Raw genomic sequence first — 72,089 nt, 5'->3', positions numbered from 1 at the left:
GTTACTTTTCAGTTCTTTGTGAATAATATACCATTGAACGAGTATAATCTAGCTACTCTTTACACTTTCCAAATTGTCTGTTGCGACATTTCGAGTGTCAGTTGGCCTTGCACAAACTTGAGAATACGTTCTTTCTCGCAAGTCACTATATGAATATAGCCACGTGTAGATTTGATGAAAAAAAAAAGAAGAATGTAGTTAGTTTCTTTACACACTTGTTTGTACTTTGTGACTAAACACTTACGTCTTAGTATATTGAAGCGCTATCTCTGTTGTGGTTTCTCTTTTTTCTGCGCACGCTTTTTAATCGGGTGAATCAACCGTGAAACAACAATACACGCGGAGGGAACTTCGTATGTTTCGTATTTTGATTTGCGCCACTGCTCCGACGTGCTTTCAACGGTGGGGGCAAAATTTACTGCTGTTTGCGCAGGGCTTGTTTCTGGTTTGCCGGGTACGAACTGAAATATATCAAAGGAGTCCATAAACCCAGCTCAACCGTCAACGAGCCAACAATGTGCTAGTGCTACCAAGAATAGCGATGTTGATGAGAACAAAGAACAAGCATTGCCAGCGTACAGAGAGTATTTTTCTGTGGTGAGGGCGGTTGCTAACTATTTGACCGCAGTATGCAAACTTTGCAACAATGAGTACTCCGACAACAAGTCTTCGTGTTTAAATCTGAGAAAACACATCCAGTTGAATTGTGGTCTTTATTCTTTTCATAATATTGACTAATTTTCCAGCTAAATTATTAAGTTTGAATTTACCGCTATGATGGAAGCCCAACCGATTCGTGTCTATATTTTTTTTCTATCAAGCTCTAGTTTTTTCTTAATTTGTGTGTTATAGAAAAGTAACTGAAAACTATCCTCCTTACTTTTTGAAAGTAACTGTAACTGTAACGAGTTACTCTGTTGTTGCGGTAATTCTAACGGTAACTTTGGTATTTTTTCTGAAAGTAACTGTAACTGTAACATATTACTTTTGAAAAGTAACTTACCCATGACTCATGAGAATGCGGCATTAGGCGATATAAATGCCCATGAACAAATTACGAAGCAAGAAGAATGATCCTAATAAGCCATATACCTGGTTTTCTTAAGGTGAATGGCATAAGCTTGATCTCTCAAACAGTATGTTGATATTACTCGCACAAAACTTCACGTTCGCAAACAGCGACAATCTGATCAAGGTACCTTTCCGGATTGCGCAGAGCACGCTTCCAATTTGTGGCCAGTGTTAACAACACAAGAGCCATAAACCTTGTTGACACAGTCAAATAACTTGTCCAGTTGTTGAACACAGCATATGCAGTGCCCCGCATGGCGGTGATTCTGGAGTCATGTACTACTATAATGATGTGTCCAATGCAACCCTGACTTTTCTCACACCGCTCTTGTTCTCAGTTGCAGCACGCCAATATAATAGCATCGCGGCCAGCTAACGGACGCGTCGTTATATTTTCAAAAAAGCTCATGCATGAATACTCATCTGCGACGCAGTCGGAACACCGTTTATTGGATCGCCTTTAATTGGTTTAGACAATGAGAAAGGCGATACGTGCCATGCCCCAAGAGAGTTGCATTGCAATGTAGGGATAAAAAATATTGATGATGTAGGGTTTCTTTTTTTCACTGAGACTTCATGCAACTTAGCAATTGCCGATCACATTCAATGAACTGATCAGAGAGATTGCAATTTTTGATATTTAGAGCGCCTCTTGGATTGCAATATTATTTCAGGGACGTCTCATAGTGGTGTACCGGACGCATTTAAAACAATCAAACTTCCTAAAGACGTTTCAGAGGCATATGTGAGTGAAGAAGCTTGGACACATTTGTTGAACAAAGATGCCAAAATAATGTCTCTGAAATATTCCATGATCACGCTGCTTCACTTTCGCGGACCCTACGTAGCAATAAAAGAAAGAAGTGGGTAATTTAAAGATATAATACCAGAATTTGTATCATTTTACAGCTCAACGATAAATGTACTGGCGATTCCGTAAAACGTTTTACAGTGAAAACTTGGGGACACTGTTGGCAACGGACGTGATGAACAAAACCAAAAAAAAAGTCGCATTTACGTCCGCAACAAGGTATACGAATTGAATGATTCATTAAAATTGAAAAACGACATATAGCCTGGAGAGACAGCTATACATTTTTTTAGCTTGTGTGGCACTCATAAATCGCCCAAACTGCTGACTGTACGTAGACCTTTGTGAGCTTTTTCGAGCTTCGTCATTTCCCGTGGAGGAAAGACACGACTGATGATTTATGACCGCGAATGCAACGTCATGGATGTCAAAACCGAAGCAGTCAACACGCGTCATATAAAACAATTGCTAATTTATTTTTAACGACGTCGCTTAAATATATGTTGCGCCTTGCACTGGCATGCTCATGTTGCTTGCAGTCGAAAATAGCACCCCTGGACCCTGGGGACAGAATTTTGGCTGCAGAGAGTGTGGCCCCCATGCAATCTTTATCGGTTACTCTTTTTTAGATTCGGAATTCAGGATTCGGAACCTTGGACGTCTTTTGCCAACCCTCAAGAAAACAGCAGCAACGGACGGTTTATTCTTCGACATTACGACCGCACTCCGGCCGTAACGTCGAAGAATAAACTGTCCGTTGTTGCTGTTTTCACTAAGGGTTTCCTTTTCTTCTCAGTTATATACCTACGGCTTCGGCCACCCGCCACCATGCCCGTTGTATATATATATATATATATTGTTCTTTTAAGCTTAACAGATTTGTTTAAAAAAAAGTGAAAGCCGTTTACAACTCCCTGTAACGCCGAATTAGAGCGCAGCTCTTGAGGAGGAGGAGGGAAGGTTACTCAGGGGAGGGTATACTCCTCCTCCTCCTCCTTCTCCTCCTCCTCCCCTCATTCTTCAATGTCCTCCTTCACCCTCCTCCTCTCGCTCCTTCCCCTCCTCCTCCCTCCCGCGAGCTGCATTATGGCGAATGTCCCATAATGCAACGTGCGTCACCGCGGTGCATTATGGGACGTTTCTCATAATGCACCGCGCGGTTACGCCGACGGCGACGGCGACGGCGACGCCGACGCCGCTAAAGCCGGAAACGGGCGCCTAAGAGCTGCGCTTTAAAAAGAGCTGAGTCCTCATGCCATCTCGCGGCACGGCGATTTTAAAGGAGTCATGAAACGCTTTTTCAACTTTTTTTCTGTTTAGCTTTCCTCCTCAACTCATAAATCGCGCATTGTAACAAACAGCTCAAGAGTTCGGAAAGGGGGGAGTCCCCTCTTGCTCGGAATCTCGCTTGTGTAGCCGATCACAGCTATTGTCCCCCTAGAAGATTAGCCCGTCGCTCAAAATTCCGACTAGTTGCTTTCCCCACCCCGTTCACCCCGAAGCTAACAGTGCTGTGGAAGCTACGTGCTCGTTGGGCCAGCCACACATTTTCCACGTGATCACGCTCTCTCGCGCATACCGACCCGCAGAGAATGAGGTCAGGTGATGAAAGGGAGGCGGCTGATTGGTCCGGCAGGCGCGTAGCTTCCACCGCAATGTCAGCTTAGGGGTAAAGGGATTAAGTGAGGTCCGGTGTCGTGTGACGTGCGCTTGGGCCCTGGTGACGCGCTGCGGGGGCCCGGTTATGCTGGCTAGTAGCCCGATGACGCGCTGCGGGGTCCGCGGATGTATCACAGTGAAAAGGCGGAGAGTTTACGAAGGGAAGGAGGTACGAAATAGTCCGCTATGTTTTGCAAATTTTCGTAGCGAAAGTCAGGCTTCTGACCTTCTACCTTTGTTCTTTTGGCCCACTGAACGATGTGCTATTAGTAAAATCCCAATATAAATTGATTTACTCCAGCCCAAAATTCGTTTCATGGGTCCTTTAAGTGATGAATTGCTCTGTGGACTGAAACTAAACAGGAAGAACAAGCAGCATTAACTTGTCGACTTGGTAACCGAGAAGAGGGGGAAGAACGGGAAGGACAACGCAATGCTCCAAACACAGCTGAAGTTTAATTAGGCCGAAACTTTCTGAAATAGGCCCACGACCAAGAAAAGCGCAGACCAAAAACAAAAAACGATAAAAGGATTCAACACTTCTAACTACCACACTAAGGAACAATGGATGTCATTATTGAACAAGCAGTTGAAATAAAACGCCTAAAGACAGGAACAGGACACGGTGCTCGCCTAAAAATGTGCTTCAGTCTCAATAACTTCACCCTTCTCACCGCCTCCATCAGATTTGTTTGGGTGAAAACGTTGCTTTGTCAAATTAGCCGTATAAGCGTAGATGCATTCTTAAACACGCTTTATGCAAGTAAAAAAGTAAAGTAAAGGTTGCAGTCAACACCAATGCCTAATCAAGCTGGTAGGAAAAACTTTCCCCGAAACCTGACCAAGCAACCTGGAGCTTCTTGGATCCTTTTATATATCGTTTGACCGTAACTTGGCAATGAGCGAACACTACAGATATTTTGAGCCAGTCAGAGCGAGGGACGTGAAGCACATGACAGTCCTTACCCTGAGATGAAGGGGCGAGCACGTAACCCAAGTCAATCCAAATTCGTAGAAAATCGGCTTTCCATCTCTTCCGCCCGCGGCTTCGACAGCACCGCACACCTACACTGATCAATCTAAAGATTATGACCATCCACTTAATACCGCGTTTACCCACCTTTTGCACAAGATTAAGAGAACTGCAGCCCGTCTTGACATGAATTTTACAAGTTCTTGTTAAGTGGCCTGAAGCAGATTGTCCCAAATTTGTAAGTGCAGGTAGTGCGATTCCTCTAGGTCACAAGGAGGTGGTTTGTGAACTCCAAGCTAGCACGCCTTCACATCCCAGACCTGTTCAATATGATTACTATCCGGAAAGTTAGGTTGCCAGAACATTAACCAGAATCACCATCAAGCTCCTCATACAACATTAGCAAAAATTCTGGCCTTATGACTGGAGCGCTGCTCTGTTGAGAGACTCCAGTTCCGCTGGAAAGACAGAAGCCATGAATGGGTGTAACTTGTCAGCAGTGACGTTAAAATAGGTAGAAGCTTTCATAGTGTGCACTACAGCAACCACAGGTCCAAGGGATCTCCATGAGAAAGTTCGCCTCTGCCACTATCGTCTACCATCCGCATCAGTAGGGGGTAGACAATGTAGATGGGACGTTAGCTAGGCGTGCTCATTCCCATAGTTAAGGTGTGCTCGTAATATTTGAGCTGCTTAGTGTATAGTTGGTGACAGGTTAAGAGTTCAGGGGAAGCTACTCCCACTTCTTTCCACTTAGCAAAGCGAACGCTGATTGGGAAGCGACCTCCTCTTCACCTTTGTCTCTGCTAAAGTGTCAAGAGGTGGGAGGAACTTCCTCCGAACTCTTCACCCGTCACCGACTATACATCTTTCCAAGAAACACTCGAAAACAGGGAAAAGAAAACCATTTTCAAGCCCAGTCACTGGGTTTGAGACGTCACTCACTGGCGTCCTTACTAACCTTCACCGAGTGGACTGTGTTTTCTATAGGCGCAGCCTGAGACGCAATATTAAACACTGCTGGGGGCTAAACTCTTGATTTTCCCCGTTTTTTTTTTCTGCGTTTTATGGTGTAATTTTACAAAAGGATTGTGCAACATTTGAAATAAATAGCAACAAACAAACAAAAATCGCAAATTCTTTTTTTTTTTTTAGGTACGCGTGCGACAAAACAAATGCGACTGGAATGTTTGTTTCATTTCACGATAAGTTTTGACTGCGCCGCCCGCTCAGCCGCGTGTTGAACGACAAAGCACATAGCGGTCGAAAATAATTTAGTATAGAAGACAACCGATAGTCATGCATATTTCCCACGCACCAATAACGTGTTCACCGATGAACAGGACTCGGACATACAATTTAGCAAGTGTTAACATTACAACAATATATTGTACATACCACACAGTGCAGCGTTATCCAAAATGGTTTATGTTAGAAATATCTCAAATAAAGCATCACTACATTGCCGACAACAGTCAGATCTTGACGATCCGATGAAATTCAAGAGGACTTCATTTTGGGGCACGTTTTGGAGAGAGCTTTCTTTTTTCACACCAGCACCAAGGCAAAGGAACGGACGCGACTGACCCGTTCTCCACCCCAACCCGAACAACTATTTTTGACTATGACTGAGAAGGACTCTATGACGATTATCTCTGGGAGTGGGGAGAAGAGTTGTCTGTTCGCAAAATCGCGTCGAGGGCCGTTCGACGCCCTTCCACTCCTTCGCTTCCCCTGAATGTCAAGCAGAAACGCTTTTATGGCTGGCACTTACCATCCCTATTTCTTACAGTGGAAAATAACACAAAAAGGGTACGCAGCATGAATAAGCAAAATTAAGTGAAACTTTAAAGAGAGGCTAGAAAACTTTAAATGCAAAACCGCAAAACCTAAGTGAATAATTGCGCTGCGCAGGTTTCCACAGTGGGAGAGTTGCAGAATATCTCTAGCTGATAGGGGGCGCGAGAGTCGCACCAGCTGCATTATCATCAGCAACAAGGCGGGGGCCTAGGAATGTTTTTTTGGAAAGGCGTATATTGAGTTGGAGTATAGCAACGTGTTTCCGATGGACGCCATTATCTCTTCACTAAGACCGTAGCTTTCGCCGTTTGCAGTTGTTTTGAAACCAAGAAAAAAAACTTCTAGAATTTGCAAACACCTGCTGAATCAACCTAAAAGATTCCACAAGAAACCTTACAAAAAAGAAAATATCACGCATCTTTGAGGAGTGATTTCTTGCATAGCAAGAAACAGATTGCCTTAATAAGGTTCGTGTGCGTGTGTGTGTTTTTTTTTTTTTTAACTAGCGGCAATGTGTGTTCTTTTCGTAGCGTATCCTGCCATTAGGCACGTGGCGTGAAGTACTGTATTTTTGGTGTAATCTGCTTGTTATCCAGTGACTTCCCGCACTTCAAAATTATTGGAAAACCCGTCATAATAAAAACCCGAATCGAAGTTCCCCTCTCAGCAACTCGCACTATAGCGACCGTACCCAGGCATGATCGGGTTGAGAGTCCGCTTCGGGACGTTTTATTTTCTGCCCAGATTATTCGGGCTGTAAATAATTTAATTACCCGGACGTCATACTTTGCTCAGGAAGTAAAATAGGATATTAAGGCCTTTTTTATGTCGAGTGGACGACGCGTGTAATCGTTTCTCTTGTTCAAGAGTCGAGGAACCTAGGAGAGTGCTGCATGTAACGGAAAAGCAAAAAAAGGACAAAAAAATAAAGGCAGTCCTGGTGAATTTATTTTACGGGAAAATGTATAGGTATAGTCTTCGAAAAAACACTATGCAGTTTTCTTTTTTCAGCACATCCTGTAGTTTGTAGGAAATATTGTACACCCGCCGGCAATATGAAGGTGAACGCCGGACCGTCGACCGCTCCGTGCTATCAGCGCGATGACGCGGCTGCCGTGACGCCTCGCTTTCTTATCGCGATATGAAGGTGAACGCCGGATCGTCCACCGCTCCGTGCTATCGGCACCATGACGCGGCTGCCACGGCAGCCGCGACATGGCGCTGATAGCATGGGGCGGTCGACGGCCCGGCGTTCACCTTCATATCGCACACGACTGCAGATATACAGCCTAGTGATGCTCACGGAAAACTGATTAATGCATTTCATTTGAGGCTACTCGAGCAAAAAGCATGACACATCTGTGTAATGCTTTCACTCTCACCGAATATCCATTCTGCTAGGATGTTGTCCGCCCTCCTTATTGATCGAACCAAATAAGGAAAAAACAACATTTTTGTGATCCGAGCTCTTTGAAATACAGTTTAATCTCAAGGGCTTCAGACAAATCAATGTCGGACGATGTTTTTTTTCGAGAATTAGATTCGCAAAATAAAACCTAGCTGATTAATATAAAGTCAGAGTGTCGGACGACACTCCGACTTTATTCGAAGTCCAATCGTAGCGCGCGCTACAATTTGATAGAGCCAAACAAGACGCGGCAAAAAACTGCATCGTCACGGCGCTCGTCGTTTTTGTGCGTATATGCTACCAGCGACTAACCGAACCAGGCACAAACTGCAGGACCGCCGCGCGTTCACTGTGCGTGATTGGTTCCAATAGATCGTAGCTGATTGGCTGCTTTCAAAAGGAGAGTGACACAGGGTATTTATATTTGGATTTGTTTATTTGAAGTACCAAAATGGCCCGAGCCTACTTATATGTGCACTTGTTAGTAACAACACATATTACATTTAAGTACAAACAAGAAAGGTTAAATCATTTCACACATATCATTAAAAAAACAATTGAGAATTTACAAAGCATAAACATTATTTCGCTACATGATGCGAGCACTTCCTAAATTGAGGCAATTTTGGGTTGAAAATGTAAATGTCATTCGTTTCCAGATGTTTGAAACAGTTTTGCAGTCGTCCTGGGGGTAACCTGAAGTCAGCATGATTGACATGAAATGTGCTATCATGACCAACATTTTTGCCGGGTTTATGACAGTTAATAGATGATACCAGATAGCTAATATCATAAGAGGAATGCATGGATTTAGACAAGGATAAAAGTTTGCGCGAACATCGTCTTGATGCAAGGTTAGGGATTTATGATGGTCTAAGTACTTCGTCGTAGGCGTATGACTCATGTGAAGGAGATTTCAAATGATAAATTGTGGCAAGTCTTAGCTGTACACGTTCCACATTTCTGGAAGATCTAGCACTGGGACTATTCCAAATCACCGAGCAGAAGTCATGTCTTGCCAGAGCTACACTTCGTTAAAGCACGAGAAGGAAAAAAGTCGAATAACACTTACTATACAAATTGCACAGGGAACACCGGAACTTGGGCTCACAATGTAAGAGCATGCGGGTTAAGTTTGGAGACAAGGATCACTTCAATATCCTTCGCAATCGTAACGCAAGTAATCACCCAATTTCTTAAGTAGTACACAAAATGGGTTGGATTAATTTTACGCCTGCAGGATATTACTTTTTTTTCGATGTTAAGATCAAGCCTATCGTCTTTACACCTTTGACAGATGGCACTTATATATTCACGCAGTCGAGCAGAATCATTTAATGTCAAAATATTTTTATAGATATTGAGATTGTCTCCGAACTCCAAGAGACCCGAATGTCGAATGACGTCTTCGATATCCTTGACAAATATATTAAAAAAAGAGGTCCAATATTAGAACACTGGGGTGCACCAGATGATAAAAAAAAAGAATAGATAACATTTGTGTCGCCGACACAGTTTTCTCTTGCAGAAAGATAACATCCAAGCCAAGAACAATGCTCATCTCTGAGACCATACATAGAAAGTTTGTGTAACAGTAGCTTAGAATTTACACGATTCCATGTCTTGCTAAGGTCAAAACACACGCGTCAGTTGGCTCTCGAGAAAAGACTTTGGGGGCAACATCATATCCCAGAGAGATTGTCAAGCGTGCACAACTCCTCGCACATAACTTCTATCCCCCTCCTCAAACCCTAATTCCACACCACGGCTTTAGCCATCCACTTCCCATGTGATTCAACAAATAAATAAATAAATCTAAAGAACACAAAATATTTGTTTCAAAAGTCCTGCTGCTCATGAAACCATAATGTGCATTGGGTATTACGCGCTTAATACAATATGTTAAATGCTTATGGATGATTTTAGGAACACCTTCGAAAATGCGAAGGGCAATGATATCGGTCTATAATTTTTCACATTTGTTGGGGTGCGTAATACAGGAAGAGGCATTACAGAGCCATTTTTCCAGGCTCACTGACAACTTAAAGGAGTCACGAATGAAAGGAGCAAAATAGACAAAAATCCCGTTTCAAACTTAAAATCTAATAAAGTGAACTTGTGCAAAAAAAGAAAAAAGAACGAGCGTCGAGACAGCAGAAATGCGGGCAGCGATTTGGCGGCGTAACATCAAACGAGAGCAAAACTGATTCGACAAGGTGAAGCGCAGCACCTCATCAAGCGTGAGTCGGCCTCTCGAAAATTCGGGCTAGAAGGCTCGAGGGTACAGCGTTCGGAGCGCGAATAAACAATCCATTTGGAGGACAAGAAAGGAGGTCGAAATGATAAAATTTATATCCCGAGTAAGACTAGACACTAATCTTTTAGAAGTACGTGACCGAGAGTAGCTTGATTGGCCCCGCGCGCGGAATTATCTCCCCTTTTAAGGCTCACAGCGCCGATGCGACGCCGAAGAGAAGCAAAAATAGCTCATAAAAAAATTCCGAGGACACCTAAGAACTTCTGATGAGTTGTGAATCCGAAAGCATGAATCTCGTCCTTCCGTTCCCTTAGTTCGTCCGCGGCGTACTGGCGTGGGCGGCCACGTTTCAGTACTGCCGAGGTAGTGGCCAGCGGTCAAGCGCGCGCTCTCGTGAACCGTGCTGAGCTCGGCTGTACGACCTCCTCCAAGTTCGCCCGAGCGAGCTGTGTCGCCAAGCTCGCACCGCCGCACTTCGCCGGGCCACCTAGGGTGCCTTCCATCTGCCGGCCGCTCCGCTGACAGGGTGGAGACGCCGCTCTCGCCGGTGCCATATTGTGGCTATCCTCCGGCTTGGCGGCACTGAACACTGTGTCCGCTGAGCGTTTTTGCGCAGAAAAATGAGCCGCGACTTGTTAAAACTACGCACATTGTACCCTGAGTGTTGGCCCTAAATATTCACACTTTCATTGACGTTCCTTCAGCAAAAGAAAGTTAAGTTACAAGCTTACAGCTCGTGCGTCGCGGGTCTGAAATGCAAAGCGATAGCCATCTCATTCGTCAATATTTTGTTTTCTGGCGGTGCCGGAATTGTCAAAAGGGGTCCTAAAGGCGACTCCTCTCCTTCTTAACACTCAAATTTATCCGAGTGCCTATTATAATTTATGGAGTATTTTAAATTCTTCATTCAAGTGGTAACAAGGTATGTATTATCTCTGCAGACACTATATGTCAAACATCATATAAGCGCGTAAACAACAATATAAAAAAATCAAGTGCACAGATGCGGAAGTGTCAAATCAGTGCCATAACGTGTGGGAACAATTTTAATTTATAAAATAACAGAAATATGTCGATAGTACACTTCAATGCTCACCTAGCACAAAACGCTTTTCACAGAAAATATTTTAATCTCCACTGGAGATTTGCACCGGCAACAGCTTTCCTACCATAAGACTCACTTGTCAATTCCGAAGCGTTTATCCACCGCACATAAGTGCAAAGCCGCATTGGCTTCGCATTTACGTGTGAAGCCAATTTCCTTTTCTGGATGACCTCTTGCACCGTGGCATGCCTTGCACATAAGTGCATGCCTTGCACCGTGGCATGCCCAGGCATGCCTTGCTGAACACAGCCCTCTGTTTTTTACTCCGAGTGCATCACACACGGCTGCTGCTGCTGCCGCCGATACGAAGAATAGCCAGAATATGGCGCCGCCGCGGCGCCAGCCTGGTCAAAGAGTGTCTCCACCCTGTCAGCGGAAGCGGCCGGCAGACGGAGGCACCCTAGGGCCACCGCGTGCGCTGCGCCGCCATGGAGAGGGCTTCTCTGGTGGCGGTTATTGGAACCACGCCGCACAAGAGCCAATGGAAGCCTCATTCCTTGATGACGCGCGCCAGCCAATGGGTGCATACTCTATCAGGGATTTGGCTTCACTTCGCTTCTTTGGGACAGGGGAATTTAGCTGACGTTTGGGGCGGCTGATGACGTCGGTTCACTCCATAAGACGGTGACATGAAACATCACGGTCCTAACGCGCGTAGAAAGGCTCGAGTCGAACGACGTGGACTACTTTGGCTCGTGGCCGGTGGCATCGTGATGGTGAGGTTCCGTCGGGTAGCACCTCCTAATTTAAGTCATTAAGGCGGCGAATCACATTGTATGGTCTGAAGCCGCGTTTTAAGTTTCTCGCTGAGGCAGCGGCGGCGAATGGGCGTCCACACCAACACCCCGTCTCAGGGCCGGAACTTCACGTCGCGATGACGAAGGATGTACCGGTCTACACGTTTACCTGAAAGTGGGTTAGCTGGCGTAACTCTTCTGCCCGTTTTGTGACCATCTGGGCGTCGTTGGTGCTGTCGTCGGTCGGGTCGTGAGGCAGCATGGCGTCGAGCATCGTCGTCACCTTTCTGCCGTGCACAAGCTGAAAAGGTGTAATCCCAGTAGTCTCTTGAACTGGTGTGTTGTACGCCAATGTGACGTAGGACAACACCTCACCCCACGTCTTGTCTTCCATGTCCATGTATATTCCGATCATGTCGGCAATGATCTTGTTTACTCGCTCTGTCAGCTAGCCCGTCGATCTGCGATAGATTTACCGTGATTTGACGATCGTTGGTGTGGCTCAGGCGGAGTATCTCTTGTGTGAGTGGCGCCATGATGATGAGCCTCGGTCCGTAATCAGGACTTGGGGAGCGCCGTGTCGGAGGACAATGGATTCCACAAAGAACTTGGCTACTTCCACGACTGTTCCCGACAGGAGTGCTTTTGTCTCGGCGTACCGGGTCGCCACTTCCTACGATTATCAGTCTACGATGATCAAACGGTTTTCCTTCGACGACGGTGGGAACGGTCCAAGTATATCCATTCCGATCTGCTGGAACGAGTCAGTCGGTGGCGCAATCGGCTTCAGGAGGCCTGCCGGTATGGTGTCAATGGCACGCTGGAAAGTAGCCGGCGCCGTGCACAGTCCGAACGGCATCACACTAAACTCGTACAGTCCATCGGGCATGACAAAGGCAGTCTTCTTTCAATCCCGTTCGTCGACTTCGACCTGCCAGAAGCCACTCTCCAGGTCCATTGACGAGAAGTATCGGGAATGGCACAGCCGGTCCAGTTTTTCGTCGATGCGCGGGAGCGGATACATGTTTTCTTCGTTACCGCGATGAGTCGGCGGTAGTCTACGCAAAATCCAAGCGTTCCGTCCTTCTTTTTCAACAGTAAGACTCGAGGTGTCCGCGGGCTGCTTGAAGGCTGAATGACGTCGTCGTTGAGCATTTCTTGCACTTTTTCATGAATGACCACTCTTTCCCCTGAGGAGGGCGGGTACGGCGGCTGATCACAGGGGGCGCGTCATCGTTGGTAAAGATGTGATGTTTCACAGATGTTGTTTGGCGCGCTTTCGACGTCGCCGCAAAGCAGTCCCATCAGCGTCGCAGGTAGAGATCTGAGCTGGTACGAGCCAGACCTCGGACCACGGGCAGGCCCGGTCCGCGGGCCGGGCTCGGGCTTCACGGCTACATTCATGAAGGGCCCGGGCCGGGCAGGGGCCTTGCATTCAAGTCTACAAGGAGGGTCAAAGCAAGCCAAGCCGGCCATTACTTTCTTTTTTGCGGCATGTTTTTCGGAAACGTTTTCGGGGGTTGGGAGAGGAACCACAGTGGAGGTGCACAGATGCTGAAACGTGTGTGTATGCGTGTGTGTTTCTGTACAGTTCGGTGTGTGCAGCGAATGCTCTTCCAAAGGAGTAGCGGCGCGGCGTTCCTTTCCGTTCCCAAAGGCGCCGCCATCATATCATCGCTTCTCACCACCAACATGCACGTACACGCGCCTACACAATGTGCACCCTCGCCGGCGTAAACCATCTGCACGTACGAGTGCGTGCATCCCCAATATATGTGAATAGCTGCCCTGACGTGTGCTTTTCCTTAACAATTTCTTGCAGACCACCGCAAAAGACGGCAACTTTTTTGTTTTGTTAACGGTTGTGCGCAGCGAGAGAGGCCAATTTAGAACTTTGTCCGTCTTTTGTCCAAACCCGTCGCGACGTTTTCCTTCCTTTTCAACTGTGACACGTGGGTTTGTTTGCTGCTGCTTGTCATTTTTGTTTTTCCGTCCTATCCGTGCGGGTTTAGTCGGAGAAAAGGCAGATCGGATGATTTTTTTTCACAAGCTGCCTAGCCCTGCAGACAAACAATTTTAGAATTGTAATAGAGACGGTTGTACGGCCATTCCTGGTCAACATATTTATGACTATGACAGACAGGGTAGCGTATCGAAAGAAACTGCTTGGAGTCATTGCATCGCAAAGTACTTCGCGTCTACCCTAAAAATTCGAGGCTTGGAATTTGTAAATATATCAGGTTGGAATAACGAATGAACCAAGTTGGGACAAGGTTGAAATTTATAAACCAGAGTTCTTTTTCTTGAAATTCATTGTTTGTTTGCATAACAATTAAGTTGCATCACAAAGCGCATAACGAAATACGGTGGTATGAGCTACATGTGCCAAAAACTAGACGTTTACAGGATAACGCCCCACCTTTTCAAACAGTACCTACAATTATCATAAAGTTGATAAAAAATGGCAAAATCATTGCGAGGTGGCCGTACCTCACTGCCATAAGTTTTTCCCCAAAGCCGGAGTCACACTGCTTATACATCATACAAAAGAGAGTGCAAACAGATTCAAACGCGAGCCACAACGAGATCTGAGCTTCGAATGCCGTACGGCAGCGAGTTCAAGGATACACTTGGCAGGCGGCATTTCAACCACGGATATCGTGGTGACTGATACCTGCAGACTTTCTTTTGTGTAATGTATAAACAGGGTGACCTCGGCTTAAAGGTACATCTAGTAGAAGCAAACTCCGCAATATGACCCGCGAAAATGGCGTAATAGATATTAAAAATATTAAAAGACGGGCAACACGGACTTCACTATATAGTATCAAACCTCGTGCTCAGGCTTAAAAAACTATACGCCAAACAACGTGCGGAGATAAATGAAAAAAAAAATGCAGCATGATTATTTTTTAGGGAAATCCAAATTTTTTAAGTACGGAGCTATTTTTTTTTTCGTTTTATATATGCTGCAGATTGCAGTCAAATATATCAAAAGGCTCGCTTGTAGCGCTAGCCTCCACGTGTCCAAATCAATATCTCAAATTCAATAATTAAATAAACATCACAACTTGTCTATCTATGTCCCCGGAGCAGCTTTTCACTGTTCTACAACACTACACAAAAATTTGTAAGTAGAAGTTGCAGTAACTCGACGTAACAATACTTTTTCTTGGGTTCTTCTGCCTCGCGCCATGCTGTCGATGACTGGGTTGGGAGCGCCTCCCCGCGGAAAGACGCCGCCTCCTTCTTTTTTTCCGACTACGCCCTCTCCGCACGAATGAGACGGTCGGAGAAGCGTTTGCGCTAGTGGTGCAATACTATCAATAGCACTATCGATAGTCCCCAGAAATTTGACTATCGATAGAAAAAACTATCGATAGTACTGTCGACGGATTACTATCGATAGTTTTGCGAAACTTGTAGTCTGCGTCGATCCCTCTTCTCTTTTTCTCGCTTTATTCTTTTCAAATGGGACACCAATTAGCCCAAGCACTTACCATAGTTGTGAAACACTATCGATAGTACTATCGATAGTATCGATAGTCACCAGAAATTTGGCTATCAATAGTAAAAAAAGACTATCGATAGTATTATGGATTGTCGACTATCGAAAAACTATCGATAGTACTATCGGTTGTCGACTATCGAGAGTTCTGCGGCACTATCAATAGTTTTGGAAAAACTGTCGATAGTATCGATAGTTTTGCATCGCTAGTTTTCGCGCTTCGGGACAACACCTCCTAGAAACTAAGGCCGTAGCGCTGTTCTCGTGACGTCGCAAAGGAAGGCCATCGGGGGCGCGCGTCGAAGCGAATGTAACGCGCGTAGATCGACCGTCGTAACCCGCTTTTAGTCACACGTGTCATATTAGCTAAAATAAAAGCTGCACATAGCAACGGGGCTAGAAAACATTTTATTACACGGGCGAAATATTGCACCGCTAAATAATCGATACGAAATGGCATAATTGAGGTATGCGTTTAAGACGTGCATAGAGAAATGCGATTGTGTTATGTCGAAAACACCGAGTCACCCAATTATTGCTGCAGGAATGCATATTTTATACAGAACTACTTCGACAAAATGGCAAGACACGCAGTGACTGGACACAGCAACACAGATCACAGCGGCGGCGTAGACTTTCCATTTTCCCGAAGGGGGGGGGGGGGGGGGGGTACAGGCTGAAAAGTTCTCCGGGGGGGGGGGGGGGGGGGGGGGGGTGCTGCGCGTTACTTTTTCGCCAAAACTGGAGATTGAAGCTAACGAAAGCACGCTGGGATTCCATTTCCCATGTATTTTGTCAATAAAGGCAACGTGGGCGTTATTTTGTTTACATGCCGCTACTATAGAAGCTCTTTACATGGCATGTAAACAACGTCTCGGTAAGGATCAACGTCCGGGCTCGCGGGAGGCTCTGCCACCCCGCCCCCCCCGGATCTCACCAGGGGGGGGGGGGGGACGAGCCCCGTTGCCTCCCCGAAGTCTACGCCTATGGATCACAGTAATAAATCAGGTAGACGTAGTCAACGCGGACACGGCGAGATAAGTGTCACTTACGAGCATGTAAGCGATATTATCGCGTGCAGTCACTAAATTCCTGCGTTATACCCCGGCCACATTGCAAAATTAATGTAATTCCGATCGAATTACAATATGGGGTCGACAAATCAGCTTGCGACGCTCGTATTATCACTCAAGACCGCGAGCTGATTAAATCCCATATCATTTAATGGAAATATAGAGTGGTCCAAGTCACTATAGCTCGATCTAAAATGGACCGTAAAAATCGACGCCTACACGTAGCATTCTAGACGTTTCTTCAAATGTGTTTTTCACAGGTCGGTTTTTTTTTTGTAAAATTACAACGCATAGTTCTCTTTCTGAAAAAAATAAGGCCAAGAAACTTGCCAGGGTCTACGGCGGGCAGCCACGCAGACGACAGGGGTTCAGAAGCGGGGTGTGTTTCGCGTTCGTATTGATAGATGGCGCTACCCCCTTATCGCGACAGATCGCCACCATCGTGGTTTATTAAAATGAACATAATCTTTTTGAAATGTAGCTTCGGTTATAAAATAAATGCGGGCAATATAAGCAAAACTTGAAGTAAAAAAACGCGGCGTAGCTTACGGTCGGTTCCTCGGTCGCCGCGATTCTGTCGGGGGCCTCAGTTCGGAGCGCCCGTTGAACTTTCTCTCTTACTGCTTCGGTGACGGAGAGCGAAGCGGGGAATTAGGCAGCCGGAAAAAATTTTTTTCACCTCCTTCAAGATGACGTCGCGGATAATCTCTCCGATATCCGCGAGGCTTGAATCGACGTCGAGGTTCGAGAACGCAGGAACACCAACGTTGCGCAGCAACTTGTAGTGAACGGTACGGTCTTAGAGGGCCCGATTGATGTTCGTTGCCTCTTTTACGAAACCATCGACGGTGGTAGGTGGATTTCGTAAACAGCCACCAGAAATCCATTCTCTCAAGACGCGCATAAGGGTCTCCAGCTACTTTAATTTTTTTTTTTCTACGGCCTGGGGATTCGCGCGGTTGAATAGGCGAAGAAAGTCCTGGACAAAGCTCATCACTATTTCTATTGGTCCTTGAGCTCTCAACTGCTGCTGCTCTTCGGCGCGTTCCCGTCGTTGCTGGTTCGCGAAGCTCCGACGCAGTTCTGGCTTTAGGAACTCCCCGTTAGTAAGCGACGCTTCATGATTTTTGGACCAGCGTCGCGCGGTTCTCTCGATGGAAAAATACACTTTCTGAAGTCGTTGTTTGAAAGTTCATTGGTAATAGAGCGCCAGTGGCCGTTCGTATTGCTTCAACCTGTCTTTGAGGTCTTCGTAAATCTCGCCGTGGAAGTTTGCTGGAGTTTGAGGGGTGGTGGGCATGTAAACGACTTGGAAGCCAGCGGCGGGAGTCTCAGTTTCTCAGTTTGCAGACCCCGAGAGGCCATAGTTGGTTTCGTCGGCTTCTTCCTACTTCGGTCCGATGAAAATCAAAAATTCCTGGGCATCACATTGTTTGCGACGGCTCTCTTGAGCTTCGGTTTTTTCAGCAGGAGGGAGTCTTCCGGGAGTTGAAGTCGATCGGATCATGCTGCTCTTCGGGGGCGTACGAAGAAGGGGCATAAGGTGCTACCCCGCACCTTCACCAGAAATGTCACGAATGACAGCAGCAGAAGCAGCGAAAATCCTGTTTAAAACTGAAAGTTTAAGGGTCGAACTTATGTCAAACAAAATCAAAAACGAGCGTGTAGACATCACACAAGCAGGTGGCGATTTGGCGGCATAACAGCAAGCGAGAGCGAAACTGACTCGGCGAGATCACGCGCAGCTCTGTATCTAGACCGATTTCGTATCTCGAAAATTCAGGCAAGAAGGTTCGATCGTCGAGCGTTCGGGGTGAGAATGAACAGGCACTTTGGAGAGCAAGAAAGGAGGAGGAAATAATAAAAGTTAGGTTCAGAGTAAAAATAAACTCGAACTTTTTAAGTGTCCCTTACAGAGCGCTGTTTGCTCGGCCCCGAGCGCGGCAATATGCCGTCGGCTTTGCGTTTGACGTGAGGACTATGTCGCATATAATTTTCCAGCAAAATCAATGCCATATACGTTATTGGGGAGCCTATATAAAAAACGACCCGCACAAAATAACCGACACAAAAATAGAATTGAGATAACGACATGGAGGTGAATAAATCAGCATCACGTGACCTGGCATTTTGTGCTGCGGGGCACATCATGTTACGTGTTCACTTGACGTGATGTAGCATGAGCCAACAAGACTAGGTATGAAGTTATAAACGTCATCGCATCGATGGTAACGATCATACGACGTATTAAGCAGGATACTGTCTTTTAAGCGATGATAAACTATGTATTGTTGAGAACCAAAAAGACCGGTCTGTTTAAGTCGTACACCAAACGAGTTCTGGGAATTACAGGTTTTATTTCATATATACGCTCATTGTATGACTAGCTGGTATTCCGGCTATTTGTTTTTTCGCTTTCTACTCTATATTTATTTGTGAACTTGTATAGCATATTACATGTGATATCATGCCCCGTACCTAGCACAGCCAGTTGGGGGCGAACAGTTTTCATAAATAAATAAAATAAATATACAAAATCTTATCAAACCTATGGCACGAAAGCACATAAAAAGAAATGAATGATGCATAAAAATTGAGTCACTAGCACAGCGCAGTAATTGCTTTAATTACCTCACGCGGCATTTTCCACAATTGTGGAAGAAGGCGCGCTGCGTCAGAACGCTCCGCACTAAAAATTACAAATCTGCCTGCAATACGAAGGCCTTCCTAAACTTTTTGTTTTTATTATATTTATTTTCAGCATACCGGCGTGACTTCCTGTGACGGTACATTTGATGCAGATGTCGGTGCGCTGCGGCAGATGAACTTCTGTCGATCAAAGTCTGTTGCGACGTCCATCGAACAAAGCGGATGCTCATTGGTGTCATCGGGGACGCCGCTTAGATCGCAGAGAAACACATCCTGCGCAAACATGGGCACGCTCCACATTAGCGAAAAAGACGTTCCCGTGAAAGATTTGCCCCCGTACAATGAACCGACTCTTCCGAATGTCACCAACGCCGCCCCCGACGAGAAGTCTCACGCTTTTACGCTGTCATCGGAGCGCAAATCGTTCGGATCCTCAGACAACGTGCCCCCCGAAATGGGTGCATCGAGTGGCGGCGGGCTTACAAAGAGCCGCTGGGAACTTCTGAGGCAGGACGTGTGGCTTTTGCCGCTGGTGCACACCGAGTTCTGGATATCGGCGGCATTTTCCTTGATCCAGCCTTACTTTCCAAATCTGGTGAGTAGTAATAACTGCGTTTTTTTTAAGGTGCACTTTAAGCCTTACATACACCGCCAACACATCCTACAAGAGCCTGTCTGCAGTCGTGTGCGAGGCATACATATGTGTATGAAGCAAAAATGCTGGGATCATTGTTGTAGCGCGTATCTGCAGATTATTCTGTCGTCATGTTTGCAGCAAACCCCGTGTTTTTTGTATGATGTATGAGCATTGAGACGTACCATGGCTTAGGGTTTGGTTCGGAATCGCTAACTATCGGGTCTTTCTGCCAATATGTAAAAAGCAAAAACAAAAAAAGAGAAATGTTTGAGTGAGCATGTGTATAAGGTTGAAAAAAAAGGCAAGCATGTTCACCGGGATGCGCTTGAAACGCCAATGATAAGACTTCTTTAGGCAGGTTAACGAATAAAAACTTTTTCACTTTTGTTTGTTTATTGCTTTTTTGACTAAGTGTCAATTTTTTGGACACTTAAGGAAATTTCGCGAGACACTGCCTTGGGAGGCTAATTTCATATTAGGTTTTACGTGTCCTTGTTTTGAGCCCTCACTTTATCACTGTGTGATTAATCAGTGATGTGCTCTAACATTTCATGGGGCTGCCGTATATCATCTCGAGACTGCTATAAATACTGCACGGCTTTACTATGTGGACATCTATTGCTAGTGTTGCGAGCATCGCCGTTCACCAAAAAGCTGAACAGTTTAACATGGTTTCCAGGTGACGTCATCGCACTGTATACTGGTGGTCATTGCGATTTGTTCTTGTTTCGAAAGTTATATCTGGTAGGGCAAAATGCACGCTGCGGAAGGTTCGAGCTCACTGAAAGCCATGTATTGAAGAAGCACAAATTCCTCTTCTTGGTGTGTCGTCGTTAAGAACGGCGCGAACGTCTGGCACGATGAAAAAGCTCGTCGTGGCAAGAGTGTCTTTCCAAACAAAGTAGTTTGCAAACAAAGTAGTACAAACTAACCCGTAAAAGGGTTGATAACTGGGCTAGTTGGTAGTTAGACATATTAACGGCATTAGCGCTCTTTTCTGTCCCTTCTCTCTTCCTCATACGTGTGCGCTAATGCCGTTAATTAGTACAAACTAACCCATCTGTCACTATAGTTTCCGGGGCCACGCTTTCTGCTCTGCGCCCAAGATACGGGGCAGAGGAACCTTTACGAGACAGTATATGCTTTTAAAACTAACCAATTACCCCCCCCCCCCCACCCTATTATTTCTTTTTTATGATTTCGTTGCACCTCCAGAAAATTATTTTTATCCTTGAGTGACTGCCTCCTCTATTTTGAGAGGGTGTTCGTTCGACAATTATATGTATGTCACTTGATAACGGTAATCCTCCATTTCTTTTACTCTGCACCCAACTGTGAAGTTTAAACAAAATAGAGAGGTGATCTTAACTTCGAAAAGAACATGAGAACGACCATCCTGTGAGACTGCCAACGTTCTGTCGCCGCTCTGAGGCCACTAGGACTTTTCTTTTCTGGTATCGCTCCCGTACACACTTATAGTTATATGAAACATCGGATTAATAAGTCGCATTTAGTCCTTTCAATATTTCCAATCCCGGGGACAAACTCGTGAGGCACTTCAGCAATAACGAAAACATGTTTGGGTGCCTCAATGATGAGCATACATGTAAAATCGGTCGTGCAACATTTTTTGTACTTTCAGTAAATACCACGAACAATTAATCCTTGTCGTTGATAACTTGAAAAACCATCCATTAGTTTCCCCCTCCTAGCAATGGCAGACGCAGACTAAACAAATAAAAGAAACAGCTTTCCTTTCTTCAACTTGCAATTAGAACAAGCAGCTACGTGATTTGAAGCTAATATATATAAACCGTGAGTGTTCGTCAAAGTCATACGGTGGGTTCGCAAAGCATAAATCATAGGCTGAGTTCCAAATATATAAATATATATACAGGAACAGCACCTAGGATAAAAAGGAGGCACTCAAGAGAAATATGCTCACAAAATATTTGCCCTTAAGGAGATGGTCGTCCAAGGTCGCCAAAAAGTGATCTGCAGATACGTTTCGAGCCTGGTAGGCCATTCGTCAGTCCAAACAAGAGTTGTTTGGACTGTCAAAGAGCCTACCAGGCTCTAAACACATCTGCAGATCACTTTTATGGCGACCTTAGACGACCATCTCCTTAAGGGCAAATATTTTGTGAACAGAAATAAATAAATATATATATATATATATATATATATATATATATATATATATATACAGTAGGGCTAATATTATCTTCAATTGAACACGAGCTCTTACCCGAATGTTTGGCGATGCTGATTGTTATGAATCCAAGCACTCGACTCAGAGTCATGAAAATTGCGAACTCACGGTGGCACGTGACTCTCAGTGCGAAGTCGTGATGTCATGTTACGTCACAATGTCAACAACGTTAATACATCTAGTGGCGTTCTCAATTCAGATCCACTTAACGCAGTGAGTGACGTGACTCACGGGGTCGCGTGACGTGACATTAATTGACAGCATGTCTTAACACCATGACGTCAGGTGACCACGTGACGCATGGTTAATCATAGTACCAATACGAAAGTGCCACGAAAACACACAATTTATCATAAAAGAAAATCAAGGGCCAATTTTATATTCAGAACTAATAATTTTGTAATACAAGAAAAATATACCGTGAACAGTTTTGAACCGGTTACCGTTATATTTTTTTCGGTTCAGTTTCAAGATGGCGGCGAAAATTTCAGTTCCGGTTCAACCAAAAATAACGGTTCAGTTTCGGTTATTCGTTTAGTTCGGTTCACGTTCGAAACCCTCATTTTGTATACAGGATGTTTCAAATTAAATTTCACACATTTAAAAAAAAGAGCTCTATTTTGCACCTTAGTTTTAGTCTTAGGCGAACACTAAGTGCAAGGTAATTGTAGTCGTGAATTTTCCAATTAGCACAAATTTATAAAAAAAAAATTAATTACAATAATTAGGGTATATATCTATATTGCGAAGTTCAAGGCAGTCTTCTTCCAAGATTGTTTCACTTTTTTTTTCCAGAATTCTAGTAGTCAGCCCGTGTTCTGAAAAATACGTCTCTAAATTTCCTACTCAATCCAGCTGCTAGGGAGTTTCCGAATAGTGTACGCTAATAATAGCGCCGTCGGGACTGCACATGCGCAAAACGCCACAGCGGTTTTCATCTTTCCGTGCTCTATTTCAGCGTACGCTATATCTCTAAAATGTTAGGAAAATAATTTAGGGGCCTCGTTGGTTAAACATTACGAAAAAAGAAAGCCCGAAAGACATACACAAGTGGAGACAACACAGAATAAGCGCTTACTCTCAACTGATGTTTTATATCGGCAGAGGACGAAGACGAAGACAACAAAAACTTTAACGTTAAAAGACATAAATATTTTTGAGAGAGGAGCGATATGATGTGAAAAGACTAAGTATTGGAGAAAGGTAAAAAAAATAGAAAAAAACAAAAGGAAATGAAGTAACAGAGTGTGAGAAATAAAAAAAGAAATAAAAAAGGAAGGGAATGGAAAAGGCAAAGCAAATTTAAGCAGAATTAAGGAAAATATTTAATGTGCTGTAATTATTTTGATGACAAAGTCACAGATGGAGCACTCATGCAGGCGTTTCCTTTGGCCGCAGTGACTTCAGCCTAAAAAGTTTCGCGAGTTCGCTTATCGGGATGTATAGCGAGATCCCCTGACGAAGAGGATTTCAGAGATAGCACATGTTTTCTGAACCTTACGTTAATGTATCTTCCGGACTGTTCCACATAAAACTTCCCTTTGGGGAATGGGATCTCATACACTAGTCAGCTGCGACATTTGTCGCATTTGTGGTAGTGTCTAACGCCGCATTCGTCAGGCTTTTTGCGATGGGTGTTGACTTTGGGGCAGATTTGTTTTTAGCTTATCGGGGTCTGAAAGCAAAACCGGCACATCATATTTGTAGGCAGTTCTCCCGAAGTTATGAGAGATACGATGGATATAAGCGACGACCGCCGGTTGGCTCTTTTCTTTGATTACCTCTCTTGCTTGTTCTGTTTGGTTCGATCATATATTCAGTGACGTCAAACAGGATGGAAGTGGGGTAGCCTGATGCCTTGAGCCCTGATACTTGCGCGTCAAAGCTTCCCCTTGCTGAATGAATACAAGACGTTTTCAGGGCAGCGCTCAAACAACTAAAAACTATGCCTCTTTTAACGAGTTTTGAGCGTGCAGATTCATACTGAAATTTTTGTTTCTAAGGTCTACGTAAATACATCCAATAGACATGGTCACTTGGAAGGTAAGTCGCTTATCAAGACATGGGAGCTTAATTTAAGTCGTATTCTCGTGGGTGAAGTTGAGTCCTTGGCCCTCACGTAGAAATATTCTGATTATGGTGTTGGTGTCGTTTGCGTCAGGTAGTTTGCCATAAGCACAAGACAGTCGTCAACGTATTTGAATATGCGTGCGACTGGATTGTAGGTCAAGCCCTAGATTATGCCACTGTCACAGTTCGAAAAAAATGAAAGCCGCTTACAACTCCCTGTAACGCCGAATTGGAGCGCAGCTCTTGAGGAGGAGGAGGGAAGGGCACTGGGGGGGGGGGGGGGTTAAACTAACCAGGGGGGGGGTCACGTGACCCCCAATGCCGATGATGTCATCACTGACGTCACTGATGACGTCATCAGTGACGATGACGATGCGGGTACCGATGACGTCATTAGTGACGTCACTGATGACTTCACCAGTGATGATGACGATGACGATGCGATTGTCGGTGACGTCATCAATGACGTCGCTGATGACGTCATCAGCGATGATGACGATGACGATGCCGATGCCGGTGACGACATCAGTGACGTCACTGATGACGTCATCAATGATGATGACGATGACGATGACGATGCGGATGTCGGTAACGTCATCAGTGATGGTGACGATGACGATGCGGATGCCGGTGACGTCATCAGTGATGATGACGATGACGATGTGGATGCCGGTGACGTCATCAGTGATGATGACGATGACGATGTGGATGCTGGTGACGTCATCAGTGATGATGACGATGACGATGTGGATGCCGGTGACGTCATCAGTGATGATGACGATGACGATGTGGATGTCGATGACGTCATCAGTGATGATGACGATGACAATATGGATGCCGGTGACGTCATCAGTGATGATGACGATGACGATGTGGATGCCGGTGACGTCATCAGTGATGATGACGATGACGATGTGGATGCCGGTGACGTCATCAGTGATGATGACGATGACGATGTGGATGCCGGTGACGTCATCAGTGATGATGACGATGACGATGCGGATGCCGGTGACGTCATCAGTGATGATGACGATGACGATGTGGATACCGGTGACGTCATCAGTGATGATGACGATGACGATGTGGATGCCGATGACGACATCAGTGATGATGACGATGACGATGTGGATGCCGATGACGTCATCAGTGATGATGACGATGACGATGTGGATGCCGGTGACGTCATCAGTGACGATGACGTCATCGGGGGTCACGCGACATCGGCGGGGGTCACGTGACCTCGGGGGGTCACGTGACCTCGAGGAGGGGGTCACGTGACCTCAGGGGAGTCACGTGACCGGGGGGTCACGTGACCCCCCACGAGGTCACGTGACCCCGGTGGGGGGCTCGCGCGGTGCATTATGGGACATTTCCCATGATGCACCGCGCGGTTACGCCGACGGCGACGGCGACGGCGACGGCGACGGCGACGGCGACGCCACTCAAGCCGGAAACGGGCCCCTAAGAGCTGCGCTCTAAAAAAAATGTCACAAACAATGAGAGCTATCCATGGCACAAACCAAGTTCCTTTTAGAGCGCAGCTTTTAGGGGCCCGTTCCCGGCTTGAGCGGCGTCGGCGTCGGCGTCGGCTTCGCCGTCGGAGTCGGCGTCGGCGTAATTGCAACCCTCGTAACCCTCGTGAGGGTTACGAGGGTTACGAGGGTTAATCTCATGAGGGTTACCCTCACCAGGATCACGAGGGCCACGAGGGTTACTTACCCTCGTAACCCTCACGAGGGTTACGAGGGTTAGTTACCCTCAAAAGGGTTACCTTCACGAGAGTTACCCTCACGAGGGTTACTTACCCTCGTAACCCTCACGAGGGTTACGAGGGTTAGTAACCCTCATGAGGGTAACTTTCACGAGGGTTACTCTCACGAGGGTCACGAGGGTTATGAGAGTTACCCTCACGAGGGTCACGAGAGTTACCCTCACGAGGGTCACGAGAGTTGCTCTCACAAGGGTTAATAGGGTTACCCTCACGAGGGTCACGATAGTTACCCAGGTCACGTGACCGCCCCTGGGGTCACGTGACCTGGGGATACCCCCGAGGTCACGTGACCCCCCGTTGACGTCATAGCCACTGATGACTTCATCAGTGACGTCACTGATTACGCCACCGGCATCCGCATCGTCATCGTCATCATCACTGATGACGTCACCGGCATCCGCATCGTCATCATCATCATCACTGATGGCGTCATCAGTGACGTCACTGATAACGTCATCGGCATCGTCACGTGGCCCCAGGTCACGTGACCCCCCCGACGTCACGTGACGTCCCAAGGTCACGTGACTCCCACAAGGTCACGTGACCCCCAAGGTCACGTGACCCCCCGCCACCCGAGGTCACTTGACCCACCCCCTCATACCCTTCCCTCCTCCTCCTCAAGAGCTGCGCTCTAATTCGGCGTTACAGGGAGTTGTAAACGGCTTTCATTTTTATCATATTTAACTCCTGAGAACGTGCCAAGATTAGAGCACAAATAACATTTCAAAAGCTCTGGGAAATACGCGACTGGTAAGCCACAGGTGTTCTGAGATTAGAGTCGATGGGTTCACTGACGGTGTAAAATAATTTTCTGTGCCGTATTCAATAAAATAGGTTTTCTGCATCTAGGGAAAACCGATGGCATGTTTGGGTTGAATTGCCCTTCAGGTACTAAATTACCAAATTACCACCTCTAAGTTGTATACCAAGAATGGGTGGTCCAGTTGGAGGACGGAAAATTGACGCAGAAAGAACCGCGACATGTCCCCCTGCCAAGGTTCCTTCTCAGTCACAATAACACGAAGAGGCCATCCTACCTTATTGGTCTTGGCCATGAAAAAAAAAACTTACAAATGGTTCCCTTTTGACGCGGTGATATATTTTCTTAGTTCGTTTAAGTCATGCCTGTGGCACAGTTGAAGAGCCGTGGCCTTGACAAGTTTCGATTTAAAGTCAGGCAGGCGATCAAATATTTTTCTCAAGGCCACCTACACCTTTTCGAGGTAGATATCTCGAGATGCCACAATGAATTCTTCCTCTTTGTCGGACATTAACAGGTTCATATTGTTACGATGAAAGTGACTCATATTGCTTGATAGTTTTATTTCGCTTACACGATTAAGACCCTTCTCAGTAGCACATCAACGCAGTCATTGATGCATCGGGGCAATCATTTTCTTGAGCTTTCGCCGCGATGTCAGGGACGGTAAATAACATGTGGACGCTCTGCTTTTTGGGCATTGTCCAGAATTTTTGAGCTTTTACAAGGACCTTGCCTAGGTGTGCCGGGAGAGACGTATCCACCAGCGAAGTGACAGATTGGGCTTGGCTTTCCTTGTTTTGAGTGCGGAGAAGTTTCAGGTGTGGTATGTAGAAACACCAGAGGAAATCAGGCATCTGGCTTGCTGAATACAGAAAGAAATTGTACTTTGACCACTGGGCACTGTTAAAAAATCCACAGCCTGGTAGAACCTTAAGGAACACGTGAAGCCATCTCAACATGCCAGGCGAGGTACTACTCTTCGCCAACCGACACCATGTAGTTACTCAGACATCAATAGGCTGTTCGGCTACGGAAGACCTTCGGCGCATCAAGCCAATAGGATCTGTAAGATCGTCCGTTCCGAGATGTGAAGACAAGTACGATTCTATCGAATGTTCCTCAAGGTTCTAGCTGGCTGTGGATTTTATAACAGTGCAAAATGGTCAAGGTACAATCACTTTCTGAATTCAGGAATCCAGATACCTGATTTCCTCTGGTGTTCCTACATCCCACACCTGAAACTTCTCCGCACTCAAAACAGGAAACGCCAAGGTGAGTCTGACACTTTTCTGGGGGATGCATCTCTTCCTGCACGCCTACGCAAGGTCCTTGAGAAGGGTCTGAAATTCTGCACGATGCCAAAAAGCAGAGCGCCCACATGTTATTTACCGTTTATGACATTTAAGCGAAACCTCTAGAAAACGACAGGCCGCGATGCATCGAAAACTGCGTTGATGTGTTACTGATGGTGGGTCCTAATCGTGCAAGCAAAATAAAACTATTAAGAATTGTGATTTACTATCATCCTAACAGGATATATATCGGTTATTGTCCGAAGACGTGGGAGGATTTGTTGTGACACCTCGGGATATCTACCTAGAAAAGGCGAAGGTGGCCTTGGGAAGAGCTTCAATCACCTGCCTGACTGCAAACAGAAACTTGCCAAGGCAAAGTCTCATCATCGCGTCCAAATGGAACCAATTGGAACTTTTTTTCAAGGCCGAAACTTAAAGGATGGATGCCTTTTTTGCGTAATTGTGAGTTAGAAGGAATCTTGGCAGAGTGACATGTCGTGGTTCCTTCCGCGCCATATTTTCGTCCTCCAACTCTATGACTCATTCTTGGTATCCAGCTCAGATGGAGTAATTCAGTACCTAAAGGACAATTCGACCCCAGACACGCCATGGGTTTTCCCTAGAAGAAGAATACTTATTTTCTTCAATACTGCACAGAGAATTGTTTGACACCGTCAGCGAATACGTCTAATCTAATAGAGCCCTAGGATTTCAAAACACCTGTGGTTTACCGGTTGTGACTTTTCTAGAAATATTAAGTTTTATTTGTGCTCTCCGTTTGTCACGTTCTCGGGAGAGACTTACATACTGAAAAAAGTAAGCTGCATTGGTCCATGCATGGCTCCCATTTTGTGTGACATTTCTATTTTTAAGAGGCACTAGGGGCATAATCCTGGGTTTGACATCATATCAAGTCGCACGCATATTCAAATATGTTTACACCACCTTGAGCTCATTACAAAAATACCTGACGCAGATGTCATCCGCACTATCAAAGCCACATTTTAGGTCAGGCCCAAGGACTCAACTTCACCCACGAGACTTCAACTAACAAAAACCTCCAGTTTCTTGATATCCGACTTACCTTTCAATATGACCACGTCTTTTGGATGCATTCACCTTGATCTAAGAAACGAATACTTTAGTATAAATCTGCACACTCAAAACTCGTCAAAAGAGGCTTAGTTTCTATTTGTTTGAGCGATTCCCTGAAAAAGTATTGTATTCATTCAGCAAGGGACAGTATTGACGCACAAGTATCACGGCTCAAGGCGACAGGCTACCCACTTCCATCCTGTATGACGTTGCTGAATGTAAGATCATACCAAATAGAAGAAGCAAGAGATGTAGAAAAAAAAAGAAGCTGACCGGCGGTCATTCAATATATTCATTTCATATCTCGTAACTTCAAGAGAATTGCCTCCAAATACGATGTGCCGGTTTTGCTTTCAGCCCCCGACAACCTTAAAAACCTCCGCCCTAGAGTCAACACCTACCGCAAAACGCCTGACTAATGAGGCCTTGGACACTGCCACGAACACGTCAACTGTGGCAGCAGATTGGTGTATGAGACCCTGTTCACCTGTGGGAAGGCTTATGCTGGACAGTCCCAAAGGCGCATTAACATTAGGCTCAGAGAACATGCGCTATTTCTGAAATCCTCTCCGTCGGAGCATATCGTTATGCACGAGAGGGACTGTAAATGTCCGCTGCTGTCCAGTACAAGTATTTTGAAGGGGTGTCCTGCGATAAGCGAACTCGCGAGATTTTCGAGGCGGAAGTCATTGCGACCAAAGGAGACGCCTGCACCAGTGCTCCATATCTGTAAGATATAAAGCGCATAAAAAATTTTCCTTCATTTTTTGTAAATTTGCTTTACCTTTCTCTTTCTCTTCCTTTTTGTCTATTTTTATTTCTCACTTTGTTACTTTAATTGTGTACACCTTTTCCTTTTTATTTTTAATAATATTCTTTCTTTTACTTTTCTAAAAAAATATTAGTCGCTTTTAACGTTGGTTTTTGATTTCTTCGTCTTCGTCCTCTTTCGAATTCATACGTCAGTTTAGATTCTTGAGAATAAGCCCTTGTCCTGCTTAGCCTTTCACTTGTCCTAGTATTTCGCACTTTCTATTTTTATGACCATATATGTTACTTTTAAAGAAATTTTTTGTTTCAAGTTACGGGAATTTGTGTGCGAAATCGAATTTTTACCTTATCTTGGTGGCATCGCAAGTGGTAGATGCTTGGGAATTTGCGTCGCAGCGGAAAAGGGTATTCTAAACCTCTAGCGGAGCTTGCGCTAATGCAAGTGCTAAACGGAGTGCTAGCCTGCGCTGAAATTGCGGAGGTTGTTTTAAAACTGCCTAAGATCGTATTTAAAACCCCCAAAATGGAACGAAAGCTCTCTTCGCTGTGACGCAGGTGGTTGTGTATGACAATCAAGTGTCAACGGTGCGGGGAGGATAACAGTTCGGCTCTCGCTTTCTCCTGGCGAAGGACTGTTGCTAGCTCAGCTTATTTACCGCAGGTAACTCATACGCAGCGAACGGCGTCAAGGCCTGTACACACATTTACGTTTGAACACGGTTTAGCGGGAAACGACGTCCTTGCAGCAAGAAGGGGATTGCTGCGGTACAAAGCATGCGGTCGCGCAGTGCTCCGTATCGCGACGCAGGACAGTTGAACCCTGCGCAACTTTTCTAAGCGACACGTTGCGCTAGACCAATCAAAAGCCGAGAAAATAAGGAAAGAGTCACTTACTGTTGCGAAATGGGCAACTCCCCCCAAATCGAATTTCATCCGGGGAATCAGAGTTTCCGACAATTCCATTCATTTCAGCTACTAGAATGGAGACGATGAACCCATTCGCACCCCTGGAATGGCTGAACTCAACAATTCCATTCCTCTAAGCCCTTACGTCAAACAATTGTCATTGACAGTCACAATGTGCTAATAAAGAAATCAGCATAAAGCTGCAAATGTTTTCAAACGCAGAGACGACTGCAAAAGTGTACAAAAACATCCTCAAGGCACTCATTCTGATAAGCCAAAGGGTGGTCGCACAAAGCGCTTCGTGGCACTTGGTGTCACTCCAGACATTAATCGTGTGATCAAGTGTAAAGAGCACGCAAGTAGCAACAAACTCTAAACATTAAAACCACCGATATTATTTGCAAACAGACCGTATACCCTACGCAGATACATGATTAGCGTGTTGTCTGCGTGATAAGACCTGAAAAATGTCTAGTTTGTGCGTGGGGGCTCAAGAAGCTATCTTGCCCGCTGCTTCAAGTTCATTCACAACAGCACTGCTAGAAGCACTGTTAGAAGCCAGGACACAAATACGTGCCCCGAATGACTGCAGAGAGAGCGTAAAACCGCCGACAAAGTACAATCGGTACACGGCGCCAGCACAAGCGACTGTAGCACCATATTTTGGAACCTGCCTTAGAATGTAATCTTTTACATTTGCTGTACGATTCTTGCGATTTATTAACATATTCATTCCAGTCCTTTATCTGTGTTCCACGCAAAACACTTGTGGTCGGTTTGCCTTGCTGCATACCCGACCCGGAGGAATAACACGGAGCCAACGGTTTCAACAACAAGAAACTACATTTAATTGGACATGGACAAGACGCTACCGGCGCTGCCGGAGTCCAAGCAGCGACTCTCCGTGCGCCGCCTCTGATCTGCCTTATCAAGGCGGCGCATCCGATATGCGCGTGGCTGGCGTGACGTCGCCGCCACGCTGGAAAACTTCGGCAACTTTGCCTCGCAGTCGGGCAACTTGGCTGGGGAGCCGCCAGGGTGCCCACACTTAGGCCACCGGCACCGAGGTGCCCGTCGGACCGCCTCCAGTGATCGGATAAGGAACCACTATGGGAGGGCCTCCACCAGGCTTGCGACTGGCTGTTGTGGGGAGGGCTTGTTCCGTTGCGGCGGGGGTCAATGCTGCTGGGCTGCGGGTTTGCGACCGCACCGTGCCAGCTTTCGCCAGCACTTGCAGGAGAAGACTGATGAAGATGGTTCGCTTGGGTGGTGATCTCCGTTGGGCCCCAGCTTGCGATAGGGCACGGCCAACGACATCCCACCTGTCGTGGCGAACCCCGCCCGAAGCCCTCACGGGCCTCGCTGTGACCTCCGGGGACCTCTCGGGGGAGTTAGGCGAACATACGCTTATCCCGCACGGGAGATCACCATGCATGCCACGCTAACTCTCCTGGTTGACGTGGTGGGGAAGGGAGGTCTCGTTCGGACAGTCCACTTGCGTGGAGGCCTCGGGGCCCCGCCATGCGCATGCCGGTTCGAGCGCGTACTTGGCTGGTGGCGGCGGCACGTAGTTACGCTCGGCATGAAGAGCTTCCTCGATGAAGCGGGCGCCCCGGCTAGCTCTTCAAGGGTCTCAATGGTGCGGTTGATCAGGTGGACGTGGTACCTGGGGTGACACTGTCTTCTGACCCGAGCTACTCTGTCCGACTCCGGTGACTTGGGGTCCGCCCTCTTGAAGTGCTCTTGCATGACCCGAACGTACCGGACCAGACTTTCATCCGGGTGCTGCGTCCTGCAAGCATTCCTGCAAGCACGAAAAAAGAAACGCCCCCAAAAACCCAACACAAGCGCGCAATACGATTGCCGCAGTCACAAAGACACAGTCACAAACACGCCAATACAACAAACGTGGACGTGACGGAAGCACGAAACAACGATAGGAAACACGGGGTATGGGAAAAAAAGCTTACCGAAAGAAGAAACCAAGCCCCGTGAAATTCCTGCGAGTGGGTAGCATACCATGGTTGGGCGCCATTGTGGTCGGTTTGCCTTGCTGCATACCCGACCCGGAGGAAAAACACGGAGCCAACGGTTTCAACAACAAGAAACTACATTTAATTGGACATGGACAAGACGATTAACATTGCTACCGGCGCTGCCGGAGTCCAAGCAGCGACTCTCCGTGCGCCACCTCTGATCTGCCTTATCAAGGCGGCGCATCCGATGTGCGCGTGGCTGGCGTGACGTCGCCACCACGCGGGAAAACTTCGGCAACTTTGCCTCGCAGTCGGGCAACTTGGCTGGGGAGCCGCCAGGGTGCCCACACACTAGAAGATCGGCTGGGTTACGACTTAAAAGCAGGGAGGCTAACCGGTATATATTGTGGCTCGGTGCGGGTTCTGATTAAGTAGCTATGTATTTTGTTCCGGTTAGGTTCTGCAGGTTCAGTAATAGGGAGTTTTAGCAGGTCGTTTCCACACGAACGGTTCGCCCTCGAACGCATCCGCGACACCACTGGGCATGCGCGCGCGAGTCGTTCGGGGAGTCGGGAGGCTCTTCCCGTTCGTTTCTCCCATTCCGGCCGCTGGAGTCGTCACCGCAACGCAGCCAGCACCGTTCACGACTCTGGTAAAAAAAAGATGGCGGTCAGTTCGGCGACCGCCTTCACCGACCCAGCCGAGCGTTCGGCTTAGGACAGCGGGAGGCGATTTGCCGTCCGGTTAGTCTGCTTCATTTGAGAGGTTGAACCAAATCACTTCGAGGACTGCTCACAATGGTAAGCGATCGTGAATGCTGTAAACTGCGCATGCTAGTAAATTTTTCCGACCTCCGGGCAGACTAGCTGCCGAGCCGACCGCGAGCAGACGACATGATTTGGTTCGACGGCACACAACGTGAACGATCGTTCAAGTTCAAGATGACGGAGACACACCACATACCTTTACAGTCGTTCAGACACTTTTTACTCTATCTAGCTTCGCAGTTCTTGAAATTCTGACCGGCAAACGTTACGTCGGCCGTCTTGTTTACATCAGTCGTACGCCGGAAACACGAGCCGACACCAAGGTGTCCGCCATCATCGTCACAGATTTACACGTTGCAGAATGTTTCACATGTTTACTAGAAGATGGCGCCACCGTTAAGCACAATCATCATCATCGTTTACACGGTCGCGCCACTTTCACGATTCGCTAAAGTATGTCCAATTTGGCGTACGGTTTCACGGAATGGACCAGCTGTACCGTCCGTGATTTCGGAACCGTGTGCTTGAAAAACGACTCGCTAATACTCCCTAATGATTTTCAAATAACGGTTCTGTTACCCGTTCCACCAAGCGCGAAATAGATCAAACCGGTTCTTCTAAAAGATATGCACACCTCCCAGTCGTTAAACGGCGTCACCTGCATTTACAGAAAAAATAGGTCATCAGAAGCCGTGCTGCGAAAGCGAGGACGGCAAGAGAAATATATGCTTAAATTCGTTTTGTGATCTTGTCTTTTTAACGCAAACACCGTCATATGAAAATTACGTGGTTATGCAGGTGCTTGGAAACTACAAAAGTACAGTACTCACAGTGACAATTGTTAGCCAGGATAGATGAGAAATTTATCCACTGGAGTAGGACTGCTAGCATGGGGTCCTGACAGGCTAACACGGTACTGATACACGACCGCGCGCCAGTAAGATGCACATCCAGATTGAAACGGCAAACTACCCACGCCGCACGCCTGAACGACTTCCTCGAACGACTTTTGAAAAGGAAAAAGACAGCGAAGGCCAAACGAATGAGTATTAAAACAAAACAAAACAGGAAAAAGATACAACGGGCGACTTGCTCTTCCTAGAAAACGCACACACACAAAAATGTATTCAAGCAGCGTCCAGGGCACTGGGCGACTGCTGACAGGCACCACACCGTCGCGATCGTCGCGGCTTCGCCCTTTTGCGCCTTCAGATATTGTCACTGCGACACAAAAGCGCGTTCTCCTTCCTCGAGGGATATTGCTTAGCATCAAGAGAAAAAAATGCACACACGAACACACAAAATAGCTCTTTAGTCTTTCGGCATAGGCAGATATATTCCGTTTCAGTGCGATGGAGGACTCGACCTACACGAGCCAATCCATAGTTCACAGCTTTTTTCGTGACTTCGCGCCTTCCTCACCGTTCCGGCCAACCGGAAGGACGCGTGACGGCGTCCGAGCTATGAATCGGCTCCGACGGCTCGTAGCGTCATTTGCAGTCCGTCATAAAGTGAAAGAGGGTATCGAAGTATGCGCCTCCACGCCGACTCCTCGACGCCAATTCGTGCTGCACATAGACGGGAAATATACTGATTTGCTTCATCATCATTAAGCTGTCTTCATGTCGCCGTTGCCGTTTGTTTACTCGAAACTGAGCCGCCGACGTCACCGTCGCGAATATTTAATTGACTGTGCGCTGCCACCCGCATGAAGGCGCGCGGCTCACATTTGTTTACGTCCAACCATTTTCGATGAACTGGCAACCGCCATATGACATTAAGCTTCGGTTCCGGTTCGGGTTTTATATCGATCGAACGTTTGATATCGGTTGCGGTTCTGTTCAGGTTCAGTTAAAAATAACGTCCTTGCATACAGGTTTCGATTCGCGTGTGGTTCAACACCCTGGTTAAAAGCTACATGCTAATCGCGCATGATCACAACAGCCGCTTTGTCGCGTCTCGCGGCGCCAAGAACGGCACCTTTACTCTCTTCAACTATTCAGTTTTGCTTGCTTCACTGAGGGCGGGCCGCTTTCGTTTTCAAAGGACCATAAGACAGTGAGATCATCAAGCCGTCAGTCACGTTCAGCGTAAGGATGCTGTTTCAAGAGCCACTTACCATGCCCTAGCGAATTGCGCCCTCAGCCCGATGGAACTAGATGATAATCGAAACCGCTTGCATAAGAACTGAGCCCATTTCATTCCGACTCCATTCCGAGAAAAAATTATCTAATTTCATTCCAATTCCATTCTTCTCAGCGCTGCCCGCCTTTCACTGCCATTTCATTCCGGGGTAACGAAAATGGGGAATGATTCCGGAATCATTCCTATTCCGGAGTGGCAACTCCGCAACACGGGTACACGTCAAGAACGCACGTTTTACGATATTTTCGTGAACTCTAGCGACTGCGGCCCCGCGACCTAATAAAAGCGTCGAGTAAGGCACGTTACACTACATCATGGGATTGTGTGTGTCCCCGCGCCAAAAACGAGGCCCGGAGGAACCAGCTGTCGTATGCTCACCAAGAGTCGCCTGCTGCGAAACCAACCGACTTCAGATGAATGTCCACCGCCACAATATTGCCGTTTGCTAGAGTAGCCAGCTCTTCGGGAGCAGTTTACAAGACAACCATTTTTTGTAAATTATAATCAAATCTGTGGTCGGTGCTATTGCCGGGCCGATGTTTTGAACAGAAGCGGTCGATTACACGGTCGCAAACGCCTATGGCCACGACACTACAAGAGAAAAAAGTCGGGAGCGGACATGAATGTGGCGTCACTTTTTTATTTCAATGTCTGCAACTCGTAAATTCGTCACTATTTTTTTCTAATTGTTTATATATTCTCGATAACGATAGAATGGCGCAAATTCAATTGTCGTTAAAAAAAAAGCCTAGAAGTATTTTTTTTGTTGCTGAGGTGGAAACAAGGCCTTCGTGGCCTCGTGGCCTCAATCATTGAGTGTTGTTCCGTGCCTTCCTCCGACGCCCTTATTGGGTGCGGGGGCCGCATTCTCAAAATTTCGCCAAGACATCATGAAACGGAGTATAGTCTTCGCTTGTTGCGGAGCGGTGGGTAGGCGAGAACATCAGGTTTTTCCAGGCTACAATGGTTAAAGCTGAACAGAAGTCTCGGAATCCAGCGCGATTCTCTCAAGATTGGCCACCTAGACGAACCTCGCCATTGACGCAGGCTCCGCCATGTTGTCCTGGGTTTCGCTCACCATTTGGGAGGCGCAAGTGACGACAGTGCTTTCTTATTGGCACGTCATTGCGCTCGACTCCGTGTCAACGCCACTGTGTGTACGTACTTGACGCAAACGCTCTTCTCAACGCCCAGCTTCCGCCTGTTGTAACTGAACCCATCGGACTGAGACGCAAATATAGGCATTGACCCTCACACGGGGAAGCGATATTGCGCCGATTTTCGCAAGTTTTGATTTCGTAGTGAACAGGGGTTTAAATTTGAAGACAGATATCTTCAAACACGGACTATTCGCGAGAATTCTAGAAAATAAAACAGCTTTGAAATACGCCCGTCTTCAATTCAAACACAAATCCCGATGAAAGCAAAAAAAAAATTATTTAAAATTTTAGTTGATTTGAAAATTCACAAGTACTATTACCCTTGCGTTCGGTGCCCACCTAAAAGCATAACTAAGGCGCAAAATCAAAGTATCAGTAACTCCAAAAGTTGCGTTAAAAAAATAGAAAACTTGGTTTTATAACATCAACGCCCGTATATGTATATACAGGTTGTTTTGTCCAAGACGGAAAATGTTCAATGCAAGAATGAGATTGCAAATAGTTATTACTTTTGTAGAATAAACTTATCGGCCGTGGCGCTCATTCGAGCACGAGTATTAAAAGCAGTTAGTATAATATTTTACTGTTCATTAAATATTAATAATTTAATTAGTTTTTGAACAAATGTTTAAGTATTGTTTTTTTGTAGCTAGCATATAATCAATTGAAAAATTGCAGCCAGTTGTTTATAAAGGCTTTGCGTTGCGTGTATTTCTAGAAATATAATTATCCTTCGAGATATGACTTGTTGGGTTTCGGTATCTGCGGGAGCGCGGATGCGAGGCAAAGGCGGCCAAGAGCGCAAAACACCTGAAGATCAACGCCCCCGAAGGCGTAGCAGAGTGACGTAGTGTTGCGACTTCAGGTAAAACAATGCGGCGGTAAAGTTAGTATTAAAACTACTTGTACGGTCACAAGTTATACTCAGGAAGTTTAATACGACGCTTCTAGCTTTTCATGTACTATGTTATAGTGTCAGCAAGTCAAACGTTTAGGTATTATGTGTCAAAGCAACCAAACCCCAATGAAGGGCTGATGATGAACTTTGGACCTCTGGGGTTCTTTTGGCGCCACCGAAATATTTCTTACAAGGCGCCTTTTCCGCAATAAACCTTCGGCAGTTGCGTGCCCCTGGCCAGGATTCGAACCCAACCCCTGGGGATCCGTAGTCCGGTGCTTTGCCACGGAGCCATAGCTATATAATACATACTGCTATATTAGACATGGTGTTGTAGGTAACCATGGGGTCCGGTAGCTCTTTTTTTTAAGAAAGAAAGAGAGGGAAAGTGTGGGAACACATTTTAGCATGTCGGAAATTACAAAGCAGACGAGTCTTTCTGTCGAAACATTACATGGAGTTTTACAATATTTGTTCAGTCTGCGTTTAGGACGAAACGACATCTCACGCAATGCAATAGAACACCGTGTAACCCTTCGAAATGCAAAACTTTTTTTGTGTATCTTTTAATTAATAAAGTGAAACATAATTTTTACTACAACCTTGCAGGGCATTAAAGGCAACACGATGTTAGGAAAATTGGGAATGATTGGAAGCGTGTGCTTCCTTTTAATGGGTTCATAGAGTGCATCATATTTTGCAACGCTCATGCTGTTCTTCCTCTTTTTCTTTCTTTGCGCAATCCGCATCTTATTTTTTTTTTTTTTCACGCTGGCCTCGCTCCTTACCAGATGTTAAAAATGTTGGGCACCAACACGGTCCCCATGCGCTCGATTCCCGTCTGTTCTGAACTTCCTCGTGTTTTGAAGGTGCTCTGTTTGTAATTTTCTAAACGAAAATATGTGTTTCTTTTTTTTATCAAGAAGTTAATTATCCGCAGACAATTAAGGTTGTGAATATCAAGAACGCGTTTACCGAACAATATTCTTCCATTAACGTAAAACTAATACGGCACCTAATGTATTTATTTTTGAACAATATTTATAAATATAGATTGTTGTAAATCAAAAGACTCAGTATAAAATGAGCCAAAAAGAAGTTAGTGCCCACGAGTAACGAGTCATATTTGCACCAAAGTTGTATTTGAATGGTGGAATTTTACCATGTGAATCTACAAGTCGTAGCTTCCTTCCAGCGCAAGACGTGAAACTATATTTACATTTCTAACGACATGAGGTGATGGAGACGACCAAGCTGACTGAGAGTCGTGCATTGTGCCCAACAAGCCCATGACTTTCGACGGATCGTGCTCTCTGCGCCCATCGTCATATGGTGCCACGTATAGCACTCGTACGCTATTCAAGTACTCGAGCTACTTGGTGATCGGCGTTTGTGCCAGCCGTTGAAAATGTCAATGATGTTCCTGAAATGGTCTATAGGAGGGTGCTACGCCAGAAAGTTTTGCGACCCCTAATCCGCCAGGAAACTACATCTTTTTCTGAAAATTTGAGAATGTTACATGAAGCCGCCGAGTGATGTTCTTTACCGCGCGTACTTCGACTGTATCACCCTCTAATATCAATTATTTCTGAAAGCTGATTATGCAACCCACAAAACATATTTCAACGTTATGCCTGGTGCTCCTAAGCTTATGTTTATTTTATTTTCGTTCGAAATCTACTAGGTAGTAAATCAACTATCATTCAAACTATAGCTTCAGGGTGGTTCGTGCGTCCTTCTTGAAAGCTCTGGCATTATTCGCTGACGAGCAAAAATGCATTCTGCATGTACAAGCCTTATTTTGTATATACGTTTTGGCTTATTCTTTCATATCTATATATATATATATATATATATATATATATATATATATATATATATATATATATATATATATATATATATATCCATGTTTTTTTGTTTTTTTTTTTTTGGGGGGGGGGGGGCTGTTTTTGCGTTTCGCGGCGTGCCCGTCGGCGTAGCCGTCCCGCTGTATTAAGCAGGAAATTGAATTGGTGTTGAGGTCACGTTACGTCAATTTTTCCGCTAAATGTAGCGGAGAAACTGAATTTTTTCATGGGTGACGTCACATAACTTCGCGTCACGCCACCCACGAACAAATTCAGGGGGTGGAGGAGAGGTGGAGGAAAGCTGGAGTAGGAGGGGAGGAGGACGAGGGAAGAAGGGAATAAGAGTAAGAGGAGGAGAAAAGGAGGACGGGAGGTGGAGGAGGAGTGGAGGAGGGGAGGCGGAGGAAGGAAGGAGGAGGGGAGGGTACGGAGGAGAAGAAAGGGTATAGCCTCCCATCAGTACCTTCCCCTCCTCCTCCTCAAGAGCTGCTATCTAGTTTCGCGTTGCAGAGATTTGTAAAGGTCTCATTTTTTTGTGAGGGGCTTTGTTTCGCGTTTAGCATGCCCATGCCGTACATTTTTCAAGAAACGGGCACAAGTCTGGCATGCCGTATACTCATTGTACAGACTTCTGATGTTAATGTATTTTTTTTTTTGTTCACTTGACTGTGTTTTAACGTGTAGCTCAATTTTGTTCAGAGTGTATCAATAAAGAGGCCTTAATGATGAGAATAATACCTGGAGAAGGGGAACAAAGGGACAAAGTACAAACACAAATCTTGGAGATTTGTGTTTGTACTTTGTCCCTTTGTTCCCCTTCTCCAGGTATTATTCTCATCATTCTTGTCCAGCTCGCTTGCGCCTTTGCATTTAAAAGGCCTTAATGGTTGTTTTTGGACACTACTGGAATATAAAGTATTATTACTATTATTCTTCCTGTCAGATACAGTTCCATATCTTTGTTTTGCGTTTTATCTCACCTCCGTGCACAGGTGTGAAGAGAAAAAATACCCTGGTAAATCCAAATAAAATATACGGCGGATATATGTTCAATACTATATGTTTAATACAAGAAACAGCTTATACCGTTATGAGTTTCTAAGTTTTTATTCATATTTTTATTATTAAAGGCTATTTCAAGAGGCATTGATGCTTGGAAATACGGCTTTGTTTTTTCTGCCTTCAAAATGGCCATGCTGATTGGTTCCTTTGTTGCGGAGAAACTTGTAAGTGCACTTCTATTTTTGCTTTATGTTCCCACACATTCCTCAAGCTGGATCAAACTGCAGCCATTTCTACAAAAAAAAACAAAAAAACATTGAAGCACGCATTGCACATTTACTGAGAACGGATAATGTTGACTTACACATCGATGGTTCTGAAACCACTAAACACGAAAAAATTAGAACCCATATATGATACTGGAGTCATAATTCCTGAAATGTCAAACCTTTTCAACCAGCAAAAAATATAAAATAAGTGTGCACACTTGACGAACTGTAAGCGCCGGAGGCGCTTTCGTCCCTCACAATCAAACAGCCTGCGAGAAATCAAACGGATGACATTAGTCTCCTGATGTAACATCTGGCGGTAAATCAATTCGGCCGGGACAACATCCTCGCAAAGAGCACCTGTTAAGCTCTATATAGCGAAGAAGAATCGTCTGTCTTTGACATTCCGTCAAATCCAACGAAGGTTCGAAAGCACTAACGCGCAGTCCCAACCCTAGTACGCATCCCGCGTTCCAGCATGTAAGAGAAGGGGGGGGGGGGGAGAGGGAAGTATTAGCGTGCAGTATACCCCCCCTCCCTTCCCACACCACATGAAATAATAAAACCCGTGCAGTATAGCATTTTGACATTATCACAGTAAAGTTGTTCGCAGACTGAGATTGGAAATGAGGGCTGAGTCAAGGTTCGTTCACACAGTTGCGTTTGACTGCGATTGAGTGCATTAAGACTACTTGCATCGAGCTGTTGCCATGGCGACCCTTGTGGCGAGTCAATGGGGAGGCGCTATGCTGCACGAGGCAACACAGCCCAACGCTCTCGACGTAAAAATGTGAACGAGCCTTCAGTGTTTGGCTGGACTTTTTGTCCAATTCATGCGTCGAAGGATGCCGTGGGCGTCGGTCTCGGGCCCAATTGCTGAGTTGGGCCATACTAGGGTGTTCACGTTTCCCTGAAGAACAACGAGTATTTGGTGGGCCTTGTCTTAGCTCTAGCTGGCGTTGCCCATCCCCCATCTCAGCGCGGCGTGCTGTAAGTTCAAACCATCGGCTGCGTTGTGCTCAGTAGCAAAGCGCGTGGGCACCCTTTTTGCCGCTAAGTCTGCACGCACATTAGAGCGCGAGACCGATCGCAATTCTGATTAGTCAAAACGTCTGAGCAAATGCCGAATACAGGTGCTTAAAGAGCGTCGCGCTGCAGTATCCATGCAGAGACTTCTTGGACTGTTTTAGAAATATTCATCATTCTATATCTCGTGGAGCAATGGCTTCCCAGTGTTCCATGGAGTGTACGATTACCTCACACGGCAATTTTTTTAGCATAGGCGCTAGAAGTTAAGTATTCATCGGCTGACCCTGCTGCCGTTGTGGTTTTAATATAGCGGGCGGTTATATTGTCTGAAAAATTTTAATATTAAATGGCAGACCCTTATTTTCAGATGAAAACCAAGCCACCAACTGTCTGTTACCTCATTGGTCAAGCAGGATTCTTCACCTTCACAATAATATTTGGGTCAGTAAACCTAGAGATCAAATTTTATATGCCTTCTTCAACACTTCCGCAGACAACTTTGAAATCATGTAATCACTGAAATCTAATGAGGGAGACCTCCTAAGGACGATTTCCAAAATAAAGTATTTAAGGTCTGCGATGGTAGCACCGATTGTGACAACGAACATGTAAATTCTCATACACATTGTTCCATCGCAGATTCAATTTTGTTATTTAAATCTATTGCCGAACTGGTCATTCGCCTATCCTCTACGTAAATTGCAGGAATTTTCGCTCCGAGCGCACAGCTTCAACGATAATATTTTTTAAAAGCCTAGCGACCATGACTTTTATTTGAGAACAAAAGCGCATTAGACAGCACGACAATTGATTAGAGGAAAACTGAAGATAAAACTGCAATTGTTCGTGTTTCGTGTAGATCACGGTGCGCGTTCGCATAAAAAAAAAAGCGAAAAGAATGTTTGAGAGTGTAGGTCGTTATATATATATATATACTATATATATATATATATATATATATATATATATATATATACATACAGGGTGTTTTTTTAAGCTTAACAGGTTTGTTTAAAAAAAGCCATGAAAGTTAAACTTATGCCGCTTGTGGAGGTGACTTATACGGACAGGGGGCATATTATAGGAGGCTAATCATAACGATCAGTCGTTAACTAATTAAAATTTGGTAATTAGCTTTTTAATTAATGAAAATAGACAGATGGTTTTAATTAGAAACTTGCTCAGTGTCATCGAAAACCACTACATCAGTCATTTTCAGGAAGACTTTCGGCGCGTGAGAAGCGTAGTAGTGCACTACAGTTACCACTCGTGAAGCAGGTACAAGGCTGGGGCTAGATAAGAGACGGAAAAGTCGCGCGGGGCGCCTTATCGCAACCGCTAGCTTTGTACCTGCTCCACAAGTGGTTAATTTAGTGCACTACTACGCTTCTCACGAGCTCAAAGACGTTCTGAAAATGACAGATTTTGTGGTTTCCGATGACGCTGAGCAAGTTTCTTGTTGGAATCGTATGTCTATTGTCATTAATTAAAAAGTTAATTAACAAATTTTAGTTAACTAGTCGACTGATTGTTACGATTAGTCCCCTATAATATGTCCTCCTGGCCGTATAACTCACCTCCATAAGCGGCATAAGTGTAACGTTCACGGCTTTTTTTAAACAAATCTATTAAGCTTAGAAAACACCCTATATATATATATATATATATATATATATATATATATATATATATATATATATATATATATATATATATATATATATATATATATATATGGGTGATTTCATCTCAACTCAGGCACGGGTTTAGGGTCAAATTTTTAATTTTGACGAAAACAATATATGTTTTGGGGCAATTCCTATAATAAAAGAAGACGCAAACGGTTATTTCGTCGGATTTTTCGTTCTCAAGTTATGGACCGTTGAAGCGGTCAAGGTGGAAATTGATGTTTTTCCAGCCTATCGGAGGTGCCATATTTCACCCCATCCCTTTTCCCTAGTTTTTACGCTACATCAATATAACTTTTTGGGAACACTCTAGACATAGGCTTTTTCATGCTAATTAAGCGTCTAGGTCATAACATTCTTAATGATTTTTGTTTTTATTTGTCAAACCACCTCTCTGTGACAATATTTGACGAAGTTCAGCAAGCTGTGCTGTGTCACCTAATCAACATATTTTAATGATCTTTATATCACCGTAAAGCCCCAATTATGCTCTTTCTTTTGAGTATAATTTCAATATTTTCCCCCAAGTATATAATGCGCTACATGTGCCTGAAAAACGAATATTTAAAAAAACTAGCCAGTTTGGAGTCGATTTTCTAAAAAACGCCACTTTTTATTTTTTCATTTTTATTCACAGTTAGTTAATATAGTAGTCTATCAGGAACTACCGACAGAAATTGTAATATATTGTTTGTATGGCCGCTATTAAGACTCGAATCTCGTGCTATCAGCGTTTTGAACGGGACTTCGCACAGGCGCTCTGCTGAGCAGAATTTTGGCGTATATAAGGTTTTCTATTTATCGTTAGCAGTTACCTAATATCCAACCATAAACATTAAAAAAAATTTTGAGTAGTGCTCTTAAAAAAAGTTACTTAGAAGTCCGTATTCACAAGTGCGAGCGCATCTTTTTTTCCCAATAGGGGGGAATGCAGATCGTTAGAGAAGTCCTCTGAGGCCTTTTGCTTTCGGCTCCAAAATTTTACAGATGCCACCCCAGTCAGGCGGCGTGTATAGAATACTTTATCTTGAACATCACGGGGCTACCGCCTCTATCTTCGTCGGGGTCCTGGAGCCTCTAAGGATTATGCCTTTGGATGCGACCGACACGGAAACCCTGATTGTCGGGAGAACAGGCGTTTCGAGGTCAGAGTTTACGTCGCAAGCCCCCCTCTGTCTCTCCAAGCTCCCCTCCTCGTCCTTCTAACATGACCGTGCCACTAATCCGCGGGCACTAAAAGAGACGCCGCTGCTGCGTGGCACTCAGATTACGCGCGAGGCGGAGAGCGAATGTTTAAAGGGGCACTGACACATCAAAATCATATTTTTTTTTATTATCCGAAACGATTGAAAACAATGCCGGGACATTACCCTCAAAATTTGAGATTTGGGAATTCAGTATTCGTGAAGTAAAAAAACAATTTCCAAATGCCGAATTCGAAGTTCCCGCGCGATCGGCGCCGGTGCCTTGACGTCAAAAATTGAGGAGACCTGAGAGTCCCCTTCCTTTCACCACTCCCTGCTGTTGCCATGGCGACCCAAAGCGAGGAGGAAAGGAGCGATTGCCGGCGTTGCGGCGGACCGGTTTTGAGCGGTGTCGCCTGTTTTCCGTTGGAGGATACAAATCCAGGAGACGGCACCACAACGAACTGCCGATTTTTGGTATTTCAAAAAGAAGGGCCGTAGTGCGTTCGCAATTGCGTTAAAAAACATGTTTTAGGATTGCCGTAATTAAATGTTATAGAGATGTCGCCTACAAAGCTTCTAAATTTCCTGATTTTTGACGTCACCGATCAAAAGAAGCGAGGAGGCGAGAGGCGGGAAAATCAAACACCAAAAATAAAAAGGCGCGCGCGCGCGCGGGAAAATTTTTTTTCGCAATGCGGTTTTTTTTGCGTGTCTATGACTACAACTTGCATCGTTTTAGACAATAAAAATAAATACGACCTTTGGGGTGTCAGTGCCCCTTTAAGTATGGATGGACGGGAAGATTGGGGACCCAAAGGAAGCCGAATCTTCGCACGTCGTCTAACTGATAATAGCCTTCTCGGTCCCTTTCTGGCTCTTTACTTGAATTTCTAAGCCACGGCGGAAAGCTGGTACTCATTCTACCTCCGTGCTGTCCGAGCTGGATGAACTTAAAACTGCTCCTGCTTTCAGAAAGCCAGAAGTCTTCGTTACTGCCATGGCTAATACATCATTCAGTTCAGACCGGAAAGTGTGCGCCGACTATTCAAGGAGACACAAGAGAAGAGTGTTTTACGGACGCCATTTTCGTCAAGTCTCGGAGCTAAACCTGTTTTCTTAAGCAAGCTCTATCGGCTGAGGACGCCCAGCGCGTAAGCCCTGGAGACGTTCTGTGCAATAACTGCTACACAATGTTCTGGGGTCAGATTGAAGAACATAAGCAAGGGCAGGAAATGTTGCCATCAAGCTCATCGTCATCATCCCTGAAACCAGCGGACAGATCATTCGTTGACGAGGAAGCCCTGGTCCAAGGAGTGCCTGAAGCAATTGATGCTGCCGAAGTAAGTGTGACACCACTTAAACTCCCTTCTAGCGTGACCCCACGAAGTCGTACCGGCTATGTTAAGCGAAAAAAATCCGAGATAACCGCGGACTTCAAAAAGAAAATTGGTCATAAACTAAGTGACGTGTACCGAGAACCTACGGGCACAGACAAAGAAGATCCATGCTCCTCATGCTCCGACTGGGTCAGCAATTTACGAGCAGCCTACGTCAAGAGCGCGTCGCAGCTAGAACGCTACCGCCTCTTAACTCTCTTACCATCTAACCTCAAAAAGAAAGATATCCTGAAAGGAATTCCTGAAGAACGAAGCATGCTTTGGACCAATCAAGAAAGCTGAAAAAAATGGGGGTCTGGGCGTCACCTGACCCATACCAAGGACATGCTCTCAACGAAAACGACGTCGCTCTTGCGTTGACTTACTACACATCAGATGCGAAAGACTGCTCAAGACAAAGCCCGAACAAGAAGGATGTCGTAAGGCTTTTTATTGATGGTCAGGAAGTCTTCGTCACGAAGCGATTTATGACGAGATCTATTAGGGAAACCTACAAAGAATTCAAGGCGGCCAATCCCGAGCCAAAAATGGGCCTAACAAAATTTTATTCTCTTCGGCCCAAGTGGGTTAAGAAACACCCTGTACATGAAGAGTGTGTGTGTGTATGCTGCGCCAACTTCATACTCTGTCTGACATCTCTGTCAAATGCGGCGGGGAAGACCATGACCTTTGAAGACGTCCAGAAAATTTTTCTTGTGAAAATCCTTCCCAAAACTGCTTCTTGCTGAGGTGTGAAGCGTGTTCGAACCGGAAGGACATATCCCTCGAGATGCTAGGGATGAGCGCTGAAGATGAACTGGAGTTGGCACTGTGGGAATCTGGTGGCGAGTTGCTGAAAAAACATTTGGAGGCCACTGCTTTTCTTAAAGGGCAACTCCACTCAAAAAGTCGACCCTATCGAAATGACTGTTATCGCTTTAGGAGGTCAAAATACGGTCATACCCAAAATATTACGTCAAACCGACGCCGCGTTATCGATTAAAACCAATATTAAAAATGTTCTCCCGGCTCGGTTAGCGGCCCGAAAGCGGGTGAGCAACGCTGGCACCGGGTGAGCTAGCGAAGCAACACTGGGCAATGACGTAGTTCTAGTCCTACGCTCTCGTACGGACGCCGCGAGCGCTTCGTTTCCCGTGGCATTCTGCGATTCTGCTGACGGCACGAGGTGTTTACCACATTATTTTGTGTTTCCCTATTTTTATTAGCCTCCAGGCAGTTCCTTTAACTCCAGCATTGCTTCCGCGACAGCGCGGAAGAGAGCGAAGCGGTGCCGCTCGCTCACGCGCGCGTCGTGGAGCCGGAGAGACTCGCCGTACTCGCGTTGGGCAATGTCGAGCATGATTTGTTGTGGCCTGGGTTGCACCAAAAACCCGGTGCGCAACCCAGAGCTGCGGTTCCACCAGTTCCCAAGAGACCGTAAGAGGCACAAGGTGTGGGTCGGTGCCGTTCGCCGGATAGACTTCGGAAGACCGTTGACTCTGAGCTCCAACGCGAAGCTCTGCTCCCAGCACTTTACGTCAGACACCTACACACGGGATCTGCGGCTGCTGACTGTTGCGGGGTTCTCCACGAAACATGCGTCTTTGAAGAACGATGCGGTGCCGTCGCTGTTCGCGTACCGTCCGCCGGCTGCTCCAGCACGATCGGCCGGACACAGCAGGTCGCGGCTGATCTAACTAGCGTGCACATAAAGGCACCTTAGCTTAGCAACTTAGACCACTTGTGGATAGATCTGTCCATATATCTCCCGTTATTTCGTTTTCTCTCGGTCCGCGCGCAAGAAACAAATACAGTCACGCTGCGCCGGCACCGACCGCGTCATATTTATAGCAGTCGGATTCGCTTTTCGGCCGGCAAATTTATAAATACACACTAAAACTTACTACATTTGGTGCATATTAACAAAGTGAAGCGGTAAAAAAAGAAAATGTGCATCTAACCTTCTGTTTTGAAACTCCACGTACGATTGAGCCGACCTTGTCGGCGCGTCGGCTGAGAAGCGCGGGACCAGAACTAGGTCATGCCGACGACGCGCCACTAGTATCAGTGTTGCCAAGCTGCTTCAACCGGTAGTTTCGGTTTCGCCGTGCCGCGGGAACGATACTTGGATTCGCGATATCTACAAAACTATACACACTACCGAAAAACAAATTATATCTCGTGATTCAGGGCCGCCGGCTTCGACTAAACAGATCATAACCCAAAAATTGTAAAAATGGAGTGGAGTTGCCCTTTAATGAACTCAACAAGTGGACGAAGAAATACATACCCCACTATTATATTCGGCGCGCACAAGAGAGAGCAATATGGCTTGAAAAAGCAAATGTGAAGCCACGTGTCGTAGTCCTCCACTTTGATTTGGCCGAAAACTGGAGTACTGTGCTCCAACGTGCAGTGCAGGGGTACCACTGGAAAAACAAGATGGCGACAATCTTCACCTGCGTTGCGACGACCACGAAGGGAACACTAAGTTTCGGCGTCGTGAGTGACGATACCTGTCATGATTCTGCACACAATGATTGAAGACAGGCTCGAGGAACTCGTGCCCGTTTTTTTGGAGCTGATCTATGTTTCGGACGGCGCTCCAAGCCATTTCAAAAATCGGCACCAATTACACGAATTTCAGAAGAAGTTTGTTGTCAGCAGGTGGATATACTCGGCGTCAGGGCACGGCAAAAGCGCGTGCGATGGAGTGGGTGGTGTGCTGAAGCATCATGCGTCACTGCATAACTTGAAAACAACTGAGCTGAGCTCCATAACTAACTCGCGTACGTTCGATGAAGCTCTCGGCCAGAAAATCAAGGGGATAACGCTTCTGTTCATGGACCAAGAGGAGCTGTCTCGTTATCGGGAGCTTAAAAGGAAGGAGTGGGAGAAGGTAACCCCATCGAAAGGCATCCAATGTTTTCATGTGTGGAGCAAAGCAATGGGGGAAGGGGCAGGTGATGTGGTGCTAGAAAGAGTTTACCAAACCCCAGAATAAACAGAGCTAAATGGTGGGACCCTAAAAAAGTCCGGACCGTTTCAACAGTGCGTTCATCCTTGTCCCCCCAGTTAGTGCGCGCTGTGTGATCAGACGACGCGCCATAGACTTTGACACTGAACTGACTGCAATTTGGACAAAGCGAAAACTGGCTCAGAATTGCATCAACCTATTGTCTCGAAATGTGCTACGTCGAAAGATGACTATCCCTATCCCAGGTGTTTATCACTGTTTTTGTGTGAGCAGCGCCGTGTAGTATTGAAAAGGTACTGCGTCGTCTATCCGTAAACCAGACGGAATTTGGCGGTGTTCAATTCGTTTTAAAGTTTATATTTGTATTAGCTTTGAGTGTATTTTATGTTAATTTGGAGTATATGAGACATTTGGTTAACACATTTTGTTATATTTTATGCAATGAACATGTTTAGGCTACAACATGAAATATTACTTCCCTTCTCTGGTTACGTGTCGCATCTTGAGTTTAAAATTCCGAACTTTATGTGTAATTGTCATATTTTCTTATGTCAAACAGATATGCAGTGCATATACATATGTGCGATTTAGTATCTGCCGCTTTGGAAGTACGGTCTATTTTGTGCACATACGGGCTCCTTCGTAAAATAACGAGCATTTCGTGGCGTGTAAGGACGAGCATTTCGTGGCGAGTAAGGACGAGTATTTCGTGGCGTGTAAGGACGAGCATTTCGTGGCGTGTAAGGCTTCAAATGCGTTATTCATGTGTTTAGGTTTCATTTCTCTTTGCAGTGATTCATGCCAGGTTACTTAGACGTTTCCCTCGTGACTTAAGTTTGTCCGTGAGTTTAGATGTTACGTACTTCTCCGTCAATACATAAGGCGAAGCTCACACACCTTTCAAATCACCCCAGTGCCAAGTAAATAAATATTGTAAGGATAAATATTGTTGCTTCACTTGCTTTTACGCTGAGATATTGTGGTAAGTACTAACATTAAATAGAAAACTTTACATTGGCCAAAATTCTGCTCAGCAAAGCGCCTGTGCGAAGTCCCGTTCAAAAGGCTCATAGCACAAGATTCGAGTCATAATAGCGGCCATACAAACAATATATTACAATTTCTGTTGGTAGTTCCTGATAGACTACTATATTAACTAACTGTGAATAAAAAAATGAAAAAAAAATAAAAAGTGGGTTTTTTTAGAAAATCGACTCCAAACTTGCTAGTTTTTCGAAATATTCGTTTTTCAGGCACATGTAGCGCAATATATACTTGTGGCAAAATATTGAAGTTATACTAAAAAAAGAGCATAATTGGCGCTTTACGGTGATATAAAGATCATAAACATATGTTGATTAGGTCACACAGCACAGCTTGCTGAACGTCGTCAAATATCGTCACAGAGAGGCGGTTTGACAAATAAAAAAAAAATCATAAAGAATGCTATGACCTAGACGCTTAATTAGCATGAAAACGCCTATGTGTAGAGTGTTTCCAAAAAGTTACATTGATGTAGAGTAAAAAGTGTTGAAAAGGCATGGAGTGAAATATGGCACCTCCGATAGGCTGGAAAAACATCAATTTCCACCTTGACCGCTTCAACGGTCCATAACTTGAGAACAAAAATCCGACGAAATAGCCGTTTGCGTCTTCTTTTATTATAGGAATTGCCCCAAAACATATATTTTTTCGTCAAAATTAAAAATTCGACCCTAAATCCGTGCCTGAGTTGAGATGGAATCACCCATATATATATTTACAAATTTAAACCAGGTGCTGACCGTGAGACATTGTTTCTTTCGTTTAGTTCTCAAGACACGGTGTAGCCCTCCAAAATATCGACAACGTAAAACTCAACACTTTTTGTGGAGATAATGAGACTTCCCTACGTTTTCCGTCAATTGCGGAAATTGAATTTACGTGTGGTTATATTGTCACTGATGATAGCTTAGGAAACTTGGAACGTGGCTTATAATGTTCTGGCGTCTTGCTTCGTGACTCGCTTTTTCAGCATCTCACGGCCAAAGTTTCATAGTCGACATAGCGGGGTGCTTCGAACTGTCTACGCCCTGCGTTTCTGAAGCTGTCAGTCAACTATGAAAACGAGCGAAACACAGTGTATATGCCCGCGAAATCAACATTTCAATTTATGCGCTTCTTTCAGTTGCATGTACTGGGTACCAGGTGGCGATGTCTTCCTCGGCTCGGCCATCGCATCAGCTCTTTTAGGTGGCCTCACGCACAACATGTACCTCGTCAGCATGTTTGCAGTTGTCACGACCCGGTTCAGCGAGCAAAGCGGCCTTATCATTGTAAGCGTTGTTCTGAATAACAAAAAAATAGAAAATTAACACAACGACAAACAAGTGTACTCCAGCTGGGGTGCACTAAAATAATAAGAGTGCTACGACCAAACGCAGTTAGCTGTAGGTCTTGACGCGAATGCTGTACAAATAAAACGACACTGGATTCTCCTTCTGTGCTACCTCGGCAAAATAGGTTATATGGTTTCTGTTGTTTGGAACGTATAAACCTTTCCAAAAAGCACTCGACTCCAAGGGCAACAAACCGTTTTCGAGCCCAGTATCTGAGTTTGAGGCTAGACTCTCACCGGCGTCCCTCCTAACCCTAACCGAGTGGACTATGATTTCAATAGGCGCAGCCTGCGTAGGCGCTGTTTCAAACGCTGCTGGCGGCTAAATTCTCACCTTTTCCCGCTATATCTTGTGTTTCATGGTACATGAATTTTTCCGAGGACATTGAGAAAGCATTGTGCCAGACCTAAAAAAAAAGAAAAAAAAACTGTACACTATTTTTGTTGGGTACTCGCGCGACAGAAAGAATGTGACTGGAATGGATAAGTTTTGAAGGCGCCGTGGGATTCGCCGCATGTGAAACGACAAAGCGCTTTGCTGTCAAAAATAAATTGCAACAGAAGAGGGCCGAAAGGCATGCATTTTTCACGCTCACAAATACCGTTTACCGATGGGCAGGACACGGACATACAATTGAGGAAGTGTTAACATTCGAACAATATATCGTACGTACCACACGATGCAGCGTTATCCGAAATGAATTTATTTGAGAAAGATCTCAAATAACACAGTCACAGTCGACGGCAGTCACATCGTGACGATCGGACGGAATCCGAGATGACTTCGTTTTGGGGCACGTTTTGGCGAGGGCTTCCTTTTTTCACCAAGGCAAAAAAACAAACGCGACTGACCCGTTTCCCACCCCAACCCGGACAACTATTTTTTTAGATGGCTGAGGATTCTGCGCGGATTATCTTTGGGAGAGGGGAGAACAATGTTCGCAAAACCACGTCGAGAGTCGTTCGACGTCCTTCACCTCCTTTGTTTCCCGTGAATGTTGAGCAGAAAATCTTGAATGGCAGGCACTTACCAGCCTTATTTCTCACAGTGGAAGACAACACAAAAAGGGTACGCAGCACAGATAAAAAAAATTAAGTGGAAACTTTCAAGAGGGGCGAGAGAACGTCGAATGCAAAACCACAAAAACGTAGGTAGAGAACCGCGCTGAGCGGGTCTTCACAGTCCCAGAGAGGGGCAGAAAATGTCTAGCTGATAGAGGGCGCGAGAGTCGCACCAGCCGCATCAGCGTCAGCAACATGGCGGCGGCCTAGGAGCGTTTTTTTGGAAAGTTGTATACGGGTAGAAATAGAGGGAGAAGAGGAGATGAAAGCGCGCGTGAACTTTGGAACGCCGAGGTATGCTTGGAATGATCATTAGTGGGTAGACGTAAAGCTAGCTGCCTTTGTCAATTACCGGATGCCGAACGCCGGCATCCGGCGTTTGGCGTTCGCGTTCGAACCAGTTCGCACGGCGAGCCGTTGAAGTTTCTAAACAAATTAGTAGCTTTTCTAAGAACCATGACTTTAAGAACCTTAATCTGACATTTTTTTTTTTATTTACTCTGCTTAATGTGCCCACAAACAGCTCAAAGACTTAGGAGTGTGCACATATTACAATCAATAAAATGAACAGAAACAAACAAACAAGCAGAATGCAATTTTTTAAGTTAAAGTAAATAAACATAACTACATAAAACAACAAACCACGGCTCTCTCAAGCAGCCAACAAGGCTCGTTTAAGAGCTATGAGGGTGATAACAAGCCTAAATCACTCGTATCGTTATTATAAAGGAGCTGTAGGCGTGGCATTGGGGACTGGACACTAACTTTCTGAGGGTAAAAAATAAATTAAATATTATACGCTTCCGCGGGACATACAAATTTGCATTTAAATGGGCGGGGCACTGAAGTGCTTTTTTGAGATTCTCGTTTTATGATCCTGAGAGAAGTTGCGAGCTTGGCGAGAACATATGACTTTTTGCTTGCACGACCAGAACGGGCCCATGTATCACTGTCAGGGGATATATTTTTACCCATATATGTCGTGAACGCGCTATATATGGCAGTATTTGAACTTTTGTGCAGCGATATATAACCGTATTTGCACGCGGATATGGCGATTTATGGCCGTATTTTCTCCAATATATAGCGGTATATAGCCATATTTGACTCTTTATACTATCATATATGGCTATATATAAAGTGTATCAGGGCCATGTGTGATATTTTCGTATAGGCACTTATGATTAAAATAGATACGCCTCCCAACCCCTTTGTCCTAAACAATATGTACCAGACGGCGCTGCACTTTTTCTAAAACTAAACGTTTTTTTCACTCCAATGGGTTTCATACGACTGAACTAAACTCAATTTAAGACAAAACAAGGGCGCGCAAGAGAATAATCATGCTAGCGTGAGTACGGAAATTTTTGGCGTCTTTCGGAAAAAAACGCCTAGTACCTAATAAGAGTCATTCACCATCTTCGAAACATGGTCAGTAAACGAGAAGCGGGAATGAAACATTCCTCCGAGGTCACGGATAGTATCCGACCTCGCGTTTAATGAAACTAACATGTTATAAAAGTAGTCAACGCAGCTTCTCGGAGAAGTATAAGGAACAACCTGGTTCTTGTTGGGGTTAAGTACCAAATTATTTTTCAAGCACTCATTTAAAACTGTCTGAACATCACCTTGCATCATCTGGCAGTCAATAGCTGCATGAACTTAGCTGTAAAGTTTTACATCATCTGCAAACTGCAGCACCTCTGAATGCTGCACACTATCTGTCAGATCACTAACAAAAACGTGTAATAGCAGCGACACAGGATGGAACCCCTGAGGACCCTCCAGTATTTAAAACACACGAAGTAGAAAAACACCCTTCATAAAGCACTCTCTTGGTCTTCCACCAAAGTAACTTGACAACCAGCTGCAAAACGAGTTATGATCTACAAGATCAAAAGCTTTTAGTGCGATAGAAATAAATAGTGTCAGCTTGTCCACGGTATCCTTGGAACACACTTTAGGTAAAATGTGTTCCAAGAATAACACAATGTTAGTCTCGACTGAACGCGCTTGACAGAAACCGCGCTGGTTTAGACAGAGATATGGTTTGGAATGACAGTAACAGCTATACGGTTTAAAATGAAAGTAAATAAGCTTAAACATTGCTTTTTTCACATACCTTAGAAAAAGAGATAAGAAGAGAAATTGGTCTCTTCTTACTAACGCACTCAGTGTGACCAGGACAACCACTCTATTTTTCCTTCCTATGGGAAATATATGTCCATCTAAATATATGTTAAAAATATGGAGCCACGCTGGGGCAAAAATATCGCTATGTCTCTTTACAATAAAAGCAGGGATTATGTCTTCATCGGATGAATTTTCGGAGCAAGCTCATTAATTACAAAAACACATCTTCAAGTGTTAGCTTCGGCACTGCTAAGCTGCGGGTAGATTCGATATCAGCATCGGTTTTAATAGTGCACGGAGTAATTGAATTACCGACGGAATATAAAAAGTGGCAAAAAGATCACAGGCATCGGTCAGCTCAAATATATATCCAGGGCGATCTTGCAATGCAATTGCTCTCAATCTATTAAATATTCGTAGATACCTTGGTTAGTTCCACAGAGCATTTGGATGGCGTTTAAAATATCATTTAACTGAATTTCTCCAGTTCTCCCCATCACGCTGAATAAACTTTTTGGCCAACAAGCGAAACTCTTAAAACAGGCCCCTCCATTTCCTTATGCCGATGTTCATGTTTATTTTAATGACACCTTGCTTTCTTATTCAACGTATCACGTAGTTTTCTTGAAAACCAATCACTAGGAGTGGGCGAATAGTGGTTCAATTCGAATAGCACAAAATACGTCATTCATAACCTTCACAATGCAATTGGAATACACGACAGTTGGCTTCATTAGTGGTGTTGAAGCTAGAGATGACGCTGCACCACTCGATTTGAGCTACTAGTATTCACACACCTAATAATCACCTTTCGACGGCACTGAATGCAAATGCTTTTGGCGTCCTCTTTTGATGTAAGCAGTATCAAATGAAAACAACGATTCCGAAAAAACCAACGCTTCACGGAGGTGCTTTATGTTTCAGGGCTTCCTTGAATTTCTTTGGGGAGCCGGCAATATGCTGGGGTCGGCCATCGGTGGAGCCCTGATTGAGGTAAGTATAGGCGACCGGGCGCTGAATGCGTTGTTCGGCGACTTTAACGAAACGGGAAACGTGTATCTTAATTTCTGGTACGTTTTCGATATCTTGCAGTTGTGGGCCTTCCCGCTGCCATTCTTCGTAATCGGTGCAATATCGATGCTATCCTTTCCAGTAATCGCCTCGCTTGGGTCGGGGGTCAACAAAGGTAAAGGTAAGAAGGACAGTCTTCGAATGTACAACTAGCAGAAATAAGACAAATACATCTTGAAAAAGCCCGTGCGTCATTTCTTTTTTTTTTTTATCCGCATTGTGGTTAGAGAGCGAAACAGAGCGAACTTCGAGGCTAAAAAAGAGGGGCTATGATCTAAAAAGTAACTATGTGCTGTGATACTGCGTCATTCTCATTGTGACGGTTGAAAAATGGAAGCTCTAGGTCGACAGGGTTATTTGAGCCTGCCACTGGCCAATTTCACTGCACGGATCAGAATAATTGGTTCCCTCGATGGTAGTAGGAACAATTATTGCACGGGCATTTTGAGAGTGTATTGTGGAGTGCCTGATTTCTTTCATACTTCCTGCACAGCTACGTCAATAACCGAAGCGCCCCCAGAAGACAACAGCGTCAATTACAAGAAGCTTTTCTTGGACCCGGTGTTCCTGGGTGACATGATTACAATTATGATGGGATGGATCATTCTTGGATTCAACGAACCAACGCTGGAACCGAATCTTAAAGAGGTCTGTACCAGACCTCTTTGATACAGCTAAACTGACAGGGACATATCGATATTTTATTCCTAAGTTACTTAAAAGCGTTCGTTTTCGTTTCTTATTCTAAACTGCTGTTTAAACAGGCAGGCATATCGAATAACCAAAGTATGTAGGTTTGGCTCAAAGAATGTTATAAATTTGTTTCTGTAGTTGTGGCTTCTTTTGACTCTGGTGATATTTTATTGGGTGCAACAAAATATTCCGTCTGTGAGCACTGCAAGTTCCTCTGTTTATTATTAACGGTCAAAATTATGTTGCTTTAAAAATTAGGGTTTATGCAAATGACTCTGGTTTGTCTATGAATTCTGAAATCCGAGCGATTAGCCCTCGTCCTTAACCGTTCTCTAGAGAGGTGTTCTGGGCGGCCGGTTCGACAAGTACCCTAGATATAACGAAATGTGTTCTAATTACCTTTCCTAGAGAATGATCACCCCTTATATGCTCGTACCATGTTAATAATAATGCTTTACTGTGTCTTTACATGTACGTTCGAGGGGCATTTCTAAGTGCGGATTATTATGACGAAGGAATGGAGCTGCTATTACGAGCGGATGTTATGTGGTTAGCTCCTCTACACTTTTGCAAAACAGAGGGCAGCGAATTTATTCCCCCCCTAGCGGTTATACCCTGGTCGTACAAGTCTTCTTGGTTCCTGAAAAAGCGTCCTGGCCTGGAAATAATTGTATCGTCTTCCTGAAACGCTTACCACGCAATGGGTTTCAACTTCTTCACGAGAGGAAACGGGTAGAAGTCACCCAGTGTCAGGGCGGGTGGAAGAAGGCTGTTCCATTCCTTTCGAGGAACAAAACAGCCTCCATAAAGCAATTGAGAACTGATCGTATGATGCGTTAATTAGTAGGTTACTTCGGTTTTCAGAGCTATAAATACCAAGTGTTCCACGTGAATCGTTACGGTTGTATTTGCACTCATAATTATGCTTCTATGTGATAACAGCGAGCAAATTTGTTTCTTTTATATAGGTATTTCGACGTTCTTCTAATCTTACCCCTTCTGTCATAGCCTCCAAAATAAGTTGCAGTCAGTTCTTAAGAAGTGTAGAATGTGTCGAGGCATGAGGGTCATGTTACATCGCTCCACAGTCAATAAGATTGTGAAATTAGCCGATAAGAATGTCGAAGAACCCTTCACGAAGCAAGAAGCGTGGATGTAATGAGCCACATCCTACATTTCTTAAACTCTCAGTGGCTATAACTAACGAGAAGGGCGATCATTGGTACTGTGTTCCAATGGCAAAGCAATCTCAGTGACAAAAATGGCATACGCCGCTTTTGCCAATCAGCATTTGTGACCATTTTTACATAACGCCACTCCCTGACGATGACATCAGGGTTAAGTAGACACTCGAAAGCTTCTGGAAACAGTTTTCCCTCTCGGTAGTTCCTGACAGTTTTTTTCCCCTGGTTCCTCGCTTTTCAGTTCCACTTGAGAAGCTCACGCATAGGGACGATTTACATGGTGCAGTTTGCGAGTTACTGCATCGGATGCATCATTGCCGGCATAGTTTGTCATTTCAAGGTAGGTGTCGTTTCCTCCGAGTCTCGCCGTTTATAAGCACTCCAACAAATCGTTTAGGTGTCTGGCTCGCAGCAGACCATACGAAGATCAATGACTTCTTTCTACGGGGAGTAGTGTACAAAAAGAGTTCGTGTCAAGAACTGGCACCGAGTATGGACGGTAGGCTCTGCACCGTTTCGCTTCAAGTCCGACCACAGCAAACAGTGCGACCGAGGCTGCCAATCACGCAGCGCCAAAAGTGCATCGTCACGGCGCTTGTAGTATTTGTGCGTTTACTTGCACCAACGAAACCGTTCACGCGCAGAAAAAGAAGAAGCGCGGAATCGAGGCGCATTCGCTTCGTGTGATTGATATAAGCAGTGCTAGCAAACGGACCGCGACAGTGGGGAGTTTTAGGCATGATTGATAGGGCAATTAAATGCAAAGGTGCAAGTTAGTTTGACAAAAATGACGAAAATAATCCCTGTCAAAGGGGAACAAAGGAGACAAAGGATAAACTCAAGTCTCCAACCACAGCTAGGTCGCGCACCAGATGACTGGTGCGCGACCGGAGATTTCTGTTTGCCCCTTGTCCCCCTTGCCCCCTTATCCAGGAATTATTTTCGTCAGTTTTAGGGAACCGTTTTCGCATACCCGATATGGTACGGTGGGCCCTCCGGTACGAACTGCGCATGCGCTATCGCAGAAGACTCGCATATGCGCAGTTTGTACCGGAGGTCGCATCGTACCGTATCAAATGCGCAAAAATATTTTTTTTTTGTTTTTTTAAACTCTGTAATAACTTCGAAACGATGCACTTTGGCTCCGCTTGATTGGCTCTGTCGGGTCGTAGCACCATTTACGGTCGGGCTTAATGTGAAAAATAATATACTGAAATATCAAGTTATTGTCTCTGCACAAATTGCATGTCCGAGTGAAATTATATTCTGCGCCGCCGCATTCGTAAGATGAGTTCGGTGGGATTCAGTTAGTGGTCTTGTTTAAGCAGTGAGTGGAAAGTTGACTCGGCGTCTTGAGTCAACCTTTAAAGAAAAAGCGTACTGCGTGATGCGGAACAAACTGGGAACATAACTAACCAAAGCCACCACAGAAGCCAACGGTGGAATGGATCTAGTGTGTTAATTTGAGGGCTCTTCATTTTAAGGCTTTTCATTGGACTAACAGAGCCCACGAACAAAAACTGGTAATGTGGGCGTTTAGATGTTTGTACTAAAATTTCACAAAAAAAATCGATAGAAATTGAACTCTTGGCGGGATAGTACGAGAAACAAGCCGAGCTTCATCTTGTTTTCGGCATCGAAGTGTGCTCGAAGCGCCACACATTCGCGCCGGTAAACAGGCATTTGTAACCGATCGCGTAAAGTTCTTCCCACAAGCTTCAAGGGCTTAACAACAGTTTCGTTTTAAGTCTTTACTTGTGTAAATCGGAAAAATCATAGAGCTTATTGCAGTTTTTCTTTTAATGATCTTCGAAGAAATTACAACAACAAAAAAATGCCTGGTTAATTGATCGAGGAACAGCCACGTTTAGGTGTATCTTATGCTGCATGTTCTTGGTAAGATAATAGCTTCTTTTTTCAAAGTTCAGGTTGAATAGATATTGAAATCATTGTGCATTACATCGTAGTCTGTTACAAGAAAAAGTTATTTGTCAGTGAACTTCACTATTCTTCAGAATGTTATCAAGGTATTGTTAGGACAAAGAAAACGCGTTTTAAACGATCTGTTGGTTTTCTTTCAGAAAAGCGCATTCTACGCTTTCCTTGGAATTGTTTTCGCAGCACTGGCCTATGTGTTCCTGGGACCCGCGGTGTTCATAGAACACAGACGGTAGGTGGCGCTTTTTGTGTGTAAACGTTTCAAGAGAAACGTCAAGAAATTAAGAAACATTTTCTCAACTTGCGGCGTCATACTTAAGTGGAAGCGCTCAAGAGGTGCTCTTGGACAGTACAGCTTCTGGAAACGCTGGTGTCTTCGAATAACTTGTGTGTTTATCAAATCTCTATTTATCGCGCTTGGTGGCGTGAAACACCCCTGGTTTCTTGGCCCTTTGAAGGGATTAGATAAATGGGTTTTTTAGTGTATCGTGCTAAAATGTTCTAACAAGAAGGGCAGAAGACAGCTCATTTTGTGCCAAATATTTAAACAAAATATGACTTGAGTAAAAAGTTAAAGAATAAAATAGGACCGTTTTCTTTTACCTGTGGCGTCCGTCTGCAAACGACACAGGTCTCACTGGCGTAACAGTGGACAAAAGGCGAGAGCCGCTTACAAAATGTATCTCCGATTAGTTCAATTACCTCGATAACCCTTTTTTTTTTCTTATTTCTGTTCAGTCTAAATATTATTTTTGTGTGAATGGCCATAAACCTGCTATGGAAACTACCACCGAAAAGGCACGCGCCGTTCTTGAGACAAAAATTGTCTGCTCTTGGTGACGCGGAACCTTTCCAATTAAAAGTTTGCGAGAAGAACGCAGCCGCCGTCTGTCGGATGTTACTCAGATGTGTGTTGGTTGCAGACGGACGTGGTAAGAAGAAAATATCTATATTATTTTTTTTTAACTTTTACTTCAGAATTTTCATTCCCAGGTAGCACACCAGATAAAGGCCTAACTGGGCCCAAGTTTGGCAATCCTAGGGGCTTCATATGGTCCTAATGCGGCTTTGCCTCAAGGACTTAGTTAGCGCCAAAGTACATTTCTATGGCGTTTCTATGGCTTTTCTTTGATTCAACACGTTATTTCTAAGGCGCTGGACTTAAGCCAAAAATGCCAGGTACCAAGAAGAGAACGAGCAGTGAGTCCTAATTCTGGCACATGCTTGGCAATTTTGGCCCACATTTTCCACAAAAAAACGAACAGGCTGTATGGAAGCCTAACTTTGAGATCGCTTTGACGATTTAGGCACGAAGGCCCCGGTGAAAGCCAAACTACCTGGCAGTGAAGCCTAACTTTGACACTTGTTCGGCGGTTTAGGACCAAGGTACTCAGACTCAGACCAAAGAAGGTCAACTTTGATTCTACGTTGGCATCTTTGCAATTTTCAAGACACTAAACTCTTAAAGAAAACAATTTCTGGCCCAAAAGGTTGTGCTACCTGGATTCTTAACATTTAGAATCAAGAAGGCGCCACCTGCAGGCACATCTGCAGTAAATTGCAGCACGATACTTTAGAAACCCATTTACGTGACCACCTCACAACCACGACAAGCCATCAAGTTCACGCTGATTTTTCAGCGGCTAGTTACGTCGTAACTGCGTAATGCCCCCGTGCTCCTCAATACCGGTAGTGGCACAGCCGCAGAGGTGAAATTAACAATCTTTTGCTGTACTCGTCTTACCTTAGGATAGACCGCAAAATGCGCTACGAGACATCGAATCCAATGCCGTATCTGCCTCTCGTGACTATCGAAAGTGACGCAGAAAGGCACGAAGCGCGTGGACATAAATTTCGTTAAGAGCACCGGATTTGTTGAAATGATTCGTTGAGTCTTTTGCGGTACATCGTAAGATAAATTGAAACCCAGCGGCCACGGATGATGGGTTTCAGTTCACCCACGCCACGATGAGAACGACACCAGCGTCATTTGGTCTTCCTCATTGACGGATTAACAACCAACAGCCAGGATTGCGAGAACACAAAGTATTCCACGGTGCCTTTTTTCGAATCAAGTTTTCGCATATCGGGAACACTCCCTATTCTTTTTAGTGAAGTATGCTTCACGTCCCATCGGAAACGCTTCTTAGACAACAAAGTGCCTCATATTACAGGGCAGGGTAAAAAAGGTAGCCAGCATTTAGTTATAAAACTTGCGAAATGCCGCGGCAGGCTGATGTGCTTCAGATATTGCTTGGCACTGCGCTAGACAGAGCTGTGCACGCCGGTCCAACAGCCTGATGGAAAGTGTCTCGTTACCAGAGCACTCAAAATGGCCGCACCCTTTGAAAGCGTGCGCGAGCTCGGGAGGGGCAGCACAGAGTAATCCGTCTATTAACCACAGGGGGCAAAAAGCCCGCGGATAGTCATCGTAAGATGTTGAGGCAGCATGGGGACGCCCGTATATCACTTCTACAGGTGTACGAGTGGTACAAAAAATTTCAAAGTGGAGAGTTATTTGTGACTGACGCACATTGCTCCGGAACTCTTGACACTCTGTTGATAGCGCACTCAATACCAGAAGTTGAACGGCTTTTAATTACTCAAAAACCGCTGTGTGCTTATCAATGAAATGGTTGAAATTTCAACATTAGTCATGGCTCGGTGCACCAAATAATTCACAATATACTGCAGTACCCTAATGTGTCCGCCAGGTGGTTGTCAAAACAATTTACGCAAGGCAATAAGGAGCGCCGTATAAACGTGTGCGGGTCGCTGCTACGAGGGAATCAACTTGAGGAAGTAAATTTTCTCCAACACATGTCACCGGGGACGAATTTTGGATCCATAATGCCCTATCGGTGACCAAGCGTGCAAGCAAATAGTTAAAGCACACTACGTCACCAAGACTAAAGATGTTCCGGGCAGTTCTGACGAAAGGCAAACGTATGGTCCCGGCCCTCTTAGACTATAAAGAAACGATAGCCAAATATTAGATGCTTAGGCGGCTCGGTGTCAGCGTTACGTCGTACTGTAATCTGCTTGAGAACGACGTGAAGCCTGTGATGAGATCTAAAGCGGGAAACACACGTACGACGAAACCGTCCGATCTGACATCCGATCAGGCAATACGACGGTCGGAGGCGAGGGTTTTATACGCTCTTCGGTGCTACGAAAACCTTCGCCCCCGAAGGTCATTCCGGCAGTCCGCACGTCGGATCGGACGTTTTCGTCGTACATGTGTTTCGCGCTTAAGCCCCGTGGTTTGTTGATCTTTGGTGTGTTGCTGCAGCATGGCAATGCGCGAAGTCACAGGGCACTTACGACAGCGGGCCAAAATCAAGGATGTACGTTTTGAGTGTATTCCGCATCCACCGTGCTCACTGTCTCTCGCACCATGCGTCGATTTTTATTTGTCCGCGCCCATCAAAGCAGCTCTCGGCTTTAAAAAGTTTCGTATAGAGACACTACTGAAAGCAGGCTGCGCATTCCTCGCTTCAGAGTCGAGATATTTTACAGCGAACGCTGTTTGGGAACCTTCCCCCCGATTTCATGACGTCGTGAGCGTAAACGAATTGAGTTTTCCCGCTAAATTTAGTGGAAAGATTGACGTCACGTGACTTCTGCACGAATTTAGTTTCTCCGCTAAATTTGCTGGGAAAATCTATGTTACGTGACGTGACGTCAGGGGACCTACATATAAATTCAGGTTCGTTGCTAAATTCAGCGGAAAGATTAAGGTCACGTGGCCTTTGCAGCAATTTAGTTTCCCTGCTAAATTTGGGAGGGAAATTTATAACACGGGGATTGGCGTCATGGGACATAGACAAATTCATGTTCCTCACTAACTTTATCAGGAAAATTGATTTTACATGACCTACGCACCAATTCAGTTTCTCCGTTAAATTTAGCGGAAAGATTGACGTCACGTGACCTATGCACCAATTAAATTTCCCAGCTAAATTTGGAGAAAAAATTGGTCACATGAGTAGCCTCGCGGGCCCCACAGACAAATTCAGGATGCACGCTAAGCTTAGCGAAAAAGTTTACACCACGTGACATATGTACCAATTCGGTTTCTCTGCTAAAGTAAGCGGGAAAATTGACGTCAGGTGACCTATGCACCAATCCAGTTTCCCGCCCAATTTGGCGGGATACTTGATGTAACCTGACCTGACGTCAAGGGCCTTAATGAAAAATGCAGGCTTCCCACTCAATATAGCGAAAAATATTACATCACGTGGCCTATGCACCGATTCAGATTCCTCGCTAAACATGACAAAAAAATTGATGTCATGGGACCTACAAATAAAGGTTCCACCTAAATTTAACGGAAATATTTACGCCAGGTGACCTATGCACTAATTCAGTTTCCAAGCTAAATTTGGCGGGAAAACACGTCACGACCTTGTTGTCACTTGTCTAAACCCATCATGTTGTGTGCTCGTCGCGCAATTTTTTTTCCCCGCAGCACCCACCCGTCGCTGAAGCGTTGGCACAGATGTATTGAACGCGAGAAAGGCAATGTAAAAAAGTGATAGATTGCTTTTAACTCGGTCTTTTTCTATTATGAAGATAAAAGCAAATGTATGGCAAAGTGCTAGATAATTGTGTTGCATACGTGAGATGTTCTAGCATTAGAAACGCTTAGGAATACTCTGAGTTCTACGAATGCAATTCTGAGTCGCAGTCTTCGGTCTCAGGAGTTTTAACATCAGGTTTAGCCTGTTTAACCAGACGCCTACGTTCACGGCGCTCTTCATTTAATAAGTGAACTCGTGGCATCTGAACACTTGAAATGAAAAACCTTGCGATCTTCCAGAACCTTGTAACCCATCCTCCTCCCCCACCTCGTCTAACTCTCCTTCTTACACCATCCTCGGTCACAGGGCTGCCCCGTTAACCAATCATCGTGGAACATCTCACTCCTCTTGTTCCACCCTTTAACCGATCAATGTAAAGCTTCGCGGCAACGCTTTTATACAGGCTTTACTTTTGGGCTTCAGGAAATGCCGAACACCTAGCGAAGGAACATCGTTAATAAATCGCGGGTATACTCTTGACCAGCCATAAAGTGTTATTCCTGTTTGTTTTTGTTTTTTTCTTCTCAGGAAGCTGTGGATGGTGTATATGTCTCAAGTACTCACGGGACTGGGAATGTCAGCACAGTTCATAGGTGGCTACAGTCACGTTATCAAACTAGTGCTGTAAGTACAATATATATGTATCGTACGTCTATGTTTTCGTAATTGAATGCGCATTCCGGCAATAAAAGCCCATGGGTGAACTCTGGATAACTCTGCTAATTCTTTAGGGAAGGGCTATAATGTGATGACTAGTGTGTAATTTTTGCACCGAGTTTCGAATAGTACCTTAGTAACATCAAGCCTGTTGCTCGATTACTTTTGTGTTAATTAATCTAACGGTTACTTCAAAGGCCATCGCGGCTCTTGCATATACGTTGCATGTCTGAAAATATACATGACACAAATTAACTTATGTGACTATTAAACCCCTCTTATTGTTTCTTTTTTTCATGGACATCATTGAATACGACACCTGTCGCTTGCCGCTATTGTTGCTGAACAATCAAAAGTTTTATTACTACGTATAGGAGCAAAAGCAAGCGCTGTACGTCTGCATTAGCGTCGCGAGTTTCACGCTGCGCATGCGCGTTATCACCATGCGTCTATCCAAGACCGTAGATTGGGCTCCGCGCATGCGCAGTGTGGAACAGGCAACGCTAAGGCAAGAGCACAGTGTTCGCTCTCGGTCGGATACACAATACCGAAACTCACTAATGTCTACTTTTCTTCCTTTGCATGCGCGACGCTGCATTTAGATCGACTCAAATATCAGGAACTAATAACACACTTGTAAGAGCAAAAATACAGCCATGCTAGCTCTCAAATAGTCTTTTCGAGTTATAATGTGCACTATTAGTAGAAAGTATTTCTATTTTAAATAGGAGAGAATCCTGGTCCTGTAACTTTGCGTAGAGGTGAACCGAGAAACAGGTAGAAAACAAATGGCGTCATTTTACTGCTATATAACTATGAATTGCATACCGAGGACTTTCTATGGTTCGCTCTTACCTTAGTTTTAAATTTGAAACTCTACCAGTATGCACTCCCCTCTACCATACTACTAGCAAACGCAATGTTTTCAAAAACTAACAAAACTTTTTTTTCTGTTTCAGAGAGCGTGGTTACCCTGACAACATGCGGACCAGCAGTTTTATTTCCAGTTCTATATTCACGTTCCTCGTTATTGGGTAAGCGGAAGACAATTTACGTGAATTTTACTCAGCCCCTTTTGTAACGATTCCTTAAAGAAAGGTAGAATTGAAGGTTGTTTACTTCCAGTTTTGCTAGGTTCGTCAGATGCTTTGTTCAAACAAGCAAAACGTGTATATTAAAATCAGTTCATTTGAGTTATCAAAATACGTTTTTCGGTTATTGTATTTTCGTGGTCAGCTAGCAAAACTAGCGCTACAGTGTACCTACCGGCTCTTTCTACAGTATGGCCGCGAGTGCTATTTTGGTAAAAAAGAGGAGTGTAAACCAGTGAATAAAGTGCTGTGAAACATTTCAAAATGCTATTTTCTTGAAGCATTGATTTTAATCAATCGTTGAGGGTGTAGGTTTACCAAATTAAATCCAAGAAACAAACCCCCTGGTTGTCAATCCAAGATTTACGGCAACATGGCGTATCTTTAATTTATTTTCATAATTAAAAGTGTCATACAGACTTTATTTAGAGGAAAAAACGCAATTCACAAATTTGATTTCTTCAGCCCTTCGATACTTTAAGAGAAGATCATCCCGTAATATCCAGAGCAGTGAACTAAAGGTCTGGGTATAAGACAGAGTGCGTGCTAGGCGCATATTAGCTTTTGAAAAGCCGTAAGGTTGTGAAAGAAACTCCTGTTGTTAAATTATGAATCCTTCATGTTAGAATTTTTTATTGTCGGGTCATGACAATAGAAAATTTACTGTCTCACGCTGACACTCATATGTTAAAACAAAATTCGCCAAATGTTTTAGGCTAGATGTTTATTTAATTATGTGAACATTGTATGCGGCAATGAAACTTGTGATTATAATTTTATGCCGACCTTCACTTTGAATACAGTGCTATTATCACGCCTCCCGTTGCCGGTTATGTGGTTGGAACGTATGGCTATCGGACCGGATGCACTGCCATGTTCACACTGTTGACTGTCTGGGTAAGATACCATACTTTCCTTACTGCGACTAATAAGACATGAACATAAGATCTTTAATGTACAAATCTGTAGTGATAGGCTGGGTGACACATCTGCGTTTGAGCGTGTTCATTGCAAGCGCGTTGCTTTCCCCTGGAAGCGCACATGCGACGAGAGATCTCATTAGCGTTACTGGCGCCGTCTGTCAGGTAGTTTTAGAACTGAGTATAACTAGAGTGAAGGTTTCGCAATATTTTCTAGATCAAGTCTACGCACACTTCATAAGAAACAGTTCCTTATAATATTCTCACAATTATTTGAAGCCCGAGCGTCCTCCAATCTACTTGGAGGACGCTAAAGATTCGCCTTCAAGAGTGGAACACGATAGCGAAAAAACAAAAACATATAAACTCTCCTCGCTTCGTAGGCCGTGCAACCCTTGCGTGCCTTGCGTGGCTCGCTGCAACCTGCGGGGCAAACGGTAAATCGTGGGATCAAATCCCGCCTAAAATTTTTCAAATTTTTCTTTAAGTCAAATAAATTACTTGAACAAGTGAAGAAATTTGAGACATGCGGCGACCCTTAATTCGCATCCCCCCATGTCATGTTTTAATCACTTTCATTCCATGCGTGACGTCACGTTTCACGTAAGCTTTATGGGTTGTTTGAAAGTCCCGGGCGAGGTCATATGGCTGTGAAGTCATGAGCTTATCAGCCACTCGGGATTTTCGCAGCTCGGCACAGACGCCGGCTTCTCTGCCACGCCACCGAGGCCGACGCGACACGAGCTCCATAACGCTATCGCGTCAAAAATGAAACTGGAAAAAATACACAAAAAATACAGTGATCTCAAAGTGATTCGTTCTTCGTCGTCCTAAGATTATGCTAGCGTGAACCTTGTGGCTGAAATGTGTGTAGCAGGCGAGGGAGGACCACGCTCACAAGGAACGTGGGGTAGTTTTGATTCCGACTAAAAAGAGTTAAAAGGAAGCCGATCGAACTGGTGGTCAAATCCTTTTTATATTTTTATTTTTGGTCCACAAGCGGCACACTTCCTGTAAAGTCGTGGCTTGAGAGTAAAGGAATATTAGTTCCATGGACAACCAACTGCCAGCTCTGTGAAATACCAAAAATCATAGGACATGTCTTCATCGAATGCTGGGACGCAGTTTTCTATTGCTATATTCTCCAGCGTGCACTTAAAAAGGACCTTCCTTTAATTCCCTATGGTATTCGGTTTTTACCTATGAAAAATGAAGGAATGGCTGTGCGCCCTGAGGACGTCGATATACGTTCAGTGCAGGAAAACGATATTGAGAGCGTGGCGTACATTCGACGAGGTCTTGCGGCACAGCCCGAACCCCCTGACTGATTGACGCTTCTAAAGAGCTGGTGTGCCTTAAACGATTTTTAATGTAACCGCGCGAATCAAGCGAAGGTCGGCGTTTTTTTTTTTCATTTTTATGTTTGTAATTAGAAATTTGTCATAACAGACAAAACAAAAAGAAGAAAAATTCCGGATTCCGATAAACACTTTTCCAACACATTGGCAGCGGGACTCAGGAGGTAGTAGGAGTCCAATTCCGTGTCGCTACGTAGCGCGGGAATACAGATTATCTTGCACGTTACTAATAACCTCTTAATAAATTGAGGAGCCGGGAACTGGTTGGATCATAATCCGAGGAGCGTTCGAGTCTGCTCCTGAGCGCCCCTGTCCCGATTGCGCTGGAGTATTCGTACAAGCGACTCACGGATGCCGGTCAGCTCTGGTGCTCACTGCAATCTGTGGGGCATCAACCGCCACACCGTCACTGTCCCTAGGTAGTTTGTATTGACATATAAGACAATTTTTTTTATTTTTTTAAGGATGGTTTTTTTTTTTTTTTTTTTTTTTGTACATAGCGAATTTTGTACATCTCAGTAACTGATTGTCTTCGGGCTCCCACGGGATGTTGACCTACTATAATATTATTGTACAAGGGGGCATCTAAATACTGTTTAGTACCCTAGCCGCACGAAAAAGCTGTGTGGCTTTTTCTTTTTTTTTTTCAGGTTTATTTTTAGGTTGCACGTACGGTTTGTTTCCGTCTGCCTTAGTCATAAGATTTGCGCACGACACGCACTGGTGTAACCTTTACCACATATCTTCGTTTTTCTTCCTTTTTGCAGGCTCCATTTACATTCGTGATATGGATAAAGTCATCATGCACATCTGCCAAATCCAAGAGCATCGATATCACTGAGCTTCGATAATACTCAGTCACCTACACTTCCTATTTAAAGAAATCAAATCACGTCATTTTCTCAGCGCCAATGCAGGATACGCTTTATTAGGACAATTTGTTGCGCGTGTGTGTGTAAATGTGTGAATAAAGCGTACGATATTTTCCACATTGCTCATTTTTAATGCTTTAGTCGATTCATTGCGGCATCTAGCCCTCAAAGATAAGCACGTTTTTAAACAGAAACACCTGTTTTGTTGTGGGAAAACATAGTGTGTTTCGTAAGACAAAAATAAAACCTGGAACAAGTCAGCAAAAACGGATTGCCTACGCCGCATAAATACACGTTGTTAAATTGACTGGCATGCAAGGAAGAAGTTCAGCTAGAAAAACAACAGGATGAAATGCGCGAACACGTAGCTGTGTAAGTGCAGTTACTCCACTTAAGCGGAAAACGAATGCCCGTTTTGATTGCGCACATGTCTCCCACTTTAATCCTTGCGTTTTATTTCTTTTTTTTTTTTTTTTCTTTTTTTGGATAAACAGCTTCGTAAACAGGTTGCGTTTGTGTCCCTATGTGTTTGTTTTCCCCTTGGAACTGCAGTTACAAGGTTCTTGAGTGTAGACTGCCGCAAAGTTGCTAGGTTCGTATTCCTCTGTTTCGTGCAAGCAACGAGAAAGACAATCGATCGGGTATACCGTATATTGCTCAATAGGCACCGACAGCCAACGTTACCACAACACTCGGTTGGGAAACTCACCCTTAAAACCCGTACCGCTCTCGTTTACCAACACCAGACTACAGGTTTCTCCACTCATTTTAATCCAAATGACGGTGAATTTAATCCGAGTACCATCCGATTTATTTCAAGCACCATGCAATTTAAAATTTCAGTGCTACCCAATTTAGTCCTGGCGTCGGTCAATTTAATCCACAATACATAAATGTACTTATTTGTCTCCAGTGGTCGCGTTTCGCTTGCTGTTTTGATAACTTCGAATAATTGTTTATAGAATTAGATTTTGCTGGGGACAATTTCACTGTTTCGATTGGGTGCTTCGCGTCACTGGTCGCATGATTGACGAAGCTGAATTGACACGTTGGTTACTTTTTTGGTAACCTGGAGGTAGTAGTGGGGCGCACTCGACTTTAATTTAGCTGAATTGACGTTTTGTTTACTCTTTCTTAATCGTTCGACTTATTATTGATGCCATTCAGATGATACGAGAGCAATTGCAGTTTCTGATTACCCTTTTGATTTCTTCGCGCTAATATTGACACGTCTGAGTTCATTTAAAGCTCAGTGGACGTATGGCTTGCAGTTATAATTACTTCGACATGCTAATAGCACAATTTTTATAATAAATGTTCCTAAAAAACATTTTTGATCACTTCCAGGAATTATGGACAAAAATATAACTTGGTACAAGCTCATTTGACGTTTTGATTACATTTTGGTTATATAGGTATCATTGACACAATTAATTTTAAAGTAAAGGCAAAATCCTTATTACTCATTAATTGCTCTAATATATTATTGACAAATCCGACAACAAAAAGATCATTTACGATTAGGATTGCTCCTTTAATTACTCGGTCTGGCTATTCACACAATTTACTTTAAATTAATTCAATTAAGTTACTGGTTACTTTATTAGTAAAACATAAAATAGCGCAATAGTTTTTTCTATCTTTCCACATTATATTAGTTACATAACTGTGTTTATATCAACAATATTGACATCTTAACTAATTAGAGTAACTATAGTGGCCTATTTGACTTTATTTTGTTTTGATTGACATAATCCTCAACCTTTTTATCACTTTTAACTTTCATACAGACAATTAAGTGATTTATTCTCAGCCCAGTTACCATTATGACCACTATTTTGATTACTTTGACTTACTATTGACCCAATGGAGTTTGATTCAACCTAATCGACAGCGTAATTACTCTTGATATTACTTTGATCGACTAATATAATAATTGACTTATTATGAGCAAGTCACACTGTGATTACTCTTCTGGTTACTTCGAGTTAATATTGAACCAATAGACTTTAATGAAGTTTGATTCAACCTAATCGACAGCGTAATTACTCTTGATATTACTTTGATCAAATAATATAATAATTGGCTTATTATGAGCAAGTCACACTATGATTACTCTTGTTTGGTTACTTCGAGTTAATATTGAACCAATAGACTTAAATTCGCTCAAAGTTACATCTTGATGACTTGGTTACTTCGAGCTAATATTCGTCTAATTGATTTCTTATGAGCTTAATTTATGTTATGATTAGTAGTCGGATTACTTCGAGTCACTATTTACTCAAGAGACTTTACGTCGGCCTAATTTTACATCGTATTGTCTCTCCAAATTACTTCGAGTTATTATGCAACCAATGCATCTAGAATTAGCGTTATTCGCATTACTATTAATCTTTTGAATAGCTTCGAGTTACTCTTGACCCAATGTACTTTAATTTGGCCTAATTTACATTTTTATCTATATTTGTTACTTTCATGCTATATTTAATATATTGATTTCTTATGAGCATAATTGACATTGTGATTACTCTCTTGATTCCTTCGGGTTACAATGACCCATATGATATAAATTCGGCCTACGTGACAATTTGGTGACTTTTATTACCACTTATTATACCACCAACTTATCTACTGTGACCTGAATTCGCATAACATCACTCTTTTGATTACTTCGACTTACTCTTGACACAATGAACTATAATTCGGCCGAATTGACATTTTGATTACTGTTTCTATTACTTTGAGGTAATGATGACCCATATAATTCATAATGAGTTCAATTGATATTCTCACTCTATTGATCTAATAGACTTTCATTCTGTCTATGTGACATTTTTGCGACTTGATTAAGTCGAGTTACTACACTAAATATTGATCTATTATGAGCTCAATTCACATTAATATTCCTTTTCTGATTATTCCACTTTCTTTTGACACAATGGAATATAACTCGGCCTGACTGACATTTTGGTGACTGTCTTGATTACTTGGAGTTAATACACCAACAGTTTATATATTATGAGCTAATTCACACTATTACTTTTTTATTAGTTTGAGTTTCTTTTGACCTAATACAATTTATATCAGTGTAATCCACACTGTGATGACTAGTATTTTCTTTGAGCTAATATTCAACCAATTGATAAATTGTGAGCCTAATTGGCACTTTAATTACTTTTTTGATTACGTTGAGTTACTATTGACCAAATGTACTTCAATTCAGGCCAATTCACACTTATGTGACTTGATTATTTT

The 72,089-nt window shown here is 44.4% G+C and overlaps 1 protein-coding gene across 1 annotated transcript; it reads left to right on the top strand.

Moving 5' to 3' along the window:
* The first annotated feature begins 19,334 nt into the window (after positions 1–19,334).
* On the top strand, positions 19,335–66,623 carry LOC115332824 (MFS-type transporter SLC18B1). Its single transcript, XM_042291360.1, has 12 exons — positions 19,335–19,646; positions 40,498–40,593; positions 42,035–42,108; positions 51,063–51,210; positions 55,392–55,460; positions 55,560–55,671; positions 56,032–56,186; positions 57,657–57,755; positions 59,497–59,585; positions 64,465–64,560; positions 65,553–65,627; positions 66,488–66,623. Exons 1-12 carry the CDS (start codon positions 19,335–19,337, stop codon positions 66,621–66,623), a joined length of 1,461 nt encoding a protein of 486 aa, XP_042147294.1.
* The last annotated feature ends 5,466 nt before the right edge of the window (positions 66,624–72,089 follow it).

Source organism: Ixodes scapularis, unplaced genomic scaffold, assembly GCF_016920785.2.
Source record: "Ixodes scapularis isolate PalLabHiFi unplaced genomic scaffold, ASM1692078v2 PGA_scaffold2__306_contigs__length_199485367, whole genome shotgun sequence".
NCBI lineage: Eukaryota > Metazoa > Arthropoda > Arachnida > Ixodida > Ixodidae > Ixodes > Ixodes scapularis.
Note: the sequence above shows the minus strand (reverse complement) of the source record. Positions and strands in the feature narration are given on the sequence as shown.

What these genes read in the sequence shown, in the direction of transcription:
- LOC115332824 (XM_042291360.1), top strand. Translation starts at nt 19,335, where the DNA reads ATGGGCACGCTCCACATTAGCGAAAAAGACGTTCCCGTGAAAGATTTG. An exon ending in ACCTTCACAATAATATTTGG is followed by an intron (nt 42,109 to 51,062) that starts GTCAGTAAACCT and finishes CGCTTCTTTCAG; the next exon opens with TTGCATGTACTGGGTACCAG. An exon ending in AGCAAAGCGGCCTTATCATT is followed by an intron (nt 51,211 to 55,391) that starts GTAAGCGTTGTT and finishes TTTATGTTTCAG; the next exon opens with GGCTTCCTTGAATTTCTTTG.